General features: G+C 48.6%; 2 protein-coding genes across 12 annotated transcripts; both read left to right on the forward strand.

Moving 5' to 3' along the window:
- Positions 1 to 230: 230 nt before the first annotated feature.
- Positions 231 to 38203, forward strand: nrcama (neuronal cell adhesion molecule a). 9 transcript variants are annotated; one of them, XM_062482969.1, is made up of 30 exons: positions 231 to 443; positions 20088 to 20295; positions 21305 to 21410; positions 21540 to 21733; positions 22125 to 22247; positions 22514 to 22684; positions 23647 to 23758; positions 23840 to 24024; positions 24181 to 24312; positions 24610 to 24753; positions 24881 to 24992; positions 25274 to 25428; positions 25544 to 25691; positions 25911 to 26035; positions 26367 to 26396; positions 26705 to 26806; positions 27070 to 27267; positions 27423 to 27493; positions 27640 to 27865; positions 28139 to 28254; positions 28417 to 28624; positions 28954 to 29076; positions 29186 to 29359; positions 29909 to 29944; positions 30552 to 30617; positions 31438 to 31560; positions 31827 to 31982; positions 32397 to 32528; positions 32650 to 32728; positions 34584 to 38203. In XM_062482969.1, the coding sequence occupies exons 2-30, from the start codon at positions 20196 to 20198 to the stop codon at positions 34816 to 34818; spliced, it is 3882 nt and encodes a 1293-aa protein (XP_062338953.1). In that variant the 5' UTR covers positions 231 to 443; positions 20088 to 20195; the 3' UTR covers positions 34819 to 38203. The 9 variants fall into 9 exon arrangements, with proteins under 9 accessions (XP_062338953.1, XP_062338956.1, XP_062338954.1 ...); XM_062482972.1 differs by lacking the exon at positions 30552 to 30617; XM_062482970.1 differs by lacking the exon at positions 26367 to 26396.
- Positions 38204 to 39144: 941 nt separating this feature from the next.
- Positions 39145 to 55226, forward strand: cntn1b (contactin 1b). Of its 3 annotated transcripts, none has more exons than XM_062482979.1 (24): positions 39145 to 39286; positions 41521 to 41688; positions 41936 to 41971; positions 42186 to 42312; positions 45846 to 46027; positions 46263 to 46358; positions 46551 to 46760; positions 47425 to 47527; positions 47729 to 47913; positions 48105 to 48229; positions 48453 to 48570; positions 48672 to 48822; positions 49297 to 49424; positions 49565 to 49737; positions 49843 to 49966; positions 50140 to 50307; positions 50536 to 50685; positions 51844 to 51914; positions 52242 to 52494; positions 52710 to 52831; positions 53006 to 53195; positions 53433 to 53554; positions 53662 to 53818; positions 53987 to 55226. In XM_062482979.1, exons 2-24 carry the CDS (start codon positions 41634 to 41636, stop codon positions 54061 to 54063), a joined length of 3123 nt encoding a protein of 1040 aa, XP_062338963.1. In that variant the 5' UTR covers positions 39145 to 39286; positions 41521 to 41633; the 3' UTR covers positions 54064 to 55226. The 3 variants fall into 3 exon arrangements, with proteins under 3 accessions (XP_062338963.1, XP_062338964.1, XP_062338965.1); XM_062482980.1 differs by having other exon boundaries at positions 39172 to 39286; positions 41524 to 41688; XM_062482981.1 differs by lacking the exon at positions 39145 to 39286 and adding an exon at positions 39558 to 39692.
- The last annotated feature ends 5733 nt before the right edge of the window (positions 55227 to 60959 follow it).

A 60959-nucleotide genomic window follows, 5' to 3' on the forward strand; every position in this document is an offset into this window, starting at 1 on the left:
CATCATCATCATCATCATCATCATCACCATATTTATAAATAATTAATCTGTTACACAAAAAGGTATACTGCAGCATAATTCTTATTTCTCTCCGTCGTTCGATCTGCAGGTCTCGTTGCCGCCTCTCATCAGTTTAGTGTCGCTGCAGCTGCATCTGTTCTCGGCACGCGCAGGGTATGCTACAGCATGCGCGTGCGCGGGCGGTAACATTGCTGCTCGTTTGAAGGCAGCGGGGGAGCGCGTGAGGAGTGAGATAGAGAGAGAGGCAGTGAACAGGGAGAGAGAGAAAAGAGAAAACCGTGGACCACAGGCTGCTGCGGCGGGGAACGAGTGCACTGCTGCCCAGAGACGGTCCCTAACTGGGAGACAAAAACCCAACTCACCTATTTCCATACCGACAGCTTCAGAAAAGCGAGAATATATCTCGCTGTCTGCATTAGAAGGTGAGTTTTGATGCTTCAAATGTCGCCTGCAATATAATTTCACTGCGGGAGATCTATCGCGGGGATGCCGTATGTAAGCTCTGTGTTCTGATACACCGATTGACCGTGAGAATACTGCGCATTTGGTGCAGAGGGTGGCAGGGCGAAGAGGATGGCGACCGCTTGTGCTTTCCCCATAGCAACCGAGGATGTTGCGGATATTTGTAATGTCAGGTGTGAATGGAGACCCATCACGATTAGCATCTTAAAGCTCACATGAAAGGAAACCCCTCATCAGATAAAAACATCCGTGAATGCAATGGCTGCCAAAACAGGGTTAGGGAAGGCGCAAGATAACTGGAATAATTGACGAATTATCAAGAGGACGTTCATCCTATCTTGTGAAACCTATTGTTTAATGTCCCCATGTAAATAAATAATGTCTTACGGATGCGGAAGATAACACGAACGGATGCTCCTTTGTGTTTTGAACCGGGCGAGTGTGATTAGCGGGATTATTTGATGTCTGCTAGTGATAGAATCAGTTGTTAGGCTGAACCATGTCATATGGACTCCCCGTGGTGTACAGTAGCATGGTCAAATTGTGAGTGTTTGCTCTAATATCCTGGATATCAGTGGGCAATTATTTATAGATGTTTTTATGTTTTATTGGGTCGACTTAATTATTATTCCCAGCTTTTGGACAGTGATCATTGTCTTGTGTAGTAGGCTATGTGTGGACTGTAGCAGATCCATATCTCTGTGAATAAGGGGGTTTCCCATTCCTGGTCCCAAGGTTCGGTCCCCTACTGCATGTGTTACATAACCTGCTACTCCTGTAGTGACCTGAGTCTACTGGACCAAAGCTGAAGCTAGATCAAGCATGATTCATGTTGAAGTAAATAATGAGATATAGCTTTCTGTATGTTTGTTTGTTTGCTTGTTGTGATTTCCACAAATTGTGTCGGTAATCGGATAGCAAAACAAGTTAAATGGAAGCAATAATCTAGAAATATAGGCTGTAGGACAGATTTTTTGTTTTCTAAAAACGACAGTTGACGCACCCACATGCAGATGCACACAAACACCATGATGTGTGCTACTATTGATATACACAACGATAAATAATTGTTTGTAGTGGGATTATTCTCTGCCATACTCAACCTCACAGCGTCTGCGCATTACTGGTGAAGAAGCTTTGCACTGTGTGTGTGTGTGTGAACATGATTTATGATTCTGTATATGTCCACAGGCATTTCATTTGGCTGTTTCCTTCTCCAAACGTTGTGCTAGGGCTTAGACATCTGTCTCCTCTCAGACAGAACACTTCCCAGCAGCCCTGAGACCATCAGCTGGGTTATACATGACTGTGGTGGGGGCCCATCCTTCTCTCTCCCTGCCAGGTAGAGAGGCACACATCCAGTCTCTCAGAGACAGATTCCTCTGAACCACTGAGACACAGTTCTCTGTGTGTGTGTGTGTGTGTTTGTGTTGCAGGCTGAGCAGACCTGCTCAGTTCAGTGTGAGAGGGGGAAGGCGAGGTAAATTGAATGCAATTACAGCAGCCGATTCACCAACATCCTGGGGGCTAATTAGGGAGGGAGTCAGATGGCTGAGCGGTGAGGGAGTCGGGCTAGTAATCTGAAGGTTGCCAGTTCGATTCCCCGCCCGTGCCAAATGACGTTGTGTCCTTGGGCAAGGCACTTCACCCTACTTGCTTCGGGGAGAATGTCCCTGTACTTACTGTAAGTCGCTCTGTATAAGAGCGTCTGCTAAATGACTAAATGTAATTAGGATTGGCACCTTCGTGTAGGCGGTGGCTCTCTGTGTGTTCACATGTGTGTGAGTATAATAGGGCACCAGCTGAAACTGTTTATGGGGTTTTATATGGTGTGTTATTGAGTCTCATTGAGAGCATTGAATTATCATGGCTGACAGAGGATTGATGAATTGGCTCATGGGCTAGGGGGCTCGTATTCCAGAATAGCGAGAAACTAAGGATAATGGGAGACTTGGAGGCTAACAGGGTAGGAGGCTATGCAGCTTGGATGCTAGAAGGCTGGGACACTTGGATGCTTGGAGGCCAAGCATCTAAGGCTAGGAATTAAATACTTGACTGTAGCTGGTCTGCACAGTTGACAGGCTTGCCAACAGCTACTGTCGTTGTCTTTCCGGAGAGATCCAGACTGCATCTTTATAATGCCACTGCTTTTGGCAGTATGAAATCTAGGCCAGGAACTAAAGAACGTTTGTACGTATTGTAGAGTTGGTGTGGTTGTCATTTGATGGCAGAGAAATGAAGAACCTACTACTGTGTCTCTTTACTCCTGACTGTCATTTATATGGCTCCTGTCCTATACGACATGCTAGCCCAGCCTAGGTTGTCATGTATATCTCATACAGAACAGTGTTAGCCAACCTCTTTCAGGGAGAAAGAGAGGGAAAGAGAGATGGAGGGGGGAAAATGGCGTGCTGAGATCACCAGCTGTGCTAGGCATCTTCTGAAGCTGAGCGTGAACCTGGAGTCTAATAAGAGGAGACATGGCACACTCTGACCTGCCTGTACACACACGCGCACACACACACACACACACACACACAAGTGCAAACACCTCCTGATTGACATGCTGGATGGGAGGCCAGACATTTTGTGCTGTTGCAACTACTTTCCAAATAATGTCACTGGTGGCTTGATTCACTGCGAGAGGTTCAGACCAACAGAAAGCACATTAACCCATATCCCTTGTTAGGAAATATCCACTTGCTGTTGGGTGTGTGAAGTGAGAATTTCCCAAATTCTAGTCTGGAAAAGGCTTGTCTGATGCTAGGCCTTTGTTTTTGTAGACAAATCACCTGTCAGTCTCTCCCTCTCTCTCCATCTGCCACCACCTTGTTAACAAAACAAGATGCTTTATCGGAATACGTAAATAAATGGATCATCAGGATTATAACCAAGTGTTAGAGTCTGGCTGCGAAGGAGAGGAGTCGCAGCATGGTTATATTGAATAGCATTGACCAGCAACAGATGCATTATCAAGCTCAACTGTACTCTCTCTCTCTCTCTTTCTCATTGCGTTAACAAAGACTATACTCATCTTAATGCTCTGTGCAGTAGGGTTCAGAATTTGATCTATTTTCCAGCTTTGACATGATTAGTGAATATTTAGGTCAAAGAATCCATTAGGACATTCCTTCCTCCCTCACTCCTTCATCCTATCACCTTAAGGTGCTGTGGTCACATGTCAAAATATTTTTGGATACACCTATCAGACAGAAGTTCATAGCAATCGGTATTGAAGATATTTTGGGTGAAGGTAATTGATTCTGTAAGCTATGACGGGTGCTTTTATTCACCATGCACATGTTATAAGTTCTGAGCCCATGGCGTGGGAGGGGGAAGATAAATATTTCAAGAATATTTTTCTACAAGCAGTTGACAGATACATACATGTCCATGACCTATATATTAATTTCAGGAAGAGATTAATTTGGAAGGGATTTAATTATCCACATGTGATGTGTTAGGTGTTAGGCATGATTTGACAAGTAGCCTCCTCTTTCAGTGTGTAACCCTTCCAGGCGTTCCCATTAGTGTCATGTAAAAATGTGTTTTGTGAATACCAGGATGCTGTAACCAGAGGGCTTAGCTTCTCCAGGGGCTTATCCTGGGTCTCCCATAGATCTGTTTTCCCAGGCATATGCTCACAGATGGTTGATCACTGGAACTATTGTATTGACCTGCGGCGATCAATATCTGAGTGTTGTGGGCAATAAGTTCCAGCTGAATGGAGCCTGCCTCAGTCCAGTCTCTCCTCCAGCCTCTCCCACTGGTCTGGGTCTGAACAGAGGACCTTTCTCTGGCTTCACGGGACACCCTCGATAGTCCGCTGACGGGTTGAGAGAGAGAGGGAGAGAGGGAGAGGGAGAGAAAGAGAGAGGGAGAGAAAGAGAGAGGGAGAGAGAGAGGGGGGGAGAGAGAGAGAGGGAGAAGGAGAGAGATTCAGAAAGGGAGAGAGAGAGATGGAGAGAGGCAAAGGCAGAGAGAGGGAGAAAGAAAGAATTACATTGTAGTAAAGATAAAGTGTTCAGTAATCTAGCTTGTGCACAAAATGAAGAGGATGAAAGGCAGGCTGTTTCATTTTGGCGACATCATCAATCAGCGCCTGTAACTGGCCACTGATAAACCAATTACAGAGAGACGGCTCCTGCATGTTTATGACTGGCTGGCTGGCTGGAGAGAGTGAAGGAGAGAGGATGGAAAGAGGGGAAAGAATAAGAGATAAAGGGAGTTACGGCTTTTGGTCAGTGAACGGCGGTTTGGTCTATGGTCCCTAGTGGTTTTCCTGACGCTTGTTCAAAATGAAGAGAGGAAGGGGAGTGGGGAAGGAGGGGGAAGAGAGATACTGTAGAGAGGAGGTTTGAGGGAATTTTGCTCAGGTTATGTTCTCAGGTTGAAATGAATGATTCATTTTACGCATGACTCACAGTATGAGGTCAGGCACAAGTTTATTCATTTAAAAGGGCACTGTAAAAGGTTAATGGTAGTTTATCACCGTTAGGTGACGAGAATAGTAGCCTTGAACTCTTTCTCTCCTATTTTCCTCCCTCCCTCCCTCCTCCCTCTTCCTCTTTCTTTCCCTGGAGAACATGCTGACCTCTGTGTTCCAGGACAGCCAGTGGATACCAAGTATTGTCCTCTGTCATACCAGCTACTTTCTCTCCTCCGGGCTCTGCCCTCCATCCTTCCTTCCCTCCCTCCATCCCTCCCTCCATCTCTCCCCTGCCTCCTTCCATCTCCACCCCATTGCCTCCCCCTGCCTATGCTTTTCTGGGCTGTTAGGAATCAGCTCCCCGACTACCACGAAGCTGGACTTTGAGCATATGTCTTTGTGTTTGGATGGAAGTCACTTTAATCCAACTCACATTGTGCTTCCAATCCACCCTTCATTAACACATACTACAGTTAGTCTCTGCTTTAGTTTTGCTGCGATGGAGTTCCTATTTGCTGGTTTGAGGAAGCTGGCATCACTTGGCAAACATCCAAAAATTCTCTACTGTAGGCACAGATCAAAAGCGTATATTTGAGGTGCTATGAGCAATTTTCCACCAAATTAACCATCCCTGAACGATTCTCCCAATCTCGGCTCTGTCTGTAACAGATAACCTCTCGTCACCACCGCTCATATCTGACAAACACACACACACACACACACACACACACACACACACACATACACACACACACACTGACTTAACCATCTCTCTTTGCAGCCAGGGGCTGTGTGGAACAGGAAGGTTCATAATTAGAGAGGACCTAGAGACCATATTTCATCAAACAAAATCTCTGCTGGTTTTTCAAGTTTTTAATCAGATTACAAAAGCTAATTGCTTTTTTTCCAGAATATATTTGGCATAATTACTACTTGCTTAATTTTAGTTTATCCCTGTTTGTCTTTAATGTTACAAGACCATGTGAAGACTTTCAGCAAGTGCACAGACGACCAGCTTTTCTAACAATGTGGCTGGTAAGTTGTCGTGTTGCATGTTGTCTTGAAGGATATCTCTTGTCTTTTCATTTTTAAATGACAGAGATGACATCAGACACAAGTTACTGTGTGGTAGATTCTTTGAATATGAACTCCAGAATGTTACAGCGTAACGGATCATCATGATGGACTGTTGTTGTGTGGAACATTCCGAGTGCTGTATGTCCTGGGACACTGTCTCTTCACCAGAAACCTAAAGGACACTTCCGAATTTCGGATCTACATTTTCCTGTTCCCTGACTCTAACAGTGCAAGCAGGTCATATATTACTGCAGTTGGTTTTGTTACCTGGGAAATTACCCTCTACAAAGCATGACATGAGTATAATGTAACTGCATTTGTGCGTATTCTGTGTGTTGATCGGTATAAAGTTACTGTATTTAGCGGGAGAGTGTGAGGGTGTGATCTGGGGGATGACTTGGTTTTCCCACGGCTGCCCCTCCCGCTGCCCATGGTGCAGGTCATGGTGAGATCAGGTGTCTGGGAGTGTCTGGAGGGCTGACATTTTAAACACACCAACCTGTAGCAGGGCTGGGAGGAGGAGCAGGCACAGGATGACGACACAGGAGGAGAAACAGGAGGAGCAGATGAGGAGAAACAGGAGGAGAAATAGGAGGAGCAGAGGAGGAGCAGAGGAGGAGTAGGAGGAGAAACAGGAGGAGCAGAGGAGGAGTAGGAGGAGAAACAGGAGGAGAAACAGGAGGAGAAACAGGAGGAGAAACAGGAGGAGAAACAGGAGGAGCAGAGGAGGAGTAGGAGGAGAAACAGGAGGAGAAACAGGAGGAGAAACAGGAGGAGAAACAGGAGGAGAAACAGGAGGAGAAACAGGAGGAGCAGAGGAGGAGAAACAGGAGGAGAAACAGGAGGAGAAACAGGAGGAGAAACAGGAGGAGAAACAGGAGGAGAAACAGGAGGAGAAACAGGAGGAGCAGAGGAGGAGAAACAGGAGGAGAAACAGGAGGAGAAACAGGAGGAGAAACAGGAGGAGAAACAGGAGGAGAAACAGGAGGAGAGTGCATGGTGTCCATACCACCTCTGCTGCATGTAGAACAGGCAGACCCTGTCTCATTGATCACATCTGCACTCAACCATGTGATGTCGGACTTAAATAATTGATTTAGAGCATGTATCAACTCTGCTGGATCCATAACTGTCAGTATTGGGTGCTATACTGACAGGATCGTATGGATCCAGGGTTCAGGTGTGGCCCTGACAGAATCGTATGGATGCAGGGTTCAGGTGTGGCCCTGACAGAATCGTATGGATCCAGGGTTCAGATGTGGTCCTGACAGGATCGTATGGATCCAGGGTTCAGATGTGGTCCTGACAGGATCGTATGGATCCAGGGTTCAGGTCTGGTCCTCCTGACAGGAGGACCAGAGGGCTCCCCAGCCTTATCCTGTGTACACCATCAGCACTGAGCCAACTACCAGGACTGTTTAGCTCAGTTTACTTATTGACCACATAAGCCCACACACTCACAAGGTACAAGCAGTCATAAACACACGTGCACACATTTTTGTTTATATTATTTAAGTAAATTATTTGTAGGTAAATGTAGGGACCAAACAAAACATTGTTCAATGTGATAGCATCTGTTGTGAAAGCAGGGAAAGTGCTGACCTGACTTAATCCTTTGTCTGGTGGACTGTGGCCTCTCTGTCAGATCTGGGCTTCTGCACAGCCTAAAGGCCCAGGCCACGAGCTCAGCAACATGGATGTGTGTGTGCGATTGTGTGACTGTGTGTGTGTTTGTGTGTGTGTGCTGAATCTCAGATAGCAGTAAATAGCTCTTTGTGTTTTTGTTTTTGTATGCCTGTTCAAAAGAGAACGAGAGAGAAAGAGAGATGGATAAATAGTAGAATCATGCAGATTGAAACAGCATCACACACTCACACATCACTGATGGTCGGCCTCAGAACAGCCATTTCACTACCAGGCTCTGGACTGACACACTAACCACCACCTGATGAGTTGATCTGGCCAGCTTGTGAAAGCTTGGAAAGCGTGACCTTTAGTCAGACCTGAGGCAGACAGCTCTGTATAGATCACTTAGATGGAGCAGACATCTAAGCCAGTCCCCTTGCCTTGAAGCTGCCTGTCTGTCTAGCCGCCTATCTGTTTGTCTGTCTGTATGCCTCAGAGAAAAAATAGGTTAGCTGGAGATTAGCAGTAGCTGTGTGTAGCTACGAGGGCTGCATGGCATGTATTGTTCTAGAAAATAAGAAAGAAATTTGATATTTTTTTTCTTCCAGGTTAAGAATTTGTGGATAGAGGACTTACGCTGTGTGGAACAGAGCAGAGAAGGTGTGACAGAAACTCCTGAAATATAGATGTGTCTGCCTGGAGCTCTGCTACCAGGGAAGTAGGAGGGACTCACTAACCTGCTCTGTAGAGGATGAGTCGAATACTGTAGCTAGCTGCTAACTATAGTACACAGCCCAAACCAGTCTCTCTAAGCCTGCATCTTTCATACAGGGTATTTTCTTTATTTCAGTTTCAATCGACTCATGGAGCTCTCCTAAATCTTGTTTATTGGTAACAATTTCAGTCATATAACACAAGGTGGGTGTATTTGACTGTAGGTCAATACAGCCAGGCTCACTTTGGTTAATGAAAATTAGGGCAGAACCATAGATGCACTTTGCATGGGGTTTTGTGTGTGTGTGTGTAGGTGTGTGTCTGTGCGTGTCTGTGCGTGTCTGTGTGTATTTGTTCTGTGAGTGTACAGAGTTAGTCTGTTGATGATAAAATCAAATCAACCTGAGCAATACTCAAATAACTCTGACCATACTCTATTGTTGTAGTGTGCCTGTGTGTGTTGTGTCAGCTCTCAGCATGACAGGATGTTTCCTAAGGTGTGTTTGTTGGTACATTCACCAAGTGTCGTTAGTCAGGCACCACATCAGAGGAATGGGTCACACAGGGGCCAGCCCAATCTATGTTGGAAACACCCTTTTAATAGGGTGTTGGAAGATAATGGCATCTCATCCCAGAGACGGGCTGAGATTCTGCTGGCAGCTGCAATCTCTCTCAATGTCTCTGGTGGTTTATTTGAACCTTCTAGATCCTTTTCAGTGATGTCCATTAGGTATAGGTCACTCTGGACCATTAGTAATGTGTCCTTTGTGTGTCTAGTATTGTAGTTAGTCACCCAGCTAGAACACATTAGGAACAGTCTGCTTGTACAGGTGAAGTAGCTCCTTTGTGCTCATTCTGCAGCTGTGCAACTTGGACTTCTCCCATTTCTCTCTCTTTTTCTCCATCTCTCCTTCCCTCCATCTCTCTACACTGACTACCCCTTGTCAGTCCGTTTCCGGTGTCAGATGGACAGCTAGATAGCTAGTGACTACTGACGCAAGACCTCCACTTGATTCTGTATACAATAGAATGGTGGGGGTGTAAATATGTAGGATGGTTGCAGCTGAAAAAAAAATTGTACTCTAACAATGAGGGAGTTCTAACAATGGCAAAAAAAAATCTCTGTTTTCTCCCAGTACTTTAGTGTTCTCTTAGTACTCTGACTACTCTCTCTTTCTCTCCTTCTCTCTCCCCCTCTCTCTCCCCCTCTCTCCATCTCTCTCGGTCTATGGGTGTGTGCAGCTATGCTGTCAATATTAGCCAGCTCCCTGACTTCCATACATTCTACCTTCCCCTGTTTGCTTGTGCTTTTCTCTCCTTTAGATTTCTTCACAACGGCCATCTTTTTCTCATTTCCCCTTTGCTCGTTTCTCATCCTCCATCTGTCTCTCTCTTTGTCTTCCCATTCCCTTTCTGTCTACCTCCATCCCTCTCTGACAGATCATCTAGTCCCTGGAGTACATGTGTCTGCAAGCCTGGGCTGACATGACTGTATGTGTACGTGTGGAAGGAAGGGCTTGACTGAGGTTGGCATGACTGTGCATGTGTGCATGGTTGGGTGGGTAAATATGTGGTCAGGGTAGACTTGCGCATTACTGATAGCTGTGATCTGCTTACGGAGACAGTTCTGGCCTCAGCCCTCAGTCCCAGCCCCAGTCCCAGCCCAGGCTCAACCCCCTAGCCCCAGCCCGAAGCTCCACTCCCTGGCTCAACCCTCCAGCCCCAAACTCAACCTCAACCCTCAGCCCTAGATGATATATCTGCAGAAGGTATCTCTCCTGTAGCCTGGAGTGCTCATGCATTAACATAGAAATGATCTATTGTGTATTGTGCTCTGTGTGTCTGGGTGGTTTAATGGACTCATGCCTCCTGGGCTCAGGTAGCACATTTACATGAACATTACCACCATCCTCCCGCACATGTCTGTCTGTCTCTTACACTCTGTCTGTCTGTCTGTCTGTCTGTCTGTCTCTTACACTCTGTCTGTCTGTCTGTCTGTCTGTCTGGTATACCGAGAAAGGGTGGTTGCTAGAGAAGACAGTTCTGGTCAAAGAGATGCTCCGAGAGTTGTAAATCACCCTGATTAAAGCAGAGTGTGAAAGGTCCTTTATGTAGGACTATTACCCTCAGTGTGTGTGTGTGTGTGTGTGTTTGTGTGTGTTTGTCCGTGTGTTTACCAGGCCCTGTGTGAACTCAGTTGAAATGAAAAACGTGCCGTTATCCATGGAAACCAATCATGCTCTTTTTGACTGTTCACTCCTTCCCTGCGGGGGGAGGAGGGAGAGGATGTGAGGAGGGCAGAGGGGGAGGGGAGAGGGGGAGGGGAGAGGGGAGAGGGAGGATGAGGGTGTTTATGTGTGAAATTGAGTCCAGGAGAGATATAATGTAACAATGGCCCTGCACACACCTGACTGCTAAGAACAGATGTTCACTACCTCCGGTTCTGCCGGGAGAGAACACAGTTCTGTAGCAGTGTGCTTCATAAGGAACCATCTGGAATGCTAAACCTGACTGTAGTCCATAGCTGTGGTCTCAGTCATACTCATGCCATGCTGTTAACACACCCCCAAGTCATTACCTTGAAATAACTCAAGGGATGGTCTATTAGAGCATCTACAATTCTGAACATGTTTGGTGTGATCATTTGGGTGTATACATGCTTGGTGTGAGTGTGTCTGTGTTGGCTTGGTGTGATAGTGTGTGTGTATGGATACTTGGTGTAATTGTGTGTGCATGCAGAGGCCCAGTTCCATAAGTGTCCATGGGGACCAGTGTTCCCAGCAGATGGGATATAGAGACGAGTCATAATTACTCAGGTGTCTGGGGAGGGGGGACCACAAAGAGGAAGTGTGTTCTGGCAACACAATAACATGGTATATGGCTCCCAAACTGGCAACATGCTAAATGAAGTCGTTCATCATTGTCTCTTGAACACACATCCCGATAAGTGCACACACGCACGCACGTGCACATACATACAGCGTGTATCTGTATGTTTGATGTGTGTGTGTGTGTGTGGCTGGGTGAGGCAGCACACAAGTTAACAATAACCAACAATAGCAATCACACAATAACCTAATGGACAAACCATTGAATGGTTTCAAGTACGTGGAATGTGTGCTGGCAGTCAACAACAATGGATCTCCCTGGGAGAACAGTATGGATCTTCAGAAGCAGAGATAACCTCCCAGACAAAGGCCCCCTGAATGAGGCGGATTGGCTTACAGTCCATTCTGGAGTGAGCAGGGAATGAGTGGGCTCAGAGAAACAGGAGAGCGGGGTCTGTTGGAGGGAAGACAACACCTGCTGCTGGTGCCAGGCTCTTGCCACCACACAGAACACGCTCTCTGGCAGATGGCGGGGAGAGGTGGTGGTGTAACACAGGCCTGAGTACCACAGACAACAAGGGATGGAACCTGCACTCTGAACCCCATAAATTCAGAATAATCATAATGTTTTTTTTGGAAACCGACTACATCAAAAGCTATTTAAGCCATCTAAGCAACTTCCAAGTAAATCATAATTTCTACAAACTATTAATTGATTCAAATCCTGGTCTTTTGATTGGCCTGACGATGGGTCAACACACAACAGCATGCTGGCCTCAGGGTCCACTCTGACCGACTGACGAGCACCGGGAAGTGTGTTAACCACCATTGAGTGGCTGATAAAGGGGGTTGTTTTAATCTGCCCCTCTGTGTGTGTGTGTGTGTGTGTGTGTGTGTGAGGAGGAGGGCAGACAGACGGGGCGTGTAGGAAGTGTGTGTTCCCCTGCAACTGTCGCTTATCGCTGCACTGGGGCCCCTTAAACCACAGAGGATTATAGGGCTTTACCCTTTATACACACACACACACACACTCACACTCACACACACACGCTGCACTCAGTATTGTAATTTTTGTATCACAGTGCTAAGGTGCAGAACAACTAGACTGAGACATTCTTTATTCTTTTTATTCATTTCTACCAATAGCTAGAAAGGCATTCTGAAAGGCATTTTACCACAGCACTCCAGTCAGAGAGGAAGGGCCAGTCTTGAGTTAATGTGTTTCTCTGACGCTACACTGTGGTACATATGTGTGTGTGTGTGTGTGTGTTTGTGTCTCTGTGTGTATGCGTGTCATATAATATATGTCCTATATCCTTCATGTTGTGGTACTAGGTCTGGTTCATATCAGATTGACGGGCCTGCTGAGGACAGGTTTGACACAGGCTGGTGGTCTAGACTGACCTCAGATCAGCAGGAAATAGCTTACGTGGGGTATTTGTAAATGAACACTATAACTATACTAATGAACCCAACATAACACTTCTCTGTAAAGCTTCCCTTTCGAGTGCCTGCTGCTGTTTTCTATGGTAGATACTCTCTCCACCCGGGTCTACTGTGTGTGGGATAGCCATAAAGCATGCATGTGTCTTCCTCTCCTGTTCTCTCTCATCCCCTTGCTTCTCTATTTCTGCTCATGCTCTTTCTATATCTCTCTGCCCCCAACCCTTCGCTGTTTCTCTCTCTCTCTTTTTCCCTCTCTCTCTCCATTCGGATGATGAAGCGTTTTTAGATCTATCACTCAATAATGCATGCTTTCTCTTTCCGATTCACTCACACGCTTCTCATCTAGTGTTTTTGATTCTCCTCTCCCACATTCTCTCTCTCTTTCCCTCTCTCTTTCATTCTCTCCCCCTTCTGGCTCTCAACCGCTCTCCCTTTCTCCTTCTCTGTCTCCATAGTAACGGCATAGGGCTGGGGGGTTAGGTGTGTGCAGTGTGCTTGTGAGTGTGTGTGTGTGTGTGTGTTAGCACTTCTCTGTGTGTGTAGGGGAGCAGCTGTGAGTGACGGCTGCTATGCCGTCCAGCAGAAGGTCATCTCATGGTCCAGATCAAACAGAAGGTCCAGACAGCTCAGTGGGGCTGTGGAGCGGTCTTATAGGAGAATACTCCTCACCATAGTGCCCTGGTAACTGCCGTAAAACGGTCTTTGTCATGTCCGTGCTGCCCATGTGAAATGAACGGGCCTCTCTGGGAATTAGGATCATATATTCATGGTCAGGCGTGTGTGTGTGTGCCTGAGTGTGAGTCTCTTGAGCCTCGCCTGAGGTGAATCCAGTCATTTTTGTATTGTGTATTGATTGCACTCCGTGCCTGTCTTGTGTGCACAAACGCAGAGTAATCCCTCTGGGATGGGACAATACAGCCACGAATTCATGCGGCCTGTCACCTTGACAACACAGAGAACGTCTACTGGATTAGATAAACTGCTCCGATGAACTGTGTGTGCATGTGTGAGTGTGTGTGGTTTGTGTTGTCTACCAAATGTTTATTGTTGCATGTCCTATTTTTAAGATTTAGAACGTGGTGTGATGTGAAAGATAGAGCTCTGCATGCTTAACCAGGTGGGAATGTTCCTGTGTCAGATGTTCCTGGTTGTGTGTTCCTGTGTCAGATGTTCCTGGTTGTGTGTTCCTGTGTCAGATGTTCCTGGTTGTGTGTTCCTGTGTCAGATGTTCCTGGGTGTGTGTTCGTGTGTCAGATGTTCCTGGTTGTGTGTTCCTGTGTGAGATGTTCCTGTGTGGGATGTTCCTGTGTGTGTGTTCCAGGTTTGAATACAGGTAACACACCCTCTATCATGGCCCCTTCCCGCTGCTCTACTGCACACCATCACTGATGAGGTGCCTCTCCTTCCTGTGGCGGTGGGCTGGGATTGGTCAGACTGATGTGTGTACACTGCAGTGCGGCGCGTGTGTGTGCATGAGCACTTCCAGCCTCTGCAGTGCTGCTGGGTCGTCAATCACCAGGCCGGAAAGCTTCGACTGACTAGGCCTGGGTGTTTCATGTGTAGCAGAGGAGGTTGGTTGGATTGGGAATGGGAAGAGGTTAGAGGTTACATAGCTTAGAGGCTACATAAGTCTAAGGTTACACACACACACACTAATGAAATGGAGGTTGAGGTGTGAGCAGAGCCGGTTTGAGCCAACCCCCTTGTGGTCTGCTGCAGCACAGTATTACGTAACACTGAGTTGTGTTTCTGTAATATCTGGCTCCTATTGTGTCAGCACTGCAGTCTCCCTCTGCTATAATCCAGTTAGCTCTGAAATACAATCAGACTACTCACTGTTTATTAGTTTCATATTGTACTTTGATATGGGCTGTAAGCTCTCCTCTCCTGTTTCCTCCTCTCATCCCCTCCTCTCTTCACCTCTCCTCTTCCCTTCATGAGTAATCCTGACGGGTGAACAGATGGAGGATGTAGGAAGGCACACAGGGATGCCAGCTCTCACCCCTCCCTGCCCTCCTCCTCCTATCCTCGCATCCTCCCCACCTCTACCCTGCCCTCCTCCATCCTATCCTCCCATCCTCCCCACCTCTACCCTGCCCTCCTCCATCCCATCCTCCATCCTCCCCACCTCTACCCTGCCCTCCTCCATCCTATCCTCCCATCCTCCCCACCTCTACCCTGCCCTCCTCCATCCTATCCTCGCATCCTCCCCACCTCTACCCTGCCCTCCTCCATCCTATCCTCGCATCCTCCCCACCTCTACCCTGCCCTCCTCCATCCCATCCTCCATCCTATCCTCCCCACCTCTACCCTGCCCTCCTCCATCCTATCCTCCCATCCTCCCCACCTCTACCCTGCCCTCCTCCATCCTATCCTCCCATCCTCCCCACCTCTACCCTGCCCTCCTCCATCCCATCCTCCCCACCTCTACCCTGCCCTCCTCCATCCTATCCTCCCATCCTCCCCACCTCTACCCTGCCCTCCTCCATCCTATCCTCCCATCCTCCCCACCTCTACCCTGCCCTCCTCCATCCTATCCTCCCATCCTCCCCACCTCTACCCTGCCCTCCTCCATCCTATCCTCCCATCCTCCCCACCTCTACCCTGCCCTCCTCCATCCTATCCTCCCATCCTCCCCACCTCTACCCTGCCCTCCTCCATCCCATCCTCCATCCTCCCCACCTCTACCCTGCCCTCCTCCATCCCATCCTCCATCCTCCCCACCTCTACCCTGCCCTCCTCCATCCCATCCTCCATCCTCCCCACCTCTACCCTGCCCTCCTCCATCCCATCCTCCATCCCATCCTCCATCCCATCCTCCCATCCTCCCCACCTCTACCCTGCCCTCCTCCATCCCATCCTCCATCCTATCCTCCCCACATCTACCCTGCCCTCCTCCATCCCATCCTCCATCCCATCCTCCATCCCATCCTCCATCCCATCCTCCCATCCTCCCCACCTCTACCCTGCCCTCCTCCATCCTATCCTCCCCACCTCTATATCCTGTCCTGTTCTCATCTTGCTACCACCCATCCCTCCACCCTCAGCATGCTTTAAAAGGGGGGGATGAAGGGGACGATAGCAGGTATGTAGTTTTGATTGAGGACATGACCTCTGGTCATACGTCACAGACATTTAGCTTGCCATTACACCAGCCATAAAGGTCTGATTGGGTACTAGTGAAGGTCACTGTGGGGGTGTGGGTCATGGCATCACTGTAACTCGTGTCACTGTTAATCCCTCAGTCACTCACCAAGGCTGTGCTCATCAATACCTCTCCAGTCCCCTTGCGTCGACACAGGGATAGCGTAGACCCCTTAATGCTGCCGTAAAGCAGAGGAGTTGTCCTAATATTGGAGCATGTGTTGTTGACAGATGTGTTCCGAAAAAAGATTCACGTGACACATTCACGTGTCAGGTGATGTGCGAGTGACTGACTAAGCTGCTCGTGTGACCTGCCAGATCTGAGGGTGTTTATGCGGTTTTGGACTATTTTAACGAACACACTGACCTTTCCATGAACAGGGCGGACCTATCAGGCTGTTACGGTGAATGCTGTCGTACAGTAGGAGGATAAACACATGTCCTGTGAAGCCCAGGGATGCCGTGTGGTCTGTGACCATGCCATCGTCTGTGTCTGCAGCTCACTGTCCCCGGCCAAAGCTCCAGTCAGACAAATGGCTGCTCTAAGCTTCCATTGGTTTCTTCTCCTTTAACACACACATACAACATAAAGTTCACACACAAACGCACACAGATACACACACACACACACACAAAGTATGGATCGAGCCTGCAGGGTCCCTGCTCTCACTGAGCATGGCCCAGTGATGAAATGCTAAGAGACAGGTGGGCACACACCCAACACTTCCACACACACACGCATCAATCAACACACACATGTACACACGATCCCACTTCCATACACACACACCCATAAACACTCACACACATACACACAATCACACAGATACATACACTCACACAAACCACAGAACTGAGAAATCGATATTGGAAGGGTGTGACTTCTTAGTCTGCATTGTCAAAGAATCGAAGCCCCTCCTTGTTTCCCACACTATGAGAGCAGGTCCAGTTGGTGTCATACTCTGTATTGTATATCCCATTGTTCAGCTGTGTGTGTGTGTGTGTGTGTGTGTGTGTGTGTGTGTGTGTGTGTGTGTGTGTGTGTGTGATCTGTGTGTGTGTGTGTGTGTGTGTGATCTGTGTGTGCCTCAAGCTAAAGGAAAGTCTCCTACACCTGGATAAAAGAAACAGAGAGTCAATAGTGAAGACATCTCCTCTGTCTGCCTGTCTGCCTGTCTGTCTGCCTGCCTGTCTGCCTGCCTGCCTGCCTGTCTGTCTGCCTGTCTGTCTGTCTGTCTGTCTGTCTGTCTGCCTGTCTGTCTGTCTGTCTGTCTGTCTGCCTGTCAGTTCCCCTGTGTCCTGTCCCTGCTGAGTAAACCTCACTGGAACAGCTAGCGTGTTCTCTCCAACTGCTCTTCCTGGTCTCAGCAGACATATGGCAGGACTGTGCCTGGCTGAGAGGACTGTGCCTGGCTGAGAGGACTGTGCCTGACTGAGAGGACTGTGCCTGGCTGAGAGGACTGTGCCTGGCTGAGAGGACTGTGCCTGGCTGAGAGGACTGTGCCTGACTGAGAGGACTGTGCCTGGCTGAGAGGACTGTGCCTGGCTGAGAGGACTGTGCCTGGGTGAGGCTCTGGTAGGGCTGGTCCAGGATTCCCCACCCCCAAACCCCCCTGCAGTTTCAGCAGAACCCAACAGTAAACAACACACCATTACAATGGGTCCAAGGGGACTATGATTGGTGTGTATGTGTGTGTGTGTGTGTGTGTGTGGTGTGTGAGGTGTGTGTGGGTGATGGGTGCGTGCTGACCATCAGCACTTCCTAAAGCCTGTGTATAGATAGAGAGAAAGAAAGAGCCAGGGATTGGGGGATTCTGTAGACAATGCTAGAATGACTAACCGATGCCATGAATGGCGTGTGTGTGTTCCTGTGTGTCTTCCTGTGTGCGCCCCGGAGTGTGTCTGCATGTGTGTGCGTGAGTGCACCAGTGTGTGTGTGTCTGTGTGTGTGAGGGAGAGAGACAGTGAAAGGAGCTGAGGTAGATAGTTTGTCCTGGGCTGCAGTCCAGTCAGGGGAGCTGTCTAGCACTGAGGCTACATGGAGACACAGCCTATGTGACAGAGAGCTAGCAACATCCGATCGGCTTGACCTCAAACCCAAACAGCATCCTAGGGCAGTAATACTCACCTTTCTCACATCTATGGAAAGATTAGTGTAACTGTCTCACATTGTGTCATTTCCGAATGCGATTCACGTAACGTAACAGTTTCAAGCTGAACATGAATGGCTTGTGTCCCTACTCAAACCATCTCTCTTTACTCTGAGTGTGAAAGTGCAACACTATCCACTATTGTGTCTGTAACATAGACCCTGAGTAGTGGAGAGGAGTTGGGAGCACACACAGATGTGTCTCCTTTACAGGCCCAGCAACAACACTATCTACACACACACACACACACACACAATGTGTCCAACCAAGCAGGCTGTGTATGGAATGATTGTCTGACTGAGGATACGTGAAGCTGTGAATCCATCTTCCTGTTCAGATTCTGTTTTCACAGTCTGTTACTGTGACCTATTCTGGTCGACAGCCTGCCTGTGTAGTGGCCTGTTCCCTGTTCCACACAGTCAGTCAGAGGGGCAGATTCACAGTTGTGTTGATTTCCTTTCGCGTCTCATTTGACATCCATCGACTCCTAGGCAGCTCTCCTGACCCTGATCATGAGGGAGTCAGGTGGCTGAGCGGTTAGGGAAGCGGGCTAGTAATCCGAAGGTTGCCAGTTCGATTCCCGGCCGTGCCAAATGACGTTGTGTCCTTGGGCAAGGCACTTCACCCTACTTGCCTCTGGGGGAATGTCCCTGTACTTACTGTAAGTCGCTCAAGAGCGTCTGCTAAATGACTAAATGTAAATGTAATCATCCTTCCTGTCTGCGGCCCTCTCTGTCGCTCTGACACGTTCCTGTTTATCCCGTGATGTGTTACTGGCCCTGGTCAGCACACAGTCTCACAAGCATTCTCACTCAAGACTGGCTTGTTACCGTTCAGGTCAAAACCAACAGGATGTTCTGCATCTGGTCTGTGTCATTGAGACCCGGGTTTGAATCCTGCATCTGTTGTGGCACAGGTGGGCTGTGTTGCTTCTACTCCTGGCAGCCTTCGGTTCTTCAGGCCAACAAGGGGACGGAGACCAGAGCAGCACTGGAGAGGGTGTTGTGGTGTCTGTGGTCTGTCAGGTCTGTGATTAGAACAGACAGCGCTTCCAAGCTCAGCAACAGTCCAGTTCTCTGTGTGCAGGAGTGTGATTGACAGGTCCATTCAGAGAGAGACTGCTGCTTCTCTAGTGCAACTCATGAGGGCATACACTGTCTCCTTGGCAACAACCAGAAGCCCTGACACCATTGCAGAATGTGTGTGTGGTGTGTGTGTGTATGACTGTCATTGCAATAAAAGACCACCTTACATCCTCATCTAAGAGACTATTGTTTCGTCTGGTATTTCTTCTGTCAAACTTGATTAATAATATCTCATCCTGACAGGCTGCAATCTGGCGTTCATATACCAGGACCTTACTGTGCACAATACGCACTCTCCATTGTGATGTTAGCTTCTTGGTGAATAGAGCACAGCTTTAACTGCGGTCCTGACCCAGGCTGTTGCTTAAATGCCAGCTTCACCTTGAGATGGTGTGTTTGTGTGTGTGTACATGTGTGTGTGTGTGTGTCTGTTTTCCTTTGTTGAGAAGCAGACAACAGCAGTGTGTCCATGTGTGTCTCATCCATATGTGCTGTGCTCCATATGGCTGGAAGGCAGCCAGGCAGGCTGTCAGTACGACTATCACTAACCAGCGTTGTTGTGATGTCACGGCCGGGCGCACTCACGTGCACCGTGTTTACAGCCAAACAGCCAGGCTGGATCCCAGAAGACGCTCTCCGCAGAGACGAACACTGCGTCTCTCTGCTGCGACGTCATGCAGTGCCTTTAGACAATCCCAGTGAGACTTGTGATGTTATGTTGCATCCTCTGGCAGTGTTCTGCATCAACACGCATCTTCCGTCATATTGTATATGATAATTGCATTGAGTAGTCCTGCAAACACACGGCTGATAGTAAGAGCAGCAGGGACTGCTGTCCACAGGCCCTGCTCACTGATGATTCTGGGTCTGGGCTGAGTTGATGGTTTTAGACTGGAAGACTGATTTAACTGTGTCATAATGATCTCTCTCTCTCTCTCCCTCTCTCTCTCTCTCTCCCTCTCTCTCTCTCTCTCTCTCTCTCTCTCTCTCTCTCTCTCTCTCTCTCTCTCTCTCTCTCTCTCCCTCCCTTCCTCCCTCCCCCCTTTTCCTCTACCCTCCCTCCCTTCTTCCTTCTCTCCCTGCCCCCCCCCTCTCTCACTCTCAGATACGTGGTGTGGATGCCCATCTTTACTGCCAGATTGGGCTGATCGTGGAGAGAGGAGGAACCTTGTGTTGACCCAAGGGGAGGCTTTAGAACGTGACACGTCGGACCATGGCCAGGGACAGGAAGAGGAAGTGGGCGTTAATCAGTGGAGCTGTGCTACTGGTGCTGCTCGGTCACCTGACCTCAGCGCTAGAGGTCCCTCTTGACCGTAAGTATGGTAACATCCCAGTCCTGTAGGGCCAACTGTAGAACGATGCAGTATAACAACTACCAACAGTAACCCTGATCCTAACTGCAGGCCTGTTTAGGAGGGACAAATGGAGAATTCCAAAGACTGATTGATATACTGTACATTCTGAACTGTTATCTGCTCCATATACTTGAGGCGCACTTGATTTAGCTTCTGGAGGTTGCACTTTTCCACCTGATCCGTGATGACACTGGGCTAGCTAAATCAAGTGCATCCCAAGTATCTAAGAACATGTGAGCCTGTGGCTCCTTCTGTACCCTTACCTGGTATGAACACACACCTCACTAGCGCCCAGCTAAACAGCTAGCTCTGCACTCAGCACGGCATGGGGAACATGCATGGGTCAGGTCTGGGCGCGGGGTCTTCTCCTGTCATGCCTCCTCTGATGCCTGTGATCATGTGACTAACGCCCCGCCTCTCCTCATTCTGCTCGGTGCCCTGGCCTATCACGGGGGACTAAAAACTAAAGTTCTGGAAGGATGTAAGTGGTCCTGGACTTCCTGTCTGTGGCGGTGGTGTGGAGTGGATAGATGAGCAGCCTCACTCTTGATTTGCAATGCTGTGGATTTGGCTATGTTTGCATGTGGGTATTTAAACCCCTGTATTGCAGACTTCTTGTTGTCCTAGTTTGTTTCCTGTGGTCAATATTTACGTTGTTTTCGTTTGAATCGAATGGTAAGACGAGGATGATGAACATATTTTTTTTCCCAGCATGCTTTCTGATGTTTGTCGGATTACATCTAATCAATGCACGCTTATTTAGCTTTTGTTGCTGTGATTAAACTTGTGTGAGTGTCCAGTATGGGTGTTTGAGAGAGAGGAAGTGTGCAAGCACGTTTGTTGTGCAAGTTTGTGTGTGTGTGTGTGTGTGTGTGTGCGTGCGTCTGTGTGTGTGTGAGTGTGTGTCTGTGTGTGTAATGCATGAGTTTGTACATTGAGTGTCTCACCCTGTTCTGCCCTCTCCCAGTGCCTCAGCCCCCCACCATCACCGAACAGTCCCCCAAGGATTACATCATCGACCCCAGGGAGAACATTGTCATCCACTGTGAGGCAAAGGGCAAGCCGCACCCCAGGTCAGCATGGGAAATGTAGTCCCGTGCATCATCAACACCCTAGAGAGAAACGGAGTCACTCTCAATAAACTTTTAGCTCCAACTGTTAATGTGCTGTGCTTTTAACCCTGCGCTCTTACCGTGTTCCAGCTTCTCCTGGACGAGAAACGGGACCCACTTCGATGTGGAGAAGGACTCCAAGGTTCTGATGAAGCCCAGCTCGGGAACGCTGGTCATCGACATCAGCGGCGACAAGGCTGAGGCCTACGAGGGCGTGTACCAGTGCACCGCCCGCAACGTGCATGGCACCGCCCTGTCAAACAACATTGTCATCCGCCAGCCCAGTAAGACCACACTACCCTAACCCTAGCCTCCACCCTAACCCCCAACCCCACCTCTAACCCTAGCCTCCACCCTAACCCCCAACCCCACCCCTAACCCTAGCTTCCACCCTAACCCCCAACCCCACCCCTAACCCTAGCCTCCACCCTAACCCACACCCCTAACCCTCCACCCTAACCCCCAACCCCACCCCTAACCCTAGCCTCCACCCTAACCCCCACCCCTAACCCTCCACCCTAACCCCCAACCCCACCCCTAACCCTAGCCTCCACCCTAACCCCCAACCCCACCCCTAACCCTAGCCTCCACCCTAACCCCCACCCCTAACCCTCCACCCTAATCCCCAACCCCACCCCTAACCCTGTCCGATAACACGGTGTGTGTGACTCGCAGGGTCCCCCTTGTGGTCGAAGGAGAGGAACGAGGCCATCGTAGTGCAGGTGGGCGGCTCCCTGGTGCTGCAGTGTCGCCCCCCCGCAGGCCTGCCTCCCCCGAATATCTTCTGGATGGACAACCGTAAGACCTGCTCCACATGAAACAGGCCGTGTAGCTCCTGTGCGGCTCTGCTGTAGCTTCGATGTGCTCATACATAAGCTCTGGTTTGTGTGGAAACTGTCACATGCAAATGTAGTAAACTCTGAAGTTTCTTATTTCCTCCCTGCCCACTCTCTCTCTCTCTCTCTCTCTCTCTCTCTCTCTCTCTCTCTCTCTCTCTCTCTCTCTCTCTCTCTCTCTCTCTCTCTCTCTCTCTCTCTCTCTCTCTCTCTCTCTCTCTCTTCCAGACTTCCGGAGGCTGTCGCAGGATGCCCGTGTGTCCCAGGCTATAAACGGAGACCTGTACTTCTCCAACATCCTCCCGGAGGACACGAGGAGCGACTACATCTGCTACGCTCGCTTCCCCCACACCCGGACCATCCAGCAGAAGCAGCCCATCAACGTCAAAGTCATAGACGGTAAGTTCTCATGAGGCCTGATGGGACCTGGGGTCTACATGAGTTCCACATGAGTTCTATCTGTCATTCTACCTTTGTTCTGTCTTGGTTAAACTCGTTTTTGTGTTACCACTCAATTTGTATCCCATTAGTCTGATATATTTCTGTTCAGTTCTTTGTCATGTGAGATGTGTTTGACATGGTAAAGATACTTACTTCATGTTAAAACACATCTGGTTTTCTCTGCTGGTCATACTGTATGCTGTCATGGTCCTCTCTCCTGTCCTCCAGCCAGGTTCTTCCTGGTCCATTCTTCTCCTCTTCCTGCATGTTTATAATGTTCTGTTGTATTACAGTGGATGTTCTCAATGAAACAGTGGCTGCTTTGTACAATATCACTGAGTTCTATAGTGGTGAGTGATGGTAAACCCTTTCAAGTCTTCAGAGTGAACCCAGTCCTGTCCACCTGCCCCAAGCAACAACACACCCCCCCCCCTCCTCCCCCAGCCTGCCCTCAACGTATTCCCACCCAACTCCACCTGCAACCATCCCCAACCTTCTCTACCCTAATCTCACTTGGAATAATAATCTAACTTTAACCTACCTCTACCTGACTACATGTAATTAACACTTTTAAATTGGATTATATATGCATATATCTGCATCTCCATATCTCCTTTCCAGCCCAACAATGAGGTTGTGAATCTATGTACACTTCAACTGGCACAGGCTGGGTGGCAAACATAACAGCATCCTTCAGCAGTCCCTAAAAGGAAAACCAACTTTAAGAACAGTTTTAGCGCCTGGATGAATGTTTACTTGATAAAATTGTTAAATCGTGAACCAAAAAGGGTTTAAAGAACATGTTTAAAGGTAATCGGCACTACAAGAGGGTAGCTCTTGACAGAGATTCTACTTGGGTTCTAGTCAGGTACTGCTGGGGTTCTAAAGGGGTTCTAATGTTCCCTGTCTCCTGTTCTCAGACGGTCCGACGGGAGAGCGCAGGCCCACTTTCATGACTCCTACTGGACCCAGCAGCACCAAGATGGTTCTGAGAGGAGAGACCTTGGAGCTGGAGTGTATCGCTGAGGGCCTGTAAGTATCACACACACACACACAGCCTTTCACGTCAACAGTAACTAATGACGGCGCTATCCTTTCTGTTGGTTCTGAAAGGCCGACTCCAGAAATGTCTTGGGGGAAGGATAATGGAGATCTGCCAAGCGACAGGATGTCCCTTCACAACTTCCAGAAGACATTGCACATTGTGGAGGTGACAGAGGCAGACGCGGGAGACTACCGCTGCTCTGCCCAGAACAGCCTCGGCAACGCCCACCACATCATCAAGGTCGTTGTCAAAGGTTAGTGCAATGACTCATACTCTCTCTCTCTCTTCTCTCTCTCTCTCTCTCTCTCTCTCTCTCTCTCTCTCTCTCTCTCTCTCTCTCTCTCTCTCTCTCACACTCTCTCTTCCTGAAATTGATTTGAAACCCTCTCTGCCCCCCCCCCCCCCCCAGCCTCCCCTTTCTGGATCAGTACCCCCACGGACTTGATCCTGGCACCGAAGGAGACTGGCATCCTGACCTGCCGTGCGGGCGGAGACCCCAAGCCCCAGCTCAGCTGGTCTGTCAACGGGGTGCCCATAGCGAGTGAGTACGCTGGCCGTCGTGAGACGACGTCAAGGTGAAAGGCAATGCTTGTATAACCAGTCAGTGGAGTCAGCTGGCTGAGCGGTTAGGGAATCGGGCTAGTAATCTGAAGGTTGCCAGTTCGATTCCTGGCCGTGCAAAATGACGTTGTGTCCTTGGGCAAGGCACTTCACCCTACTTGCCTCGGGGGGAATGTCCCTGTACTTACTGTAAGTCGCTCTGGATGAAAGCGTCTGCTAAATGACTAAATGTAATGTAAATGTAAAATAACCATCAGTGCGCGTTCTCCATCCACAGACTCTCCCAAGGACCTGCGCAGGAAGGTGGAGGACGACACAGTGATCCTGAGCGATGTCCAGACAGGCTCCAGCGCCGTCTACCAGTGCAATGTCTCCAACCAGTTTGGATACCTGCTGGCCAACATCTTGGTCAATGTTCTGGGTGAGTCTGGACACGGGGGGGAAAGGGGAGCAGAGTTACTCGTTGTTTCCCCACGGCAAACACGTCAGGGCATGTTAATAACGGTGTGATGATGCTGTGTGCTCTTCGACCCTGCCGTCTCCTCCAGCCGAGCCACCTCGGGTCCTGACTCCTCCTAACAACCTGTACCAGGTGATCACCAACAGCCGCGCCCTGCTGGACTGCGCCTCCTTCGGCTCACCCATACCCACCATCACATGGTACGCTGAGCAGCGTGTAGCCAATACTGGAGTAACACTATAACCATACTCAAATAATACTGCTATATTACTGTAGTGATACTGTTGTTAGAGAAATGAAAATGAAAACACCGTTGTAGGGTTGGACTGTGTCTGTGTTCAGTCCTAAGGTGGTTTTATGTAGAGTTGGTTCTAATAGAAGAACCGGACCGGGGTAACCATGGAAACCTCGTCGGAGCCGAACTGGAAGCTTATCACATAGATCTGTTAGAACCTGACCTATGGTTGATTTGTGTGTCCAGGTTCAAGGACAGCCAGACCAGTATTCTAAACGACATCCATGAGAACGGGACCTTGGAGATCCACGGCGCTCAGCCGCTAAACAGCGGCAAGTACACCTGCATCGCCTCCAACAACCTGGGCACCAAGGAGAACCACGTCTACCTGGAGGTCAAAGGTGAGACACAGGCCAATCAGAACCAAGGACATCCGACACCACGTCACAAGCATCCAATCGGTTTCCAACTGAGAATGTGCTGAGTGGTTATGGTTGTGGTGTCTCCCTCCTGCAGAGCCGACACGGATCCTGAGGCAGCCTGAATACAAGGTGGTGGAGAGGAACAGGGTGGCTGTGTTTGAGTGTAAGGTGAAACACGACCCCACCCTGGTGCCCACCATGATCTGGCTCAAGGACAACGCAGAGCTGCCAGCTGACGAGAGGTACACACACCACACACACACACACACACACACACACACGCACACATGTATATCCCTACACACACAAACACACATGCGTATCCACACAGACACACACACAGGTTGTGTGGTATATCAATGTGCAGTAGTGTGTTTTATTATAATATCCTCTTGCTGCTTTTATATAATTACATACAGGATTATTTGACCATGCCGGCCTAACCATGGTTGTGTTTCCAGGTTTGTGCTGGATGTGGACACTCTGACCATCAGAGATGTGATTGAGGAGGACGAGGGCACCTACACCTGCATCAGGAACACCTCCCTGGACCAGGACTCTGCTAGCGCCATGCTAACCGTCATTGGTACGCTGTCGTGTGCTTTAGCTCTGCTCTCTCGTCTCTTGCAGCAGAGCAATCTTTTCTCTGTTTGGCACTGGGCCTTTCCTTTGTTGTGTAAGCCAGTGTAAGTTACCAGTTGAGTGTCTTACTGTATGCACTATCTCTGTGAGTATCTTCTTAGTTACAGATCGGAGACTCTGATCTCCATGACTGTGTTAGACAATCTCGTAGAACTCGTCTCTTTGTGTTAACCTGATAGGACAGGATCAGTGTTCCAGCAGATGTCTATGGTAAACATGCTCTATCTCTGATTTCTAACTAACTCCTCCCCTTCCTGCTGCGCTGGCTCTCTCAGAGGCCACACCCCCTCCACCTATCGTCTACGGTAAATAACTTTAGCAACTTTAGCTTAGCATCGTCATCCTCATCACCATCATCACCAACCCTTCTGTCCTGAATGAGCGCTGACCCTCATCTCCACTGGAATCCATTAAATCAGTTGTTAGACCTTTGTTCCAAGTGGCATGACGGCTGAATATAATTTTCTTTATTTACTTGTTTTCATTTTACTTTATTTTCTGTGATTTTGGCCGTTGAGATACCCTATCACTGGTCCCTATACGGCTGAGGAGATTGGCACTTGACTAACAGCAGTCAGGATTGCTGGTTCTGACCCAGTTTTGCTGTTTCCAGAGCAACCGGATCCGCCGTCCGACCTGGAGCTGACAGAGCAGAGAGACCGCAGTGTTCAGCTGACTTGGACGCCCGGAGATGAACACAACAGCCCCACTCAGAGTACGTCCAGCCCTACTGGTGTCTACTGCAGTCTACTTGTGTTTGCTGCCATCTACTGGTGTCTGCTGGTATTAACTTCAGTGGCTTACAACAGGCTACTGTCGTGTAGTGAACTGGTCCACTGGTCATGGTAGCACACCAAATCTGTCCATTGGCCATGTTAATCCATCATCCAATTTCCTAAATTGTAAAATCTTACTGCCTAGAGTACCAGATAGATATCTTACCTCGGGAATGTGACTTCCTCCTTCCTGAAACTCCAGAGTTCCTGATCCAGTACGAGGATCTTCTCCATGAGCCGGGCGTTTGGACCAACCTTTCTGAGGTGGACGGTGGCAGGACCACAGCCCAGCTGGATCTCTCCCCCTACGCCTGGTACTCCTTCAGGGTGCTGGCCCAAAACGCTGTGGGCTACAGCCTGCCCAGCCAGCCCTCTCGTCAGTACAGGACCAACCCTGCAGGTACAGGACCACTAGACAGGCCAGGACTGCTAGATAGTACATGACTTACCCTGTAGGGACTCTGTGTAGGGGGTTGAACAGGACCGGGTTAGTTACCCAGCAGTGTAAATCAGCCTTCCTGTATTTTGACTCCATATTGTCTCTTCCTCCCTTAGCTCCAGAGGTTAACCCATCAGACGTCCAGGGTGTGGGGACTGAACATGACAACCTGGTCATCTCCTGGAAGGTACGCTGCATGCCTCATACACATATTATCATATATCTTAGTGAGTATCTCCTTAGTTACATAGCTGAGACTGGGGAGTCAGTTCTTAGGTTGTTAGCCAGGTATCTGTTATCCGGATATCTGTGATCAAATGCCTCCCTTTGCAGAAGCTGCAAGGCCTGCAGGCTAACGGGCCGGGCCTGATGTACAAGGTCCAGTGGAGGCAGCAGGGTGTTGACCAAGAATGGGCCTCTGAGACTGTTCATAACGTGTCCCAGTTTGTGGTGTCGGGCACGCCCACGTTTGTTCCCTACGAGGTCAGAGTTCAAGCGGTGAACGACAACGGAGACGCCCCGGAACCCGCGGTGGTTCTGGGACATTCCGGAGAGGACTGTGAGTACTGAGGGGTCAGGACTGTGAGGGGTCAGGGGTCAGGACTGTGAGGGGTCAGGGGTCAGGACTGTGAGTACTGAGGGGTCAGGACTGTGAGTACGGAGGGGTCAGGGGTCAGGACTGTGAGTACTGAGGGGTCAGGACTGTGAGTACTGAGGGGTCAGGGCTAGGTACTTGAATGTGTGTATGTGCATGGAGATGTGTGAGACCCTCAGGTGTGTGAGAATGTGTGTGTGTGTGTTGGTAACCCACGCTGCCTCTCTGCACCCCCAGTGCCTCTGACAGCACCAGAGAGTGTGCAGGTGCAGGCCCAGAACGGCACCCTGGCGGAGGTCCACTGGAAGCCCGTAACCCCCATCTCTGTGAGGGGGCGACTGCAGGGATACAAGGTACCGTCCTGGAACTCATAGTTTCGACTAATACATCTATGTCTAGCTGTTATAATCTGTGAACATTTGACCAAGGTCATGATTTTTTTGTTGCAATTCACTGCTAGGGTCAACATGAGGAAATTGTGTAGTGCCTGTAGTAAGAGTGTGTGTGTGTGTCAGGTGTACTACTGGCGGGAGCGGAGCCTGCATGGGGAGCAGGAGGGAGTGGGCAAGCAGCAGCAGGTGTTGACGTTCAGTGGGAACCGGAGCGAGGGCCATCTGCCGGGCCTGCAACCCTACAGCGTCTACGGCCTCTCCATCAGGGTGCTCAACGGGAAGGGGGAGGGGCCCGCCAGCACCAATCAGACCTTTGAAACCCCAGAGGGAGGTGCGTACGGTACAGGAAGTCAGGTCTAGTTGGGATCCAGGTCATTCTAGGTGCCAACTAGAATTCCCCACTCTTGTTTGGTTGGTTGTTTGGCTGAACAGCACATTCCTTACCAAGTTTTTCTTTCCCCCGGTCCTAAACGTTTGCAGGATATTTACTTTACACTATGTAACAATGTGTTTGATTAGAATCAAAAACTAAAACGGAACCTGGGTTAGGTTGGACTTGTGTTCAAGAACCTCACTTTTGTTTACTTTTAAATGTCATGTGTGCAATTGTATTTAGTTGGTGTCCATGCTATTGTGGTTGTTTGTTTTGTTCTTGTCCAGTCCCTGGGCCTCCCTCCTACCTGAAGATCACCAACCCTAACGTGGACTCTCTAACGCTGGAGTGGGGTCCTCCTCAGGACAACAATGGCCGCCTCACCGGTTACACGCTCAAGTACCAGCCAGGTCTGCTTCTCCACAGCTGTGTTTTAGTATTAAAGACGTTCTCCCATGATGTCTCTCATGTCAACTTCCTAATAATGCCCCCCCCCCTCCTCCCTTTCTCTCCTTCCAGTTAACAACACAAATGAGTTGGGTCCAGTGGAGGAGTTGGTGTTCTTAGCCAATGAGACGTCCACCACGCTGTCGAACCTGAAGTACAGCACACGTTACAAGTTCTTCTTCACCGCTAAGACCATCAAGGGTTCTGGCCCTTCCATCAGTGAGGAGACTGTCATCATGGACGAAGGTGAGGGGTCATATACACCAGACACAACACATATCATAGAGACACAGATAGGTAGTCGTGAAGAATACTAATAGCACAGTAAAGCATGAACGCAATGCGGATTTTCCCCTATGACTCACAAGTTAGTTACTTCCTCAGCTGACCCTGTGTGGGTTTCAGTCTTTGGGACACTATAGACACGCAGCGCATTCACCAGGAATCCTTCATTTCCCTCATATATGGCCATGGGTGATCAGGAATGTCTCTATTCTCAGTCATGCCCACATCGCTGACTCCTCCTCTGTCATTTTTATTTTTATTTTTTTCATCCTTTTAAAACCTTTTTATCCCAAATAGTTTTTCAACTCAACACAAAAAACTCAAGGGTTTTTTTTTTATTAAACTTTTTTTCCAAAATATCATTAACTAGAAAAATCTACTTAAAGTACAGTAACACAGTATAAAGAAAGCTACAGTAACAACATATTTGCCATCTTCCCACCTCTGGTCTCTATTTTACGTTCTCTCTCCTTTCCTTCCTCTCTGTTCCTCTTCTCCTCCTCTCTGAAGCCTTAATCCAGCAGCCCTCATTAGGTGGGGGTAAAGGTAAAACAAGTGCACCAGTGGAAGCCCCTGCACGTTCCTCTTTAGAAAACGATATTCCTCAGCCCTGTTTAGACAGACCAGCTTCCGAGCAATCGCTAGTTTGCCGAGCGCTCCCTGCATGTTACTCCCTTTAGGCTACACTAGCTTCAGCTGTAGCATATAGCCTATAGGCTATGCTACCTATTGCTTAGCTAAAAGCATACCTCAAGCAAACATCCTGCTACTCTCACTGCATCTTTCAAGCATACAGTATGTGTTACATTAGAACAGAAATCCATGAATATCTAGACGAGTCCAATAGACCCCAACCCCCACCTCATGTTTTCTACTAAGGCTTGACTGCATGATGCTCCCTCTTGACTGTACTATACCAGCACTACAGTGTTTCCTGTCCTGGTCACCATCCAAAAGGATCACTCAGGCTGATCGTGAATCAGTGGGGTGGGTGTGGGGTGGGGTGTTCCACACCTTACGGTCTGAAGACCACAGCTTATAACTGCATGCCAATAACAGTTCTCTCACTCTGCACTGTGTCTTGTTAATGATTGAGTGTTTGTTTGTTGTGCCCGTGGTGTATGGTGCTTCACTCCTCTTCGTATTCTTTCAGATCTCACAGAGCCCCCCCACCCAACCTCCCCCATCACTCAGCCTTCACTTTCCCCGATACACAAGGGTACAAACGCTCCCCCCCTCTCTCCCCTCTTCCCCCCCTCTGTCCCCTCTCCCCCCTCTCCCCTCCTCTCCCCCCTCTCTCCCCCCCTCTGTCCCCTCTCCCCCCCTCTCCCCCCTCTCTCCCCCCCTCTGTCCCCTCTCCCCCCCCCTCTGTCCCCTCTCCCCCCCTCTCCCCCCTCTCTCCCCCTCTCCCCCCCTCTCCCCCCTCTCTCCCCTCTCCCCCCCTCTCCCCCCTCTCTCCCCCTCTCTCCCCCTCTCTCCCCCCCTCTCACCCCTCTCTCCCCCCCTCTCTCCCCCTCTCCCCCATCTCTCCCCCTCTCTCCCCCCTCTCCCCCCTCTCTCCCCCTCTCTCCCTCTCTCTCCCCTTCAGTCTCGCTCTGGCTGCACGTTTAATGTTTGGCCAAGCTTTGCGAGACCAAGAGGCTTGTACATGTCTTTGTAAACATTCTTCTTTGTTTAAAAGAAAGGAAATGGTAGAATTTGTTCCGCAGTTGAGTTGCACGGGGACTGTACTTCGCAGACAAACATTAATTTGATTGAACAGATCAGTCAACATCGGAATCAAATGAACCCGTTATGAGCTAGATACATTTGCACCATAGTTAGCAGGATGGATATAGATATGCTAATCTTGTTTTGACTTTCAATATATCAGAGAAGATTAGATGACTGATTCAAAGTATAATCTGGACTTGAGTTCATTTGAACTACCATGAGTGTCTAGCTATAACGGCTGTCTGTATTCTCTCTGTTGTGGCAAGTAGAGCTGACTAGTTATGTGTGTGTCCTTGTGTGTGTGTGTGTTCTCTTTGTGTGGCCAGTGCCACCGAAAGGCCCAACATTCAGCAGCGTTAACACGACAGTCACGGAGGACGGAGCAGGCGTCAGTTGGGAATACTCTGGAGCAGAAAAGAATGTGTTTGTGGAATATATAGTAGAGAACAGTAAGCATCCGTAAAATCCCATCACTTCCCTGACAAGCTACCTGCATGCTCAGCAATAGTCTCTGTATACTAGAGCTACTGTTACGTTACCATGATAAATCCCCATCTTAACTTGACCATCATCCCTGGGCGTGTGGAGATTGTCTTTGCTGTCAACATACATGGACCTACCATCCTCCCAATACCCCAGTGTCCACTTCATCAGGCTCTATGTGCCTCCTCTCCTCCCCCCTCACTCCCCTCCACCCCTCCTCCCTCTGTTCCAGGTAAAGAAGAGTGGAGGAAGGAGTTTGTTAATGGCTCCCAGAGCTATCTGATTAAGGGTTTAAAGCCTGGGACCTCATATAGAGTGCGGGTGGTAGCTAGAGACCAGTCTGGGGCCAGCATTCATAGCACTGAGGAGCACAGGATAACGGTACCAGGTGAGGCAGCGCAGCATGCCTCCATGTAGATGGTCTTTGTAGTTCCCACGCGTCACCCTCCATTTTTTTTATTATCGTTTTGTAGTCTTGACCATCAGAGGTGTCCAGTGTTTTGGTAGGTACAAGCATGACTCATCAAAGCCATCCTTCATTTTTCTTTTCAGTTCTCAATCCAGATTCTGTAGGTGAATCTCATTGCAGGAGTGCATTAGTGGGTGGTTGTCATTACACGTCATGTATGTTTACTGTGCCAACAGGTTTCCTGTTGCTACAGGTTCAATATAGCGTGGACTGCTATCAGGAACAGGAACCCTGGGGTTCTATCAATGGGGCCATGACAACACACTTAACGATCGTGTTTGCTCTTTCTCCCTGTGTGTGTGTGTGCGTGTGTGCGTGTGTGTGTGTGTTTAGCCATAGCCAGCAGACAGGTAGACATTGCGACCCAGGGCTGGTTTATCGGCCTGATGTGTGCCATCGCTCTCCTCATCCTGGTCCTTCTGATAGTCTGCTTTATCAAGAGGAACAAGGGAGGGAAATACCCAGGTGAGAAGCATGCATACGTACACACACACACACACACACACACACATACACACACAGGATAACCTAGAATAATAGGTCATACAGCGAGCTAGTATTACAGCCGTGCATGTCTCCCTCACAGTGAAAGAGAAAGAGGATGCACACCAAGACCCAGAGATCCAGCCCATGAAGGAAGATGACGGGACGTTCGGGGAGTACAGGTGAGAGACAGACAATAACACACACACACACTACTGTGATGGTACTACTTTGTCGTGTCTGCTCAGAAACAAGGAACAGACAAGAAAGACAGACACCTAGGTGGGTTAAACCTGAATATGAAAAGATCTATAAGAAATCGACTTCCTTCATTATTGTAGACAACATATTTACACCACTGTACAGTATGTTGTGTTTTAAGATCGAATATAATATTCAGCATTTTATGCTGTGGCTCAGTGTCCATTTGCATGCAATCCTGTTCTCCAGTGAAATCATTCCCATCCTGTGTGTACCGGTCCTCACCACCGTGGGGCGCCCTCATGAAACTGCGACCCATCAGAGGGCGAAGGAGGTGGACACTACAGAGCAGTGATCCTGTGATGATAAAGGGGTGCTTAAAAATAGAATCATCTAACAATAGAACCCTCTATAAAGCCTTTGTTCCAAGGTTTCTTTCATTACTGCAAAGGGTTCCATACAGCTTTATCTGTTTTGTTTTCGGTGGGAAATGTACTGATCATGTTGTAGCGGTGGGTTGCCAGGTTCAGCCTCTCTGTCTCTCTCATCCACTGTCTCTCGTGTGTGCCTCCATCTGGTGTCTCTGTGTGGGGGAACTTTAGGTCCATGGAAAGGTAAGCTGGGTCCTACTAGCCTGGCATGCATTAACACACGACCTCTGACGCAGGGCTGTGTGTCTGTCTGCTGTGAGGACTGCTCCTAAAGACAGGAGGGGCCTGGAGAAACCAGCACTGACATGTCAGTTAACTCACCGCTAACTTTTTTGTTAGCCCACTCACCACCATAACCAGTGGTTAACCCTAGCTTTCATCAAGACTAGCTACCAACTACCTGCGTCTGTCTGGCTTCCTCTGTCTGGCCTCCCCTGTTGTCCTTTAGAGACAAATGCATATGCCATCAGCATTCGGTTGGATTGCCCGTAGTCCATCTTGGTTCCTGGTTCTGGGACAGTATTACAGGACATGTCCTGCAGGTTGTAATGCCCCTGTTTGGTGAAACTTGACAGTATCTGCATTTTGACCAATCCTCCCCTAACCCTGAGTCTGGTGTGCATGTGTAAGCCATAGAGAGCCTACCCTCTGACCCTAGCCTGTCTCTAGTGTGTCTTAACATGAGGGACCGAGCAGCACGTGGTGTGAAGCCCCAGTGAGTCCTGTGGAGCAGTGATCAGCCCTGCTGAGCGGCTGGTCTGCTGAGCGGCTGGTCTGCTGAGCGGCTGGTCTGCTGGGCGGCTGGTCTGCTGGGCGGCTGGTCTGCTGGGCGGCTGGTCTGCTGAGCGGCTGGTCTGCTGGGCGGCTGGTCTGCTGAGCGGCTGGTCTGCTGGGCGGCTGGTCTGCTGGGCGGCTGGTCTGCTGAGCGGCTGGTCTGCTGGGCGGCTGGTCTGCTGAGCGGCTGGTCTGCTGAGCGGCTGGTCTGCTGGGCGGCTGGTCTGCTGAGCGGCTGGTCTGCTGGGCGGCTGGTCTGCTGAGCGGCTGGTCTGCTGAGCGGCTGGTCTGCTGGGCGGCTGGTCTGCTGAGCGGCCGGTCTGCTGAGCGGCCGGTCTGCTGAGCGGCCGGTCTGCTGAGCGGCCGGTCTGCTGAGCGGCCGGTCTGCTGAGCGGCCGGTCTGCTGAGCGGCCGGTCTGCTGGGTGGCCGGTCTGCTGGGCGGCTGGTCTGCTGAGCGGCCGGTCTGCTGGGTGGCCGGTCTGCTGGGCGGCTGGTCTGCTGTGTGGCTGGTCTGCTGGGTGGCTGGTCTGCCGGGCGGCTGGTCTACAGCGCCCCAGGCTGGCTGACCTCTGCTCTTCAGGACGTCCCCCGGCCTGTCCGGTAACATCCTGTCCTGCCTGTCCTCCCCAGTGACACAGAGGACCACAAGCCTCTGAAGGGCAGCCGGACGCCGTCCAACGGGACGGTACGTCGTGACGAGAGTGACGACAGCCTGGTGGACTATGGCGAGGGCGGGGACGGCCAGTTCAACGAGGACGGTTCCTTCATTGGCCAGTACAGCGGCAGGAAGGAGAAGGACACTCACGAAGGCAACGAGAGCTCCGAAGCGCCCTCGCCCGTCAACGCCAGCAACTCCTTCGTCTAGTCGTCGCCGCGGTGATCACGGAGCCGCGATGACCGTATCCGTCACGATGGTGACTGTCACCATGGTCACAGTCACCTTGGTGACGCGCACCATGGTGACTTTCACTATTGTGATCATCGCCATGGCCACCTGTCACCTCGGCGACTGCCATGATGGTGAAGCATTGTTGCGGTGACTGTCACCTTGATGACCGTCCCCTCGGTGACCGTCACCATGGCGACCATCACCGTGACCAACCGCCACCAAGGCTACTGTCACACCCCCATCGCCCACGCTGTCCTGCCCGCTCCAGCCCCTCCCCCATCGCACTGTGACCTTGCATCCTCACACACACCCATCACGCAAGCCCATCTCTGTTCGACGAAGACAAGGAACGAGGATGTAGACTGTCAGAGACAGAGAGATGAAGAGAGAGAGAGGAGAGGAGGAAGCAATAAGGAGAATGAGGAGGAATGTCCGTTCTACTGGAGCTGGAGGGACCTATCAGACTGCTCCCCACACCTGGAGGGACCTATCAGACTGCTCCCCACACCTGGAGGGACCTATCAGACTGCTCCCCACACCTGGAGGGACCTATCAGACTGCTCCCCACACCTGGAGGGACCTATCAGACTGCTCCCCACACCTGGAGGGACCTATCAGACTGCTCCCCACACCTGGAGGGACCTATCAGACTGCTCCCCACACACCTCACGTGGACATGTGTGTGTGTTTGTGCTGTTTTCTCTTTTGCAAACATATATAGTACACATGGATATAATAGAATATATATTTTCTCAACATACATGACCCACCGGCAATACATAAACACCTGACATACATCCATCAGCTTCTGGTATATTGCATGGAATAACAGATGTTTTACCACTCATTCTAACACACCTATGGCTTCTCACCAGTGTCTGTTGATGAACCGTCACAATGACTGTCACCGCAGTGGTCAGCGGTGCTAACAACTGGTTATGCCTTCTAGCGTTTTCCGTCTGTCGTCTGTGTTTTATCCGTATGGTTAATGGTGAAAACTACAGCACCACCCATGTCTTGGTGGAAGGTTGCCGTCAAACATGTGGCTACAATAATATTCGATTCTAGTCTTTTTATGGACAGGAGCTGTGAGTGTACATACTGTAATATTCAAACTGGTCTACAGACAGCAGATGGAGGACTAGCTCTCCACATTGAGGCCGACAGCCCCTCTCCAAACCACCCCACATCTTGACAGAGCTTAGATCTGTTCCTGGTTGTCTGGGGGTTGTTTCTGGGTTGTTTTCTGGTTATTTTCTGGCCTGTGTTTATTTTTGTTTCGTTCTTTTTCCTCACCAGACACATGCTCTTGTTGCTGTTGCACTGAACACCATCCGAACTGAAATCACACACGTTGGCTGTCTCATACAACCCCTCAGAGCTGACCTAGAATCAGCCGACTTAAACCAAACCTCAAAAACACAACCGTTAAGTTGGGTATTTTCAATCTGATCCAAGATCAGCATCTGGAGGTAACCTCACCCTCCTCCGTACTCTCTGGTGAGGGAATACCGGTCGAGGTTTTCCCCAGACAGCTGGTCCACCTTCACCTGACACCATTCAAACAGCATTTCAACTTCTGCCTTGTGTGCTGAGAAAGACAGAAGGAGAGAGACAGAGATAGAGAGGGGGAGAGAGAGCAGTAGATGTTAGAGAGAGAGAGGTAAACATTTTGGTGCTAGTTTCAAGAGCTCTAAACGGTGTTAACGTTCAAGAACCCTTCAGCATGGTTAATAGTGCCTTCGTAGAGAACCGAATTTTATTGTTTTAGAGTTCTAGTGTTCTAGGTCTACTCCTGCATTCTGCTCCATCACCAGACCAAACCTGTCCGGTCCTAGCGCAGTTATCGTGAGGCATCAGTTTTCATAGTCCACTTAGGCAACTGATGGGCCACAGAGCAGATATGAGTCTATTTACATTACAGCAATCAAGGCTCTCTCGACTGTCATAACGTTCTATGGCTGTCTATAAAGGCTGAAACGTCATCATGCCTGTATGAGGCCCAACTGGTTATACAGTATGTCGATGGAGGACATTCATAAGGACCTCCCATTATATCTTCATGACAGGTGAACTATATAGTATTTATGAGGTAAACATTTTTGTGAAGCATCTACATAGGCCTTATAACTGCTTTACCGTCTATAGGGTCTGAGGTTCCAAACAACAGCAGGTGAAGAAGATCACGTTCAATCATGCCCCTCTTCTCCTGACATCTACTCACTCACACACACACACAGGAGAAGCTGCATACTGCAAACCAGCACCACTGAACTACTGCCAATCTACTGACCGCCTGACTGCCAATCAGAATGGGACATACTGGTAGCACTTAAAGCTGAGGCCAATGGGGTTAGGGTATAATGGAATGCTAATGAATGTGGAAACAAGTAGTTTTTATCTTATGAATGAAATGTTGCTTGTTTTGTTGCAGAGGCAATGGTGGTGCAAACGTGCTGGTGACATATGTTTTTGCATTTAACCTTATATACATATGTGTATGTTGTCCCATGTTTTTCTGTAAACAACCGGAATTTCAATGTGTACCCCTTATCTAATGAACGACTTGGTGTGTGCAAGTATGTATGTGTGTATGTATGATGTATTCTACTGCTTTCTATCAACATTAATGACAGCCTATACATCGGTCTGCTACCCTGACCCTGCTCTGCTGTCTCTTGAGGAAAAGGAGGCATTAACAAATCCAGATTTCCATGGTTTGGTTTTTCATAACTTGCATCAAGTTTTTAGTTTCCAGTGTTTCTGCTTTTCGTGTGTAGATATTTTGTTGTCATTTTGTAAATATTGCTTGAACTGACTGTAGATGTTCTGGGTCATAGGGGACAGAGTCCTGACCATGACCCTGGCAGCCCGCTTCATTGTGGGTGCTGGGGTGATGAGGAGCTCTCTTACAGTTTTCACTATTTTATTTGCTGTGATGTTTGATTTTATTGGCATGGTCAGGGGAGCTTGCTAGCTGGCGGGGTTGAGGTGGGACTATCCCAGCCCTACTGGCCCCCCCGGTTCACCTGGATGGTGGCTGTCACCCACAGCCAACGCACCTTTCTGTATTGAAAAAAAAACAAAAAACAAACAAGAAGTGACATGCAGTTCACACTGACTGAAGTACAGACGGACTGACAGAAGGACAGGCACGGTGAAGAGGGTTTTACTTGGAAACAATGTTGTAGTGACTGGTGAATATAGGATATAATATATGATATGATATAGTATGACATTCTGGTTAATGTTGGAGCTACTGGAGAAGCATGACAGGCTGTCAAATGGTTTACTCTATGATATTGCAAAATATTTTGTATTTTAAATGAAAAAATAAATAAATGTTGGTTTCAGGATTTCATTTCTGACTAATGTTATTGGTTTTTCATGTCATGTGACGCCCCTGTTTTTTGTTAAGTATTTTGTGGAACTGCTGCAGTTTCATTATTTAGTCTTTGTCGAAGTCATGTGGGTTAAAACTGCACATGCGTCGTCCAAAACTGTTTGAACCAGAAGTTGTTCCAGAACTTTTTCTCCAAGCCTGCAGCCAGATGAGTCTCGCGAGCTGTCTCCATCTGACCCCTCCAACTGTCCTCCGTCCTATCCCTCTATAAGGGATTAGATAAACACTGGATTTGTGGATTTACAGTGATTTGGAGAGTGTTTGTGCGTGTGTTTGCGCGCGCGTGTGTGTGTATTTGAGAGCGAGTGAGCTCAACAACCGATCAACACCTCCCAGTCTATTACCGCCCCTCTCCCCCAACATTATCCAAAACGCATACCGACATCACTATATTTGATCAACTGAAAGAATAGACTGTCACCAATGAAAAGCTGCACGAAAAGTCGTGAATAGTTAATTTTTCTCATTTATATGAAGAGCTGTTTAGGATATAATTCAGATTGTCCTTACACAAACATAATGAAACGCATACACATTCACATGAAACGTTCACACACATTCATACTGAAAACTCATGCGTGTGGGAACAATTCACATGTGGATGTGTATGCGTTTCACATGCATTGCATGTGAAATGCATAAAACATGGGCTAAACTGGGCATGGATTTATGAAATTACATGTCAGAAAGACGTCAAATGTAAACCATTCTTTGGGGCTTGTCAGATCGTCATTATTTGCGGGCTGGCGATTATGGTTTTATTAGGAACGAGGTTGGACGAAAGATTATAGTTTCAATCAGTCTCAAACGCTTGCGGCTTTGCTTGGCTAGCATATCCTCCTCCATACCAGTCTACCTCTTCGGCCAATAGCGACCGTGCATGCGATGCGTGCGCTCCCTGCCACTCACCGTCTCTAACCAATAGAAAAGTTAAGAGGCACGCACGGGACGCTCCACGGGCTCGGCTGTGGGTCTGTGCGGTTCGGATCCAGGTGTTCTATGCGGAGAATGCCCTGAAAATACCAAACAGTCCGTTTACAGGTAAGGTCGTTTTAGCATGGATATATACACAGACAGTAGCATCTGAAGAATGAGTCGGAACTTCTTACAGTCGCATTTAGGGCATCTAAAGCCTATGGGGAAGCGGGTGGGGAAGCAACGTTTTGGAGTACCGCATTGCAGGGCAGTGAACTATCGGTGCCGATGGTACCGCTGTTTTAGTAATCTCGGCAGAAGTGCGCAACAACTTTGACAAACAGTAGACGCCATTTTCAGAATCAGAATACAAATCAGAATCAGAATCAGTTTTTATTCGCCATGAAAGTTTGCACAGAAAATGAATTTACTTTGGCCGAAAGATACCGACCGAGGATGGTTTGAGGATGGTTTGGACTTTCACGGGTATCGTTATTAAACTGCCAAAGTAATGTCAGATCTACATCTCAAGGTGATTGTGAAATGATTAGAAATCGAGCCTCATAAAGCGACCATTCTGCCTGACAGTTGGGTATAGACGCAAGGTGAACCCAGAGAATGCGTCAAGGGCGCAGTGTGGCTGTGCTGTCAGTAATTCTCCTAACATTATATCACAGGTCCACCTCTCCCACGTTTCTAAGTGAGGTGAGGTCGGGTGAATTTACGAGCTTTGGGGATTCACTCGTCACTGTTTGAAATTAATCTTATTTTGTTGTCCATTAACAGATGGCAGATATCATACACATAAGTATACAAATCATAATATTCACTGATAATTCTGACAATACTTTCTGATTGTAGAGTGCTACAGTAGATCAAAGCAAACTTAGCCAAAGAGTCGTTTGTTAAAAAGTCAAACAGAACCAGAGTCAAAATAATGCATTGAATGTACACTCCATGTGACAATAGTTATCATGGCCTATTATCAGTACCAACTGGCTGTCTTTGACATGTTTTGACCAAAAAACACAATCTGTCAGCCAGTCGGCTTACAGCAATACAGCTGATGACCTAGATATTGCTGGCCTGGCCAGGCAGGGGTCTGCTACTGAGCTCAGGGGAGATTACAGCCTGCTGGAGAACAGCAGCTCTGGGGAGATGAGCAGGGATCTGTCACACGGAGCTTGACGACATCCGTCTCAACACTGAGGTTTCCACTCTCAGAATGTTCCCAATGTAGAAAGATACGGGTGAATTGTTTGCCTTTTGTCAGATCTTTCCTTCGCAGTAGCATGTACGCACCAGAGAAGGGTGACGGCAGTCTTGAAGCTGTAGGTGTGTCTGTTCTGGAGTTGTTCCTGGAGATCCTGCTAGCCCTGCCATTTTATTAGCATACTGCTGCTGCTGGGTGGGATTTCTGTTGAGTCAGCCTGCCTGAGAAGCATGTGAGGCCTGCAGCAGACACAGCCTACTGGCAAGGAGACTCACTCCATCCTACTGGAGGAGAGGTGTGGGGGGAGGGGCAGGTGGAGGAGGGGGAAGAGGACCAGAAAGGGGTGGAGCAGGACGAGGACAGGACAGGGGAGCCAGAGGAGAGAGAGGTGCCTGGTTTATTCAGTATTCTTTACGTCTTTAACTCTCCCATCTCACTGTCTATCCTCCTCTCGTTCGCGCCTTCTCAGGTCACAGTTCTGACAGGCTTTCTGTCTGTCTAGAGGCTGGAGAGACAGGGAACAAGGCTGGGGCTGAGGCTGGGGCTGGGTGAAGGACGGAGCACGTCTGGAGCAGACAGGGGATTCTGTCTCTTTCTCTTCCCCTCTCTTTCTCGCTCTATTGCTCTCTCTCTCTCTGCCTCTACGTCTCTCTACCTCTCTCTTCCTCTCCATCTCTCTCTTTCTGTCTCTCTATCTCTCTCCCTCCCCCTCTCTAGTGTCCGACTGCAGTGGTACGAGCGTGCTCGTACTGTATCATGCAGGACCGATGTCTAAGCATGTGTCGCATCACAGCTAGGACTACCGTGTCTCAGCACTGCAGTGTTTCTTGTGTGTGTGTGAGTGTGTGTGGGTCCCCTGCATGACTATATTCGATGCCTTCTGCTGAGTCATGTTGTTATAAATAATGTATCCATCCTGCACAGAGCCTTTCAGTCCCACCCAGCCTTCCCCTGGTAGGCGGGCAGGTCCTGCACGCACATGCCCGTTCACCTGAATGTCTGTCCTGCCTCTGCAGTCCTTAATGATGATGTGCTGAGCTCTTTATCTTCCAGAGTAGCTGGAAGATAAAGAGCGATACACAGATGTAGAGTGATACACAGACATCCTACAGTACCACCAGTCATCTGCTTCCTGTCTCCTCTCTAGCAGAGAATCCCAGTCCTGTAGCCCGGCTGGCTGTCCACCCGTCTGTGTGTCTGTAAACCGGTCTGCGGGGGGTGTTGGGTTCCTGAGGCGTGCGAGGGGTGTGACTAGGTGTCATGGCGTCTAATGGACTTGTTCTCCTGATTCTCTCCTCCTCGTTCTCCCTCTCAGGTGAGTGACATGGCACCTCTACCTTCACTGCACCTTGTCTCTTTAGCATGGGAACGTTGACTAAGGATTAGCAATTTTAACCCACCCTAATGCCATGTCGACTATTATTTTCTGGTATTTGTTTGTTTTTAATGTCGGTAGATGAATGAGAGAACACTTTTTTTTCGAAAAGAGAACCATGTCTAAAAATAAAGTTCAGATGAAAAGCACAACTGAATCCTCCCTCGCTGCTTTCTCTGTCCTACAGAAGCGTTTCTGTTCGGTGACCCTAGAATCTACGGAGGTGAGTTGCCTGCAGATTTAATCTACACACACACACACACACACACACACACACACACACTCACACACAGTTTTCTCTCTCTAATGCATCTCTAATGTAGTTTAGACCCTCTGGTTTTCAGATGATCGAGTTTACCTCACGCATGCTCCCTGTATCCCCCGCCTGCAGTGTGATGATGATGATGATGATGATGGTGTTGCTTCTCTCTCGTCAGACGATGCCACTGGCTATGGACCTGTGTTTGAGGAGGAGCCTCTGGACATTGTGTACACAGAGGACTCCCCTGATGGAAGGATCTCCATGAACTGTAGAGCAAGGGCCAACCCTCCGGCTACATACAGGTGACACACACACACACGTACGCACCCACACACACACACGTACGCACACACACACACACGTACGCACACGCACCCACACACACGTACGCACACACACACACGTACGCACACACACACACACACGTACGCACACGCACCCACACACACGTATATGAGAGGCCGTATAGGCCTTAATTCATACTTGATCTCACATACACGCCATGACCTCACATATATACCATTATACTCTCACATATATACCATTATACTCTCACATATACACCATTATACTCTCACATATACACCATTATACTCTCACATATACACTATTATACTCTCACATATATACACCATTATACTCTCACATATACACTATTATACTCTCACATATACACCATTATACTCTCACATATACACCATTATACTCTCACATATACACCATTATACTCTCACATATACACCATTATACTCTCACATATACATCATTATACTCTCACATATACACCATTATACTCTTGCACATAAACTGGCATACACTCTTACACACACAAAAATACCGTCTTATATGCACCATCATACTAAAGTATGACAATATATGTAAGAGACAAATAGTATGTGTGAAACAGAATGTTACTATATGTAAGAGAATAACAGGATGTGTAAGAGAGAATACTTGTCTATGTGAGAGAGAATACTTGTCTATGTAAGAGAGAATACTTGTCTATGTGAGAGAGAATACTTGTCTATGTGAGAGAGAATACTTGTCTATGTGAGGGAGAATACTTGTCTATGTGAGAGAGTATACTTGTCTATGTGAGAGAGAATACTTGTCTATATGAGAAAGAATACTTGTCTATGTGAGAGAGTTTGTTTCAAACGGAAGGCAGTTTGATTGAAAAGGAAGTAGTACTGAATTCTCAGTTCCTGATTGGCTTACACATGAAGAAGAAGGATTTGGGGTAGATGTAGCTAACAACCACCTTCCCTATCAAGACGAGACTTAGTGACATGACAAGATGGATTCATCAATAACATTTTGCATACTCCAAATCCTAAGGCGTCATTGTCAGAAATGTTGTATCAAGGGCGACAGCCATACGCGGGGGCTGTTTCTAACGCTAACGTTGACAATGAAATGCGCCGGCTCTTCAGACCTGGATCAGGTGCATCAAGGAGCGGCTATCAAGGAGCGGCTGCTGGATCCAGGATCCAGGATCCAGCATTTCATCGTTAGCGTTAGAAATAGCCACTGTGGATGGCTGTCGTCTTTGATTCCAACATTTCTGACAACGATTCAAGCAAATCCACTAAAAAACTCAAATGTAGAATTCCATAGTTGTTTAGGAAGCTATACCGACCCCCACTACTTGAGTCAAAAGTCCTAGATCAGTTTTTCAATTGATGAAACAAACTATCATTTAAATTAAAGCCAATGCCTGTGTGAATACCGTCCCGTGGCACTGGGGTTTTAACCGTTGACGTCTTTAATTAGCCGAGTGGTCTTTACACCCTTGGCTATTAACCTAAACTTCAATGCCACAAACTGAACTTCAATCTGTTCACAACATTTTCCAGTTGGGACTTTTAAGATCCTATTTGAGTGTAGGCCCCTATGCCCGATGAGTGCCCGCACCCATTCACTGCAACAAAAGCTTCATGGATCCGACTCGGAATCTGAGTTTAGAGACGCTTGACAAAAAAAAATGTTTGGCGTGTGGTGCGTTTTGGAATTGTTAATGTGATGTGTTCCCATCGTATTTAAGTTTACAAAGAAGAGGTTTGTTAATGTGACTGTATACATATCTCACTCGTACTGGCTAATCAGCTAACATGTTAAAGTAGCCTAGTATACATCCAAAGTCGCTGTCGTGAAACTAGCCTCATTTTCACAAAAGGCTTCGAGGTCAAATTAAAAACCTTTAAAAACGTCTACATTTAGCAAATATTATTGTGCACAAGTATTTTAGTATAGTTAATATGTAATTTAATTCCATAATTTCCCCAGGAATAACTGTAAAAACGTAATTCAGGAACGGGTCTGTCCTCCCTACAATAACGCCGCAGCATTTGGAGTATAAAATGTTAATAAAATGTTAATAAAATGTTATTAATGAGTCCAATGGCTTCATTAAGCCGCCCACTCTCTGCCATCTTATCATGTCACTCAGTCTCGTCTTGATAGGGAAGGTGGGCGTTAGCTACATCTACCCCAAATCCTTCTTCATGTGTAAGCCAATCAGGAACTGAGAATTCAGTACTACTTCCTTTTCAATCAAACTGCCTTCCGTTTCAATCAAACTCTCTCACATAGACAAGTATTCTCTCTCATATAGACAAGTATTCTCTCTCACATAGACAAGTATTCTCTCTCACATAGACAAGTATTCTCTCTCACATAGACAAGTATTCTCTCTCACATAGACAAGTATTCTCTCTCATATAGACAAGTATTCTCTCTCACATACACAAGTATTCTCTCTCACATAGACAAGTATTCTCTCTCACATAAACAAGTATTCTCTCTCACATAGACAAGTATTCTCTCTCACATAGACAAGTATTCTCTCACATAGATAAGTATTCTCTCTTACACATCCTGTTATTCTCTTGCATATAGTAACATTCTGTTTCACACATACTATTTGTCTCTTACATATATTGTCATACTTTAGTATGATGGTGCATATAAGACGGTATTTTTGTGTGTGTAAGAGAGTATGCCAGTTTATGTGCAAGAGTATAATGGTGTATGTGTGAGAGTATAATGGTGTATATGTGAGAGTATAATGGTATGTATGTGAGAGTATAATGGTATATATGTGAGAGTATAATGGTATATATGTGAGAGTATAATGGTGTATATGTGAGAGAATAATGGTATATATGTGAAAGTATAATGGTATATATGTGAGGTCATGGCGTGTATGTGAGAGTATAATGGTGTATATGTGAGAGTATAATGGTATATACGTGAGAGTATAATGGTATATATGTGAGAGTATAATGGTATATATGTGAGGTCATGGCATGTATGTGAGACCAAGTATGAATTATGGCCTATACGGCCTCTCATACACGTACGCACACACACACACGTACGCACACACACACACACACGTACGCACACACACACACACACGTACGCACCCACACACACATACACACACGCACACACACGTACGCACACACACACACGTACGCACACACACACACGCACCCACACACACGTACGCACACACACACACGTACGCACACACACACACACACGTACGCACACACACACACACGTACGCACCCACACACACACACATACACACACCCACACACACGTACGTACACACACACACACGTACGTACACACACACACACGTACGCACACACACACATACGTATGCACGCACACACACACACACATGCACCCACACACAAAGACGCACACACACACACACACGTGGAATATTGGATGGAATATTGCATCTATATTTCTACTTTGTCCTCACCCTCTTTCCATCTCTTCCTCTCTTCTTTCCTCTTCCGTTCCTCCCTACCTGCAGGTGGCGCCGTGATAAGTGGGAGATCAAGCTGATGGAGCAGCCTGACGAGCACTACAGTCTGGTGGGGGGAAACCTGGTCATCACCAACCCCAAGCAGAAGAAGCACGCAGGAACGTACGTGTGCGTGGCCAAGAACATCTACGGAACCGTCATCAGCAAAGAGGCCACGATCAAGTTCGGATGTGAGTGAAACCTTGGAGGCTGTGGCTTTTAGCTAAGAGGCACTTTAGTTCGTTTGAGTGTCTTTGGATTTACTGTAGTTCTCTTTAAAGTGTTTCCTGGAACTACAACCATTAGCATTGCCTTCCACCACAGCTATATGAGTGCTAATTTAGAGTCCCTATGTAGCAATGCTTCACCGTCAACCTCCTTCCTCTGCCCCCCCCCCTCCCAAACACACACACACACCCTGAGCAGATATGGATGCATTCCCGGAGGAGGAGAGGGACCCTGTGTTGGTCAAGGAGGGCCAAGGAGCCGTGCTGCTTTGTGCCCCTCCTAAACGCTGGCCATGTAAGTACCCCCACGTTAAGGACAACTTCCTTATTTAATAAGATCATGTTTTTGGGCGGGTATCTGCCACAATCAGACTCTTAACTACACAACTAAAAACAATATTGCCTTATTTGTGAAAGAAAGGAATCGAAAGCCACTAACCTCCTCTTCTCTTCTTCCTCATGCTCCTATCCCCTCCTTCTCTCCCAGACGAGGTGACGTTCCGGTGGATCTACAACGAGTTCCCGGTGTTCCTGCAGCCGGACCGCCGGCGCTTCGTGTCCCAGAGCACGGGGAACCTCTACATCTCCAAGGTGGAGGCCCAGGACGCAGGGAACTACTCCTGCTTCGTCTCCAGCCCCATCATCGGCAAGAGTGTCTTCTCCAAGTTCATCCCCCTCATCCCCTCCGCTGACGAATGTGAGTACATCCGTAGCCGTACCGAACCCCCTGTCCCACACTGACCCCCTGTCCCACACTGACCCCCTGTCCCACACTGACCCCCAGTCCCACACTGACCCCCTGTCCCACACTGACCCCCTGTCCCACACTGACCCCCAGTCCCACACTGACCCCCTGTCCCACACTGACCCCCTGTCCCACACTGACCCCCTGTCCCACACTGACCCCCTGTCCCACACTGACCCCCAGTCCCACACTGACCCCCTGTCCCACACTGACCCCCTGTCCCACACTGACCCCCAGTCCCACACTGACCCCCTGTCCCACACTGACCCCCTGTCCCACACTGACCCCCAGTCCCACACTGACCCCCTGTCCCACACTGACCCCCAGTCCCACACTGACCCCCTGTCCCACACTGACCCCCTGTCCCACACTGACCCCCAGTCCCACACTGACCCCCTGTCCCACACTGACCCCCTGTCCCACACTGACCCCCTGTCCCACACTGACCCCCTGTCCCACAAACGACCCTTCTACGTTGTCAAGATGGGTAAATATAGAAAGGAAGGAAACTCTGTAGAGGATCTGCAGTGTTACGATCTGATAAAACATCAGACATCTTTACTGTAATGAATCACGACGACCTCTGTGGGTGTGCCGCGGCCTGCCCCTCCTCCAGATCCCACAGAGAGGAAGTTCCCAGCTGACCTCCGGGTGACCTTCCCTGACACCACAGCCATGCTGGCCTCCAACATCACGCTGGAGTGCTTCGCTCTTGGCAAGTAAGTCAACACACACTTAGGCACCACTCACCTGACCCTGTGTGGTTAGTTGCTGTCATCTTCCTAACCACATGTGGTTGTGTTATGGTCACTATTCCATCGAACCACATGCTCGGGCTGCTATCGTGGCCTTTGCTCTAGCGCTGTGCTCATGTTCCTGTGGTCCGCTGTTCTTACTATTTGCGGTTGTGTTGCGGTCAGCCCCATTCCCCACATCCTGTGGAGAAAGGTGGGCGCCACAGACCTGCCAGCAGGCCACGAGATCAGCATGTCCGGAGCGCTGCTGCATCTCTACAACGTCCAGTACGAAGACGCCGGCAAGTACGAGTGTGAGGCCATCAACTCCAAAGGAAAAGACTGGCACCACAACTGGCTCTACGTACAGTGTAAGCACCTGAGCACAACACTCTAGCCTGAACCTGAACACGCCAGTTTAGAAACGAGGTAGACCCTCTGAGACTGTGTTGTGATTGACAGCTATGTGTTGTGATTGACAGCTCTGTGTTGTGATTGAGAGCTCTGTGTTGTGATTGACAGCTATGTGTTGTGATTGACAGCTCTGTGTTGTGATTGACAGCCGCTCCTGAGTGGGCCCAGACCATCAACAACACCCAAAAGGACATTGGGTCGGAGCACACCATGGGTTGTGTGGCCATGGGCAAGCCCTTCCCCTACATCCGCTGGCTCAAGGACGGATTCACGGTAGGAATGTTTAAAAAATAAAATAAAATACAATTGTTAAAAAAAAAATATCAATAAAGAAGTTTCCAAAATATTTGTCAAAAAACGTTTTGGAAAAAACATTGCCTACAAGTTCGCGAATGCCTGGTCTAGAAAATTTAAGTAAAAGTTGTGATGGACCGCAACTAATACAATGGACCCACCTTTGTCATTGACATTGCCAGGGTTTGTCTCTGTGTCTCAGATTGGAAAAGGCGAGCTGAAGTTCTCCAGTCTGACCTTTGATGACTCAGGGATGTACCAGTGCATCGCCGAGAACTACTGGGGAACCATCTACGCCAACGCAGAGCTGCGTGTGATCGGTGGGTGCAGGCCAAACGAGCTGTCCCGTCGGTCCATCTATCTGAATGTGTGTTATAGAACTGGAAGGTTGAATCTATTTTGCTCCCTCTCCTCTCCCCAGCCTGCCCCCCCTCGTTCGAGTTCAACCCCGTTAGGAGGCAGCTCCTGGGAGCCAGAGATGGACGCGTGGTGATCGAGTGCAAACCCCGCGCCGCCCCCAGACCCCAGTTCAGCTGGAGAAAGGACAAGGAGCTGCTCTTCAATAACTCACGGTTAGCACTGCTACCACTGGAGGGTCCTCACGGTTAGCACTGCTACCACTGGAGGGTCCTCATGGTTAGCACTGCTACCACTGGAGGGTCCTCACGGCTAGCAGTGCTACCACTGGAGGGTCCTCACGGTTAGCACTGCTACCACTGGAGGGTCCTCATGGTTAGCACTGCTACCACTGGAGGGTCCTCACGGTTAGCACTGCTACCACTGGAGGGTCCTCACGGTTAGCACTGCTACCACTGGAGGGTCCTCACGGTTAGCACTGCTACCACTGGAGGGTCCTCACGGTTAGCACTGCTACCACTGGAGGGTCCTCACGGTTAGCACTGCTACCACTGGAGGGTCCTCACGGTTAGCACTGCTACCACTGGAGGGTCCTCACGGTTAGCACTGCTACCACTGGAGGGTCCTCACGGTTAGCACTCCTCCCTCTGGCTTCTGCATACCGAACGTGTTTTTTCTGCCCACCTCAGGATCTCTATCTTGTTCGACGGCAGTCTGGAGATCCTAAATGCCACGAGGAACGACGAGGGTGTGTACACGTGCTTCGCTGAGAACAACCGCGGCAAGGCCAACAGCACTGGCACCCTCACCATCACAGGTGTTTGGGATTATATCTCCTGTGTGGGTGTTTCTGGAGATATTGTGTATGAGGGGGATCATATCTTGGTGCGTGTGTATTTGTGTGTGTGTGTTTGTGGTAATTTCTTGGTGTGTGACTATCCCTCGGTGTGTTTCCAGAGGCGACCAGTATCACAGTAGCCCCAGAGGATGCCGTGGTGGAGGTTGGGGGGGAGGTGGTCCTGAGCTGCTCCGCCTCCTACGACCCCATGCTGGACGTGACGTTCATCTGGGCCATCGACTATCGCGTCATCGACTTCAACGCAGAGAGACGCGACTTTGAACGCATCATGGTACACACGCTATCAGGACACTAGCTGCTAAAACCTCATGGTCCACATTATACACAGGTACTGAGAAGTGGATATCTTTCTTCTCTCCTACCCTCCCTCCCGCAGGGTGCTGAGGACAGCGGGGATATGAAAATCATGAACATTCAGGTGAATCACGCGGGACGCTACATCTGCACAGCCCAGACTGTGGTGGACAATGCCACCGCCTATGCCGACGTCAAGGTCATAGGTCAGTTCCCAGCATGCTCAGTCTGGCTGGCTCTTGGGTCTCAAGGGGACCTACACCATACAAAATATCCAAATACCCTTTTATTTCTGCCTTGCTACTCTCTCCTGGATATTTCCTAGCATTTTGTCTCTGCTTCCCCCTTCCTTACCTGCGCTTCTCCCCGCGCCCCCCAGGGCGCCCAGGCCCCCCAGGTGTGGTGGTCGTGGAGGAGATCGGGGACAAGTCAGTAAAGCTGACGTGGAGTAAGGGAGCGGACCACCACAGCCCCATCCTGCACTACACCATCCAGACCAGGGACTTCTGGGCTCTGGACTTTGAGGACTGGAGGACAGCCAGCACCTGTAGGTCCACCTCTCTGCCACCAGAGGGAGCTCTCACACTGACTCTGACACAGTCAAGAGGAACTACTGTACACTTACTAACCTGTAAAACTGTGTCATTATATGTAATATAGTACTAAGCAATTCTTCAAAGTAAGCATGCACAGGTTTTACTCTCAACATCAAAAAGTAAAGGGAGTATTAATTGAATTGAACCCTTTTCCCCCCGAACCTTCTGCCTGTGTGAAGCCCCCACCATCCTGGGCGCGTCTGCCGAGAGCGCTGACGTGACGGACCTGTTCCCCTGGATGGAATACGAGTTCAGGATCTACGCCACCAACGAGTACGGAGACGGAGAGGCCTCCGTCCCCTCCATCAAGATCAAGACCTGGGACGCAGGTAGGGGCTGTGTGTGTGTGTGAGGGGGGCTGTGTGTGTGTGTGAGGGGGGCTGTGTGTGTGTGTGAGGGGGGCTGTGTGTGTGTGTGAGGGGGGCTGTGTGTGTGTGTGAGGGGGGCTGTGTGTGTGTGTGAGGGGGGCTGTGTGTGTCTATGTGTGAGGGGGGCTGTGTGTGTCTATGTGTGAGGGGGGCTGTGTGTGTCTATGTGTGAGGGGGGCTGTGTGTGTGTGTGAGGGGGGCTGTGTGTGTGTGTGAGGGGGGCTGTGTGTGTGTGTGAGGGGGGCTGTGTGTGTCTATGTGTGAGGGGGGCTGTGTGTGTGTGTGAGGGGGGCTGTGTGTGTGTGTGAGGGGGGCTGTGTGTGTCTATGTGTGAGGGGGGCTGTGTGTGTGTGTGTGTGAGGGGGGCTGTGTGTGTGTGTGTGAGGGGGGCTGTGTGTGTGTGTGAGGGGGGCTGTGTGTGTGTGTGAGGGGGGCTGTGTGTGTCTATGTGTGAGGGGGGCTGTGTGTGTGTGTGAGGGGGGCTGTGTGTGTGTGTGTGAGGGGGGCTGTGTGTGTCTATGTGTGAGGGGGGCTGTGTGTGTCTATGTGTGAGGGGGGCTGTGTGTGTCTATGTGTGAGGGGGGCTGTGTGTGTCTATGTGTGAGGGGGGCTGTGTGTGTGTGTGTGTGAGGGGGGCTGTGTGTGTCTATGTGTGAGGGGGGCTGTGTGTGTCTATGTGTGAGGGGGGCTGTGTGTGTCTATGTGTGAGGGGGGCTGTGTGTGTGTGTGAGGGGGGCTGTGTGTGTCTATGTGTGAGGGGGGCTGTGTGTGTCTATGTGTGAGGGGGGCTGTGTGTGTGTGTGAGGGGGGTTGTGTGTGTGTGAGGGGGGCTGTGTGTGTGTGTGAGGGGGGCTGTGTGTGTGTGTGAGGGGGGCTGTGTGTGTGTGTGAGGGGGGCTGTGTGTGTGTGTGAGGGGGGCTGTGTGTGTGTGTGAGGGGGGCTGTGTGTGTGTGTGAGGGGGGCTGTGTGTGTCTATATGTGAGGGGGGCTGTGTGTGTGTGTGAGGAACATCAGTGTGTATGTTTCTGGGTTGTGTGTGTGTTCTAACTCTCTCTCCTCCTCTGGTTCAGCTCCTGTGATTGTGTGTGTGTTCTAACTCTCTCTCCTCCTCTGGTTCAGCTCCTGTGGTGGCTCCTGCAAACATCGGAGGCTTTGGAGGGAGAGACGGAGAACTGATCCTCACCTGGGAGGTAGGTGTCTGAGGCCCTCCACCCTCACACTCAGGACACCCTCTGGGTTCAAGTCTTCATAATACATATGCTATATCATATATCCTAGCCTTAATAAGAAACTCATTTAATACTTGCCTATACTATTTAATAGTCTTTATACACTTTTACTATATACCGGCATACAGTATATTATGGGCTTTATAAGATGCTCATACTCTGTACTATCCAACATTATGGCCTTTCAAATACACTATTCTTTGTACTAGCCTAGAGTATATATATAATGTCCTTTTAACTAACTCATCTCTGTATTGACTGATAACATCTGTACTCTACTGAGCCCAGCCCATACAGCCCTGGTACTTCTCGGGTAAGAAGTTTGGCTACGTGGTGGCTTTCAAACCTCACGACGCCTACGACTGGTGGTACGAGACCATCTCCGACCCCGAGACGCGGCGCTATGTCCACCGCGACCCCAGCTTCGAGGTTACCGAGGAAGACTTCCAGGTCAGGGAGTTCCAGGTCAAGATCAAGTCCTTCAACAGCAAAGGTGACGGGCCGTACAGCCTGACCACAGTCATCTACTACCCACGAGACGGTGAGATCCCCACTGACCTCCCACTGACCTCCCACAGACTAACTGCTGAGTTTACAATCTGAACAAGCAAGAATGGTGGGATGAAGGGCACTACTGAAACACTGACCTGACACACTGACCTGACACAGGATATACAAAGTCTTAGTCGCTCCCCTCTCTCTCTCACACTTTCTCTCCCTCGTTCCCTCCCTTCCTCCTTTCCTCCCTCCCTCCAGTTCCTACAGAGTCTCCTACAGATGTCTACTCCAGGCCAGTCTCGTGTACAGAAGCTCTGGTTTGGTGGCTACCTGTCATGGATACGGGCACCGGCCTCACCCAGTACATAGACGGCTACCAGGTGTGCTTCTCCCACCACACCGTCCAGAACAACCTCTTCTTCATCAGCCAACCCTTGAGGCAGGCTCGCCTGCCACTAACATGTATCTGAGGGAGGGGTAATATGTGGATGAGTTTAGTTCACGTTGATTGACAGCTGTTCTGATCAACCCTGCCCCCCCTTCTTGTCGCCCAGGTGAAGTACTGGAGGAAGTATGATGACACAGAATCAGGAGCCAATCGGATCCTTGTTCCCGGGAATGCCAACAACACGCGTCTGGAGAACATGCGTCCAGATTCCCACTACCTCATCGAAGTGCGGGCCTACAATGGAGCTGGCTTTGGCCCCCCCAGCGAACACTGCGAGATGTTCACCAGGAGACCTCGTAAGACACACATGACCCACACGCAATACATAAGGAACAGTATAAGGCAGGACGTAAATGTCCATCTACCCTTGCACAATACTTGATGTAAATATAATGATATAATGGTTTGTGTGTGTGTGTGTGTGTGTGTGTGTGTGTGTGTGTGTGTGTGTGTGTGTGTGTGTGTGTGTGTGTGTGTGTGTGTGTGTGTGTGTGTGTGTGTGTGTGTGTGTGTGTGTGTGTGTGTGTGTGTAGCCCCCAGTGTGGCCCCCAGAGTGTGGCGCTACATCAGCTGGACAGGAAAGTGGCTGTATGTGTGGTGGGACCATATTGAGTACGACTGGTTTGGAAACATCTCCTTCCCTCTCTACTACAAAGTAGGTCCTGTTAAAGGCTCCCAAGGGTTTTCATTACCATGTTTATTTTATTTTTTTTACCAAAACAACTGATCATTTCTTCTTTGTGCTGTCCCTGCCTGGCTCAGGTGATGTTCAGGAAGACGGGCTACATCACCGGGCCTATCTACATCACAGGCTGGCACTTCATGGACTTCCCCATGCCCCAGGTGGGCGACTTTGAGCTGGAGGTCAGAGGTCGCTACGAGGGCGGAGATGGGCCCTCCAGGATGATCCGCATCAGGGGTGAGAGATTGGAGCATACTGTTATCTGAGTGTCTCTGATTGGGCCTGAATGAAGGCCTGTCCATTGGTGATTGGTCCAGACTAGCCTGGGTATTGAAAGATAACAAGGCTAACATGTTGACATCCTGTTTGTGTTGTTGATGGTGTTGTCGTTGTTTACCCTCCCAGGTAAGGCGTCGGTGACCACGCCCTCGCTCAGCCTGGCTTCCTTGCTGCTCCTGGCCCTGTGCATTGTGGGATTTTAGGTAGGGCAGGCCGTTGCCATGGATACGTGGCCAGAACAGGACTCCCCCAGACTGTCTTGTCTTCCCTCTGTAGAGTATGCATCTTGTCAACAATCAGTCTCCAATGGACTGCTAACGGGTACTTGGGGAACACATTAGAGCTTGGAGCCAAAACAGGCATAAGTGCGTCGTATCTAGATTTTACAGGAGAGCCAAGACCAATTTTGCTCAAGGCCCCATTTTTTACTGTTACGCCTTTCAGGTTTCTTTTAATTACAACCTATGGGTCATCATTTCAGTTTATTTTGGCACTGAAGAGATTCCACTGAGAGCTTTAATTTGATATATAATACTCATATTCGCCCTACATGGCACTTATACCTCTTTGGCTCCAAGCCCCTCAATATCTGATGTTTTCAGTATGCCTTATAGATGGTTCGTTGCATAATGTTCAATCCTCACATTTCACAGTTGCACAGTGAATTACTTTTGTACATGTAAAAGAACAACTTTTAAGTTTACAGTTATTATACAGTAGGATCCCTGCTGTTGCCAAAGGCTGCGGTAAGGAAAACTGTGGTAAGGAAAAGCACTGATGTAGTAAACATTGAAGTCAAGGAATCAGAATGATTGTAGTAAGACTGGATGTAAAGAGTCTGCTAGTTAACACCATCACATCTCTGAAGACAGCAGCTTCTCTTTGAGAAGAAAACCAGACAGTTTGTCTAAAACTGTCATATTGTACAGTTTTGTTCCAGTAAACCATGGTTTGAATTGTTCTGTCTAAACAAAAACACAGTTTTTCTGTTTTTGTCTCTTTCTCTGTTACTATCTGATATGATCATAATTGTACACACTCCAAATTCACAAGGATGTCGCTGTAACTTACCCTAGAGGGATTGCTAATCCCTTGCTAATGTTTTCATGCTAACCACCAATGCTATGTCCCTCTTAGATGCTAAAGCTAAAGCCATATTGCTTTGACAATGTCTTAACGCTAGGCTTGTCATGTTTTTTGCACTGACTGATGGTCACAGAATGTCTAAGCTGAACGCAACAAGAGGTCAGGGTTGTACAGTACTGATACCATGGTATTTGTTTGGTTCCGGAAAATTCCTTGTGTTAATATCAAGCTGCAAACTCATTAAATGCAATAAATAAGTACACTCAACTCCAGCTGTGTGTGCTTTGAGGACAGTGACTAGGTGGTTAGTTAGACCAGCAGATGGCAGTATAGATTAATGTAGTCTAGCATGTGTGTTTTACTGTGTCTGTTTCTGCCTGTGTGTGTGTGCCTGTGTGTGGTTGGAAACTGTGGTAGCCTAGCATGAAAACAAAGAACATCAATTGTTCTATAATCAATGTCTCCATTCTGTGCAAACAATGGTGCTGATAGACAACAGTTGTCTTGCATGTAGCAGATGAAGCATGTTGAATGGTGAGCTGTCACAGAACACAAAACGTGTTCCTCACTAGATTCTTTTGTTTCCCTATTCTCTATGGTTTCTTCTCTATTCGTGTTACAGCCCTGTAAGCCCTGTCTCCCTGCCCCTCATAAAACACCCTCTGTGTGATTTCCTACCTTTCCTAGTACATAGTAAACCCTGTTCCTCCCTCCCTGACATCATCCAATAACCCTGGATAATCCCGTCCATATCCATTTACTACTGACGCCTTTGTATAGGTGTACAACCTGTACAGTAAATCAGTATGGAGAAGACATTCTCCATAATTTAGCAGTCGTTACAATAGAAAGTAGGATGTTATGAATAATATAGGCAGGGTATGGTAAAACAGCCATAAAGCTTGCCGCCTGGTGTGAGTTGGACTCCATGACTTTAATGTAAAGTAGTTTGTATTAGCCCTAGCACAAAAACATCAATCACCTGGCAGCACCCTCCAGGCAGGTTAGCCAGCACTCCTGCTTATTGGCTAGGTATCTAGTTAGCTTGCTGCTACTCCCTGGCCAGGTAGCTAGTGATAGCTTCTACTTCCCTATTTGGAAATAAGAGAGTAGAAGCTAGCTCTCTTTTATTGGGGTGCTGCTTGTGTTTCTGATAGGCTGATAGGTGGCATTTACCTCTATAACTCGAGACAGGTATCAACTCGGTAGAAAACATACGTCCGTTAATTGTATAGCGGCACAAGTTATCCCTTACTTCTAGTCACGCTCTCACGCAACACCTTGTATAATACAAGGTGTTGCGTGAGAGCGTGATAAATGTTCGAAATGCGTTACGGTGAATGCGTAGGGTTTCCACCTTCTTTACCGGGATTTTTTTTAATTATTTCCTGGGACATTAATTGTCCCGGTATTTGAGAAAATGTATTTCTCAATTTGAATTCCATCGTTTTAAATAAAACGTAGTTGTAATTTCCTTTTACTTCTATATTTTCTTCCTGGTTATGTTCAAGCATCCAATTTTGTGTCCGTAAACGGGTAAAACACAGCGAAGATTGGCCATGTGTACTTTTTTTACACTTGTCCGAGTGTTGTCCGATGGCCGGTGGCAACCCTACGAATGCGTGAGACTTGAGAGCCCTGTTTAGCGCTATGATTTGATGGGCAGGGCTCAAACTATTCTCCCTTTTTAATGATACAGCACAATCGTACAATTTTATAATTGATGGCAAATTATTTCGCGGACCCCCTGGCTATAGCTACAGCATCCTCTTTCTCCTTTGCAAGGAGAAAAGTGGGGTCCCCGGACCCCTAGGGGTCCGCAAACCCCACTTGCTCTAAGTCTTCCAGGCCAATGCGATCTGATACAGATGTGCAGTGTTACCTTGCACTAACCTGGTCAGAAAGCCTGCCTTTGGAGGCCTCTCCTTCTGTGTTATTGGTTGAGGTGGCATGTTGTCACACCGGGAAGTAATTGCCACTCATATTGATGTTTTATAGGCCTGTTTACACTGTGAACAATGGCTTTTAAAAATGTCCCTGGCACTACAGGACACGACTGTCCTGCTGTGCTCTGTCAAGCTGATGTTGTTCTGCTCACAGCCTTTTCTGCATTAATGTCAGAGAAGACACACCTGGGACAACTCATCCGAATGCAGCAAAGGAAGAAAAGACTGCTGGTACGGTTCCTTCAATAAAAACATATTGTTTGGAAAGAGTTTTAATGAATTAGTAAAAATACAGATTTGAAATTATTGCTGTGGAATAGGGAACTTCTAAAACCAAACTTTACTTGCACATATCTTCTGGTCTGCACTGGACTCGTGTGGTCTGACCTGATATATCATCTTGCTTGTCAGTAGCTAACAAGACATCCATGCTGATGGATAGACGGCTATCTAACTGATGAAAGGAGAAAGAGGATGCTGTAGCTTAGAGGCTGAAGGGGTGAGTAAGAGAACATGACACATCACTGGGATGCCTCAAGGTGCTGTCATCTGCCCTGTCCTCACACGCACTAGCTGATAAACCCAGCGGTTTGTCACCTGACATGCCTCTCCCTGGCGGAAGGACAGACTCTTGCGGAAACTTCAAAAGCACAGCGTTATTGTAAAAGTTAGTAAAAGGCCTTCGAGGTGAGAATGTCTGATGAACACATCACTCCACGCCAGCTCTCTCTTGTTCCAGGAAGTTGATAGGTGTTGACTTCATCAGCGGCTGTGTTGTGGACTGTAACACAGCAGGTCAGATGTGGGCCGGGAAGCCGGGGGTTCCTCAGAGATCTCTTTGTACTTTTGGCACAAACAGTCAAAACTACAACAGTAACAGCAGAGTTGAAAGCAGAATTGGGATGGTCAGTATCATTTGGTAACCCCGCTTCATGGGACTAATGGCGTTCTGACGGTAGTTTAAGAAAACTGCTGTGTGTCGTGTTGTCCTTCTAGAGGGGTGTGGAAAAACTGCGACCTCTCCTCTCTCACAGCACTTCCAGCTGGTGTCAGATACAGCTGCATCAGCGTCAGGTAGCGAGATCAGGTTCATTCACAGGGAGACAAATGGCGCCCTAGACAAAAGGCTTATGTAAAGAGCTATTAGCAACAATGCATCGCCAAGATGATGATGTCAGCCTGTCCTCTCACAACCGATTATTTTAGAACGAGTACAGTCTTCCCACAGCCCACACACACACACACATACACTGACACACACACACAAACACACAACACCTGTTCAGCAGATATGTATAAATTATCAGGTTGCCTGTTGAGAATGCAGAGTAGGAGACAGTCTTACGTGGGAGGGAGTTAATGCATTACATCGCTAATAGAGACAGATGCATTTTTAATGAGTGGCAGTGCCCTGAGCTAGAGAAGCATCACATTATGCTAACTAAGTGAAACATGCTAACAGGATGCTGTGGCCCAGGGTTGTTCTTGAATAGAGGCTTGTCTCTCTCTCCTCTGTGTGGGTCAGGCATCTGGTTGGCCCGCAGTTCCCTGGGCTTGGAGGCTGGGAACTGTTCACTAATGATCTCTGACTGCACAGTATCAGGAAGGCGGCTGAATCGTGTTTCAGAGGAAACAGGTTTAATGCATGCAGAGCAAAGGTGCTGATGCAGGAACTCAAAGTGGAGGCAAGCAACTGTATCCAAAAAGTGAGCTGTTGGTTTTGTGAAATGTAGGAACGGCTTCAGGGTAGCATCAGACAGCAGTGTCACATCGATTGGTTCACAGTCGTCACCTTGAGTTTGTGTGTGTGTGTCTTCAGGTTGAAACATTGAGCGGGTGTGTGTCGAGATGACAAGGTTAGACAGTGATGTAGCTCAGTAAACCCCACCTGATAAAAATTGATTCAAAAGCGATAAGGAAGAAAGAGAAAGGGAGATTGCTCACTCCTCAGTCCATGCATAGGCCCTGTAATTTAACATCTTCCCTTGTATTTTGGAATCCAGTCACGTTGTCCTTCCTATGTTTAGGAAAGCTTTGGTGCTCCTTCGATCTGTAATGGTGCATTTGTATGGTGTCACTTTGCCTGCTGTTAAGCTGGGGCTTGCTGTTTGGGGTGAATCTCCACGTCTGGGACTTACACATCAGAAGAGACCTGCGGCTTCGCATCATTTTGAAGGCCCTCGGAGCACAATAGAAGAACATTACCCAGCAGTCGCTCCTCTGGAGTGAATAGAATAATAGAGTGACTATTACCCCTCCAGGACTCCACTCAGACGCCAGCGGCCTGATACAAGCATGATTGCAGCACGATGGTTATGCAGACAAACACTCTTTCTGTGGACAGACAGGCCATCTCTGTCTGACTCAGAGGGCAGTGTGCACTGGCTGGGGAGGTTCAGATCCACTCTACCCTGGATCTTCATAACAACACCATTAAGGAGCCATATGAGATGTTGGCTGGAATATTGATTAGTGTGTGTCTGTGTGTGTGTGTGTGATTGAGTGTGTGTATGTGTGTGTTTGTCAGGTTGAGTTGATGGTGACTGTTGTCTGTGTGTATGTAGAAGAATCCAATTTCAGGTAATTGGAGTCAGTAATTGAAATTTATTTTGCTACTACAGTTCAGGTCTGCATCACTAATCTAGCCAGTCGAGAAGATAAATAGCCTTTCTTTATGCCAGATAAAAATGGTGCAAGAATGAAAAACGAAAATGCAGTTTTTACAACTTCTCGCAAAACCCCCTAATGAATAATTCAACAGAACGTGCATTTAATGCATTCAAGTATTCTTTAATTGGTTTAAATCCTGAATATTGGCTTTTTTATAACTCACACTACCTCTCCCCAGGACATACAGGGTTATTGTATCGTGATGGGTAAAACGGTAGTTAGATTAATGTGATGTAGTTTTATTCATGGAATGCATATTCAGCATATTAAATAAGCTTGTGTTGTGAATGGGCTTCCTTTTGAAGATCTGCTAAACCTGCATTTTTAAGACTCACCAAATACTGCTCTGTGAATCTCTTTGAGTTTGTATTGTATGTAATCAGACACACACAAACACACACATAAACATATTATTTCTGTGTTCTTCGCTGACCCCTGATAACCCTTGATTTATAAGGTAAAGGGTCGCCCTTCAGGGTTGTAAATCCACCTATTAGAGTCTGTCTGGATAACTGGACACACATCTTATTGTAAATGTGTCAGGGACAAAGACCCTCTGGTCACAGAGGGTCTTTGGTCCTCTGTCTGTCCAGCCCCAATCCTGTAGGCATCCTTCTATCTTTTTATTTATCCATCTATCTGTTAGTCAGTCTGTCCTTCTGTCCCTCCCTCCCTCCTTCCTTCCTTCCTTCCTTCCTTCCTTCCCTCCCTCCCTCCCTCCCTCCCTCCCTCCCTCCCTCCCTCCCTCCCTCCATCCTTCCTTCCTTCCTTCCTTCCCTCCCTCCCTCCCTCCCTCCCTCCCTCCCTCCCTCCCTCCCTCCCTCCCTCCCTCCCTCCGTCCTTCCTTCCCTCCTTCCTTCCTTCCTTCCTTCCTCTCCTTCCTTCCTTCCTTCCTTCCCTCCTTCCTTCCTTCCTTCCTTCCTCTCTTCTTTCCTTCCTTCCTTCCTTCCTTCCTCTCCTTCCTTCCTTCCTTCCTTCCTTCTACTGTAGTCAGACCCACTGACATGGTCCATTCACCGCTTTCCTCCTCCTTCCATCCCATCCCCCGACCCATCTTGGCGTTGCTGCTAATGGTGTTCCGTGACTGTGTGTGTGACTGACACAAGATCTGCTCAAGCACGCTGTCAGTGCTGCCGTCATATCCAGCGGTTGCTATGACAACGACCATACGTTGTTGAGGCAAGAGAGTGAAAAAGAAGGAAAGAGATTGTTTCTCCGGTGTCATTTAAGCTACTGTTAACTACTCTGTGTGTGTGTATTCTGCTGTCGAATGTGGGTGTTTGTGTGTGTGGCAATGTAAGACCTTCTCTGTGAATTATCCTCTTTTGTAACCAGCTGCATGTCTGTGTGGTCCTGTCAACAATAACATGTCTATGTATAGCGGTTACCAGTCCCGT

This window comes from Osmerus eperlanus, chromosome 17, assembly GCF_963692335.1.
Source record: "Osmerus eperlanus chromosome 17, fOsmEpe2.1, whole genome shotgun sequence".
Classification (NCBI taxonomy): Eukaryota; Metazoa; Chordata; class Actinopteri; order Osmeriformes; family Osmeridae; genus Osmerus; species Osmerus eperlanus.

Excerpts from the sequence above, each read along its gene's own strand:
- nrcama (XM_062482969.1), top strand. The coding sequence starts at position 20,196 with ATGGCCAGGGACAGGAAGAGGAAGTGGGCGTTAATCAGTGGAGCTGTG. Across the intron at positions 21,734-22,124 it reads CATTGTCATCCGCCAGCCCA|GGTCCCCCTTGTGGTCGAAG; the intron begins GTAAGACCACAC and ends TGTGACTCGCAG. Across the intron at positions 32,729-34,583 it reads GGGACGTTCGGGGAGTACAG|TGACACAGAGGACCACAAGC; the intron begins GTGAGAGACAGA and ends TGTCCTCCCCAG.
- cntn1b (XM_062482979.1), top strand. The coding sequence starts at position 41,634 with ATGGCGTCTAATGGACTTGTTCTCCTGATTCTCTCCTCCTCGTTCTCC. Across the intron at positions 50,308-50,535 it reads CTGGAGGACAGCCAGCACCT|CCCCCACCATCCTGGGCGCG; the intron begins GTAGGTCCACCT and ends GCCTGTGTGAAG. Across the intron at positions 52,832-53,005 it reads AGTACATAGACGGCTACCAG|GTGAAGTACTGGAGGAAGTA; the intron begins GTGTGCTTCTCC and ends CTTGTCGCCCAG.